This window comes from Camelina sativa, chromosome 17 (assembly GCF_030686135.1).
Source record: "Camelina sativa cultivar CO46 ecotype springtype chromosome 17, ASM3068613v1".
Classification (NCBI taxonomy): Eukaryota; Viridiplantae; Streptophyta; class Magnoliopsida; order Brassicales; family Brassicaceae; genus Camelina; species Camelina sativa.
Window position 1 is genome coordinate 15,927,528 of NC_141896.1, and position 62,441 is coordinate 15,989,968.

The following is a 62,441-nucleotide window of genomic DNA, read 5'->3' on the forward strand; positions in this document are numbered from 1 at the left end:
CAGCTAAAAGTTTAACAAGAGGCTGAGTAAAGGAGCAAAAGATCTGGACAAGCGGCTGGTCACTCACAAGGCTACTATGATTGCAAACTGTGGTATGAAGAACCATGGTAGAAACTCAAGTGGTGACACAAGTGCAGTGAATGGGTCAATAGTGCTGCAAAAAAGAGGTGGTGCTGTCAAACGAGCGTCTGACTTCAACCTGCAGAAGACTAAACAGATGATTGTTGTGAGCAACCTGAGAGGAAAACTGCGTCATTGTTGGTATTGTGGTGTGATTGGTCATATTAAGGTTGATTGCTACAGATTTAAGAATCGTGTAAGTCAACTATTAAGCGAGAAGAAGTTCCACAATGTTGGAAGAAGAGGCAATCAAGTCTTCATTAAGAAGAATGATATGTATTGGTATAGTGGATCTTCAAGTACCACAATTAACAATGGTTTACACCTCAAATCGATGAAAGAAAATACAAGATCAGAAGTTGAGACAAGAATGTGGAGTGTCGGAGTTCTGAACAAAAGAACATGTCGCTGCTTTTATGCAAGTCAGAGCCTCCACAAAGCTGCCTGTTTCAAGTGTCTGGATTGTACTATACCACTCATGCATCTGAAGGAGTGTCACAAAATGTTCGAAGATACATGCAAGTAAACATCAAGAAGCGTGACATGAACTGTTATGCTTTGCACACTGTTCATGGTCAACAGACTGTTGTATTGAAGAACTATGGTTGTTCAAGGTACATGACTGTGAATCACGGAAGGCTATACAACTTTGAAGAAGGCTCAGCTGACAAGGTCACTTTTGGGGATGAAGTTGTAGGTACAATCAGAGGCAAAGGTGTATCTCGAGGTAAAGACCAGCCCACTATGGAATCTGTCTACCTTGTCGATGGTCTAAAAGTCAATCTGATTAGCATCATTCAGTTGTATGACGAGGGTTTAGATATTACATTCACCCAGGAAAGATGTCAGGTGATTGATGAGCGCGACAATATTTGAGTCCAAGGTCAGCGCTCTTATAATAGCTGTTATATATCGAAGTCGTCCAATCCACAAATAAAAGAGTTCAATCAGCAGTGTTCTATGATGTCTAGAGACATGATCTGAGAAGGAGTGTATTAACTAGTTGTTGTCAAGTGTAAGTTGTAGCACTCAGAAAACTGTGAGAATCACTTCCATCAAGAAGCTGCTGGAAGGATTCAGGAGGGCAGAGTTGTTGTTACTGCTGCTATTACACAGAGTTGTTCGGATGCAGTTAGTGGCGTTGCATGTTAGAGCTTTGCAAATGGAGTTAAGTTGAAACATGGGCGAAGCTACAGAGGTGGTAGTACTAGGTCTATAGATGTTTATTGCAGGTCAGTGCTTGGCTGATGAATTCATTGTGCTGAAGGAACTTTGTTGTTTGTGGGTGACGATTGTGGAAAATAGAAGTTGGACAAGTTGGAAAAGTTGTGGAGCACAATGCACGATTGGTCCTACAAAGCTCTAAGGAGAGTTTGCTAGACACAACTCATTCACTTCATCACGAGATGATATGATGAAGTACTCATATACTAATGCAAGTATGCCAAAGGTTTGATCAGTGCATATGAGTTACAGAGCAGTGGAGATGAAGCCACATTCATGATCGTAAAGTATCACACATGCGAGCTGCTAAAAGGATTGTCAAGTATTTTAAAGGCACATCCAACATAGGGTTGGTGTTGACGAAAGGAGCTAGCAGAAACCTGAAGAGATCTCGCTCTCTGAGTCATCGTGAAGGATCTAGTGGTTGTTGCCTTCTGAGAATAAATCTGATCTTTGCTATGCTCAGAAGCTTGTCAAGGTACCTCGTTCAATTTTTAAATATGAGGTTAATGCCTTGGGAACCTGTTTTCATCACCTGATGAGAATCAAACAATTGAGAACAGCGTACGGTATATTCTTAGACCTTGCATCAATGTTGTGTGATAATCGTTTGTTTGTTAATATTGTTGTAGATCATGTGTCACATACTAAAATTACAATTATAGGATCCTGAATATTAGTTTATTCATAGGTTAGTTGTGGAGAAACTGATAAGTAATAGAACATCAGAGTATTGATTTGCGAATTGCTGATTTGTTTACAAAACCATTGGACTTGGATCAACACATGATTCTAAGAAAAGTCATTGGTGTTTGTGGGATCTAATATGTTCTGTGAGTTGTGTAGATCAGATACAGGGACATGCATCAGAACAGGCCATGGAATTCCTAGAATGTATAAAAGAGCAACACTCTATCTAAATGAAGAGTCAGTGGAAAACAGCTGCCTGTCATGCCAATTCATATGGGGGATCTCGTAAAACGTTGTGTGAAGAAGGAGGTCAAAGAGCTGAGGAGTGGCATTATTATGCATTCCATTCTGAAAGACGTACCAATTGTTTGAAATTCAAAAAAAAAAAAGTAATGTGGCTGGTACGTCTGCAATAGAGCCCTGAAGAATAATAACAAGGGAATGCATACATATCCGCGGTTGAGAAGTCAAGTGATATCGCTGATAGAAATCAGAAGATTCAGCAGATGATCATTCATATTATCAAACTGTGAAGATCATTCATGCCTGTTGGATCTAAGCTCTAAGGTAGTGTATCATGAAAAGTCAAAAAAAAAAATGACTTGATACACTCCTGTCAATGCACTCTCCAAAGGAAATTTCAGCTGCCTACTTCACGTTGATGGTGAACCATGAGAATCAAAGGCATGCCAGAGCGAAAGACTAGTCACTGATCATAGAGCTGTTCTTTGAAGATTCACAAAAGGTTGTGGTAGTTTCTGGTGAAGTCCTGAATAAGTGGTTGGCACACATCACTAAACAGATCTCAAGGTATGAAAGCCTCTTACTTTAATAATAATAATAATAATAATAATAATAGAAAAAGTACTTTTGATGGTCTATTGCTTTTCTGGTTCCCTCACTTCCTGTGATTAACAATGTTTGGATGTCTGAGGTTGTGTATAGAAGGCTGAAAAGAAAACAATGTGTTGTAGAATCAATGTTTTGTAGTTTAATTCATATGATTGATTGTTGAAACACGAGGTTGATTGTAAATATTGTTGATGAAAAATGTTTGTATGTTTTCAACAAGTGTGCACTGATGTGTGTGTTAAGTGTTTCAGGTTTAAGCTCACTTGTTTCAGCTCATAGGAATGATCATGACTCTCTAAGAGGTAAACTCCAGAGAGCAACAATGGATCAAGGGTCTAACATCTTGAGTGATGGATTGATCATGGAAGTAAGATCAAAGAGCTGCGTGTTCATCTAATTATTTGGGTGAAAATAAGTGTCCCATGAGTACTGAAGGGTTGGAAGTAGCTGTTACTGCAACCTGGTTCAAGTTGTGAAAGAGCTTCAGAGGATTGTTGTTGAGTCATCATGCGTCTGAGGATGATTCGAAAGATTGATACTCAGTTTGTATCGATACAATGAGTATAGTGTCAGTTCCATGATACGAAGGAATGGAGCTACCTCTTCCAAAGGCTGATGAGTGTTCCTAGACAGAAGATTGTGCTCGCAAGTTGTTATCATGTCAGTATAACAGGTGGGCGTTCATTTGAGTTCCATCTTTGATCAAAGTATTTGATGCAAGGGACTGTTACCAGAAGATGGTTTGTGCTATGAGGCAAGTGTCTATGTCCCACCAGCTGTTTGACGTGTGCATTATCGTCTATATCACCGATATATATTTTCCAAATTCTGTTTCACCACGGGTCACTACGTCCAAAGCAAGGATCTGTTTTATCTTCTACAAGTGAATCTAGAGAAGATGTCATCTTGCGGTTAAAGAAGTTTATGTAGAAGTGTATGGATGCCTCAGTTTCTTGAAGCCTACAGATGGATGACAAGAGATCAACCCATTCCTGATAATCTGCAGGGACAGCAGATTGTAATGAGATTTTTGGTTCATGTGTCTACAGGAACAACAGAGATGTGATGCTCTAGTCATCATCGTACATGCATGTTTGGACAATGTTATGTTAAAGAACAGACGACTGTGTTTGCTCTCAATGATGCTGAATGCAACGGTTGAGTTTCTCAGGAATGTGTTTGCGTTGAAGACTTGCTTAAGAGAAGGTGTATGAGATTCTTGCACTAATCTGTCAACTACCAAGGAGTTTGATCAAGACAGTGAATGTTCTCTTCAAAGAACATGGATTTTATGAAGTCTCACTTATGACAGATTCAGAAAGTAGAACATGCCGTGCTCATCTGTTTATAAGGGCAACACGCTACTGTGTAGAATCAATCGAAGAAGCAGATTTGAATGCAAGGATGAAGGAGATCTACAGTGAAGCAAGCAGAGGTTTGAAATAATATACAAGAGACTGTTTTTTCTGGTAAAGCTTGGGTATGGTCACCTCTTTATTGTGATTCAATCAAAGTGCTACTTGTTGTTCGAATTCTCGACTATCAGCGTCCTATTGCCCAACATCCAGTTGTGGTTGCAAGGAGAGTCAAAATGCCTACAAACATGAAGCTGTTCCAATAGGTGTCGAGACTAATCATCATAGTGCTTAAGGATGCGAAGCACTGTTAGCAGGTAAGTGATTCCCATAACTCAGTATATTGTTGTGATACATATGTCTGTTTTTGACTTAGTTGATCACTCAAGCTGGGGGAGAATGATTCTGGTTCTGGTTTTTGTTCAACGCCTAATGATAAGGAGTTCTGTACTTATGGGGGAGAATTCTTGTAGCTACTTGGTTTAGGGGGAGAATCATTATTTATGGGGGAGACTTAATTGACTAAGTGGTTGATCTTAGGTTGTTAATGATTAAGAATATGTCAATTGAATAAGTCTGATTAGAGAGCTATTAAACCTTGGTTTCCGATGCAGCCCGCTGGGGTTTCTGATTGTTAGGTTCTTAATCATAGTTCTGTGTGAACAAGCTGTTGACTGGTTTTGCTAGATAATGATTGTTGGTTTGTCTAGTTGTTGCTTGTTCTGTTTTTGGCTTGTGTTTGTTGGAGTGTCTTTTCAGGTTGAACCAGAGAGATGTTTGAGTATCAAACTCAGTCAAAAAGGGGGAGATTGTAAATGCAGATTCTGGAACAACTCGCTGTGAGGAACAAGTCGTTGTGCCGAACAGAGCGGTGTGCCAATCAGGAAGCTGCATCAGATCACAGACGCTTGAGTTGCTGACATGGATGTGTGAGCTTACTTGGCAAGACGTGAGTGGATGTGATGATGCGTCAAGGAAGGCTGCTGACTTGGTATTGAAGATGGAGACAAGATTGTACTTGGAGATATGGAAAATATTCTCTGCGATAAATAAGGAAAAGATAAGCTTGAGCAGCAAGCAGTTTTCGTTTGCTTGGAGAGATGAAGAATATTCTCTGCAACAGTTAAGGAAAGGATAAGGCTGAGAAACAAGCAGTTTCCTTATCCCGTGATACTTGGAGATTTGCCTTCCAGGGTTTCTCAAGTCGTGTATAAATATTCTAGGAGTAGGCCACAAGCCAATTTGAGCACTCTAGAATATTGATACAGTTGTAAATTCGAAGCCACAAAAATAAGGCTTAGAAGGTGTGTTCCCAGTTCTCTGTGACGCTAATCAGGGAGGTGATTAAGTGCATAGAGAATTGTTTTTCTTTCTCTTAGATCTACTCTGGTGAGAGTTTAGATAGAAAAGAGAGAGGGTTGGTTTTACTCTCTTAGATCTACACAGGGTGTTGTGTTAAATAGAAAAGAGAGAGTCTCAGATTCATTCTTAGTCGGGATCAATCTTATTGGGTAGAATAGGTTGAGTAAGGGCCGAGACAAAATTGTATCATTGTAAGAGATAAATTTTGTTAATAAGATTGAAGAGAAAAGCGTTGGCTTGGCGCGTTTCAAGTGTAAATCAGTGTGTTATGTGTCTCTATACCCTTACAGTCTGCACCATTCAACCTAGCAAAATATACTTCCTTAACATAAAGTTCAGCTGAATGTGATAATTGCATGAGAAATGAATTAATCTCACTCCCTAATTTCATGTACAGTAGCACATAACCAACTGAAAATTCATTATGTACCTCCTACGTTTTATCTTCTATGTACTCTAAGAACTTGAACTAAATCTATATAATAGCATAAACACATACACTTTTGCTAACTTCTCGATTATGTCTTCCATTTCGACTCGTGAAGTAGCTGGCTTGTCCACTATGTCACTGTACTCATCGAAAAACTTAAAGGCAGGAGTTTCATTGGCAAACAAGCTATCATCATCATTGACTCGTGATGTGTTTACCCACCTGTTCTGACATGCTCAACTCTCTCACATTCAACTTGTTTGGCATCGCTTTATTTTTATCTAATTAGTCCGAATAAATCAAATAATCATCATCACACATGCATTGTTGATGGTAGTTGCATACTTGCATTGCATGTAAATATGTAATGCATATATATATTCAAAAGAAATATATAGCTTTGAATTGGATCTAATAAACTAATTTTCTGGTGATTAATGAAATCAGAAAGTAATAGGTTTATGTGTGTTTGACTTCATTAGATTAGACGAAGTTTGTTATTGCATTTTTATGAAGCAAAGCGACCATGCACGTTGACTCTCTTATAATAGTATCGTTCTTCCGTCTTCGTCTACCATACAATTACATGATACATTCCCCCTTCTCTAATTTCATTTTGTTTATTTTTTGAAAAATATAAAATTAGCTCTGCGACATGCAATTTTTCTATTTCTTCACGTCTCCTCTTGACTATATTAGTCCTTTTGGGTGGCTTTGAGATTACGACGCACACTTTATCCCCTTCACGTACGTTCCAAAATTATACAATTATTTCTGAGTTTTATGTATTTGTTTTCTTGATTTAAGCTACGTGAATCCACTCGGTCGTACGTGTTTCAAAAGCTTAACGTAAGTTCGAATTTTGAAAGTAAGTAAAGTCATTATCTTACCCTTCTCCCTAAGCATTTCCTATCTTTTAAGAAAACAGAACATGCCTCTGTTTTTTTAACTTTAGATTCACAAATAATTAACTTACAACAAAACTTGTGTTCTGTTTCTTTAGAAACTCTTTACAAGAATTCAATAGATTCCCCAAAATTGAATCCGAAGACTCACTTCTCGAACCCACGCGTCTGTTCACATCGTCCATTAACCTCAAAACTGAATCTTGCTCAAACCGGGACAAGACCCTGGACCATGCTGAAGTTGAAAATGCACGTAACTCTGTCTCCTCAATTTTGCCACTAAGGTCAGCAAGAGATGATATAGCCGACATATGATCGCCTTTCTCGAGTTTCCTAAGGAATCTTTCTTTAATTAGAGGTGATGGCGGGATTCTTTTACTTCGTCTCATGTGTTCCCATGTTGCTTCCATCACTTCCTCCTGATCACAAACAGACACACAGGTGAGAGGTTGATCAGACAAGGTGATAACATAAGTCAAAATGTTTCAACTTGTCTCATAAAGGTTTGTTTTTTTTACCTTTCCTGCTCTGCTCGCTTCAAGTACTATTCTGAGATGGCGTTTGGCATTGAAATGGTATCCGTGACGCAACATCTCCCGATACGCATAACCGAAATCATCCCACTTCTCTTGTTCAGCACAAGCGTCTAGCATCGTATTGAACGTGTACGTGTCTGGCAATACTCTTGATTCGAAATCAGAGCTGCTTTCTATATGATTTCCGTCTTCTGACATCTTCTGGAAAAGTTCCCTCGCTTCTTCAAACAACCCGCCTTGTAGATAACCTTTAAGCATTATGTTGCAAGTGACCAGGTTTGGGCTGCAGACCTTCTTCATGTGATCGTAGATGTAAGCTGCATCCTTGACGTTTCCTGAGTCGATGCATGCTTGGATCAGGCCAGTGTAAGTCACCACGAGAGGTTTATTTGCAACTCTACATATCTTATTAAGCTGACATTGAATTTGTATAATCAAGATCAGCTTTTTAACTCAAATTCTCCATAAGCTTAATTAAGGATTTACAAACAAAAATTACCATATCAAGCCCTTCACTACACCGTCCTGCGCTACAAAGACAGCGAGCAAGGTCGTAGTAGAGAGCAGCTGATCCAACAATACCATGGCTTTCCATATCCTCAACCGTATGTATGGCCTCATCGGTTTTACCTTCTTTCCATAGAGTATTAACAAGAACTGATCACAGGTAAAAATGGTCACTTTTCAGTGGAAAATTCAAATACTAGGAAAATAACAACAAAGATTTCACAAAAATACCTCTATATGCTAGAGCATTAGGTATAGAAGACTTCTGCATCTTCCTGAAGAATTCATGAACTAAATTGTACTTCTCACATGCTAACATCACCTGCTTAAACAAAATTACAAATCCACTCCTCAATAGTGTTGATATGCAATATCGATTGTTATGAGAAGAAGAAATATTTTCACCTCCATGACGAGGCCATAGGTTACAGGAGAAGGTTTTTGCCCTCGTTGCTTCAACTGTTGCAATACCCAGAATGCTCCTTCCCATTGCTTTCGTTGAACACATGCATTGAGCACCTGTGGTAATATGTCAAGCATTCACATCAGTCGAGTGACTTTATGTTTCCGAGAATAAACTGTAGGCTATATATATTATAAATTACTGACCGCATTATAAACAACAACGTCTGGTTCAAGCCGAGGATCCCATTTTTCAAGTGTTGTTGGCTTGAACTTCTTTTTAGGTGGAGATCGCATTACGTCAATAACATGGAAGAGTTCCTTGATATGCCCAGCTTGTCCAAGTGTGACTGCAATTGAACGGTATGCTACCATATCCGGATATGATGAAATTTGTAACTGGCGAAGAAAGCAAGAAGATTAACTCAGATTATATCAAAAGCAACAAGAACACATACAAGCATGGCACAAGGGTTAGTTATACCAGCATAGCGTGGAATACATTGAGAGCTTCCACAGGCCTTCTTGATTTACCAAGAACGTTTAGTGCAGTTGTATAGACGATTCTGGATCCAAAATGGTAATTTTTTTTGTCAGTTTAAGTCTTTGAAAAGAGATTATGGTCTTCTATATGTGAAATCAAACGGGCTACCAATGCAATATATCCACAGCTCACATTTAGAATAGCCAGTAAAACATTTACCTTAGCTTGTTCGATTTGTAACGGTCTTGCCTTTGAATCCACTCGATGACTTGAAGAACTCGTCTCCAGTTTCCTAGTTTCCCTAGAAAGTGGATCAGTCTCATTACAGTGAAATCCGTATATCTGATTTTTGCACTCCGGATCGCCTTGGAAAACAGCCACTCAGGCATATTGATGTCTGCACCATTCAACCTACCGAAATAAACTTCCTTAACATAAAGTTCAGCTGAATGTGATAATTGCATGAGAAATGTACTAATCTCACTCCCTAATTTCATGTACAGTAGCACATAACCAACTGAAAATTCATTATGTACCTCCTACGTTTTATCTTCTATGTACTCTAAGAACTTGAACTAAATCTAGATAATAGCATAAACACATACACTTTTGCTAACTTCTGAATTCTGTCTTCCATTTCGACTCGTGAAGTAGCTGGCTTGTCCACTATGTCACTGGACTCATCGGAAAACTTAAAGGCAGGAGTTTCATTGGCAAACAAGCTATCATCATCATTATCTCTTTTAGCACCAATGCTCCTGGTTCTACTCAATTTGCTACTTCTCAATTCATGCCTCTCGTTGGCTAATCTCTCAATTCGCCTTTCTTCAGCAAAGAGATCCAATCCATCTCCTTTAGAACTTCTCTCGATCCCTCTCGATGTATCATGAAAACGCTGATACCTCACCATCTCCTGCTTTGGATTCTGTCTCCTGAAACTCTCACCTTCTGACACAGTCACCAAAGATTCACCACTCCTAGTCCATCTTGCATCTTTAGCTATTCTCTGAACTCTCCTCTCTTCAACAACAAGATCCAATTCATCGACTCTAGACCCTCTCTCAATCTCTCTCGATGTACCAGAGGAACGTTGATACTCCTGCTTAGAGTACCTTCCCCTGAAATTGTCATCTTTGGCTCTTCTCTGAACTCTCCTTTCTTCAACAACAAGATCCAATTCACCAAATTTAGAACCTCTCGATGTATCAGAGGAACGGTGATACTCCTGCTTAGAGTACCTTCTGCTAAAGCTCTCATCTTCTTGCGCAGACACTGAAGATTCACCACTCTTAGTCCATCTTATATCTTTGGCTATTCTCTGAACTCTCCTTTCTTCAACAACAAGATCCAATTCATTAACTTTAGAACCTCTCTCAATCCCTCTAGATGTACCAGAGGAATGGTGATACTCCTGCTTTGAGTAACTTCTCCTAAAGCTCTCATCTACTGAAGATTCACCACTCTTACTCCATCCTACATCTTTGGCTATTCTGTGAACTCTCCTTTGCTCAACAACAAGATCCAATTCATCAACTTTAGAACCTCTCTCAATCCCTCTAGATGTACCAGAGGAACGGTGATACTCCTGCTTCGAGTAACTTCTCCTAAAGCTCTCATCTTGTGGCACATTCACTGAAGATTCACCACTCTTACTCCACTTCTCATCTTTGATTACTCTATAAATTCCACTTTCTTCATTCCTATTGACACCTCTCTCATTACGTTTATCAGTTACCATTTCATGCCTTGAGTATCTCCTCCTGGAACTCTCATCTTTCACATCCGAATCAACACTATCACCCTTCCCACCTCCACCATCGTCATCCTCAACTTTTAATCTGTCCAATTTCTTCCTCTTCCTCGCTGTTTTAACCGATTCCATTACTTGCAGGTACTGATCAAAACTGGGTTTGAATTCTAAACCTCCATCCCCTGATTTTTGCAAACCTACCTCCTTCGTGTTCAAGTTCAAACAGAACATTACCTTTTTCTTCGATTTCAGACGAACGACTCGTCGGCAATTATAGTAGTACGGCTGAGGAAACATCGGTTTCGAGAAAAAATTCCGACTTTCATCTAAAAACGAAGCCTTTACCAAGGCATTCGTCGAAACCATCACCGCCATTTTTGTAATCTCCACTAAAGCTCTCTACTGATTTTTTCGGCAACTCAAGTTCGAAATCATCAGAGTCAATCGTGTCGTTGAACCCTTATCGGCTATCGTCAACGTCCGACGTGGATGGACTAATAAAAAACTACGTAACGTTTCCATATACTCAAAATTAACGCCACGTAGTTTTAATTTTAAGGAAACGGGGTGATGTCTAATAGACATTGTCTATTAATGGGCTTAATCTTTTTGTATACCCCATATACTATAGTTTTGTATCATAGCATGGTAAAATGTTATGTTCTTAATGTACATTTTAAAAGTTTCTCATACTTTATTTATGTTCATTGCTTAATTCAACTGTTCTTGTCTTTCAACCATCTTTGTGTTTCCATTACAAGGGTGAAGGATCCAATGCTAGTGAACGAAAGCAATTATATACCATAAAAGAAGTGACTTTTTTAGGTGTTGATATGAGTTGAAACCAAAGCAGAAGATGATGGTGAATTAGTGACTATAGAATCCATTATGTTCTTGCTAAGAAAAGGGGTTTCAACGGTTAAAACAATGATGTAAAGGGAGTTTAATGAGTCATGACTCGTTTTAATTAAAAGGTTAAAAAGTATAAGTTGGACCTACTTCTTTTGATGGTGAAAATCATTGCTTTATAGCTTCTTTTTTTCCTCATCTCATGTGTGTGTTTCTAGAATTAAAGCTCACACAGCTTATTCTCGATCGTCGACGCAGATCATTAAGACAAAAGTCACAAAACTTAAATCTTTGTTTTTATTTGTTCATATGCTGCCGACTGCCGAGGGATGATGAAAATTTTGGTCTTAATGGTTCTAGATAAATCCGGTGCCATTGGCTTTGGTGTAGTGGCCGAAAATGGTCAAAGAAGGGTCACGGATGCTTTGTTAAGGAGAGAACAAAAGCGACTTCTCATAGAATATCTTACCGTTGGAAAATACAACAAAACGTCACCTAAAAGATAAAAGACAAACCAAAGAATTTTAAGTACCAAAAGACTCAAACTTTTTTAGATATGAACACTCACACTTTTTAGATATGAACACTTTCACTCGTTTTATAACCATTACGCAGGACATCAAAACGCAACTTTTTGATTAATATAGTACACAATTGTGAAAATCAACAAGAAGTGGGGTTTTGGAATTTTTTTTTTTTCTACTACTTATGTATATGTGTGCCAAATAAATGAATATATCTTTAATTGTTTCATATAAAAACACTTGAGAATGATGAATATTGAAGGGGCCAAAAAATGAAATAAAAGACAACAAAGATGATCATTATATATTAGTATAGTAAAGGGTGCTATACAGATGCATTATAAAGCATAAACACACTTGGAAACATATTAAACAAATTCTGCTGCAACCCTTCAAATTGTTGAGAAAATTATAACACCTAAACCATATGTTCATATCTTCATGGTTTACCCTAAGAGGACGAAACAAATCTTTGGTTTTACTTATATATTTCTAAAACTAACATTATATATTTACTCTCATCGGTTTAATAGGAAAATCTAGACAATTAATTCAAAATCTAAATCTAATCATCCATATAGATTCAAACATACAGTAGAACCTCTATAAATTAATACTCTTTAAATTAATACTCGCTATAAATTAATAAATTCTTTCGATCCCAACTTAGGCCGGTGTAAAAAATGACACATTTAGATAAAATAATAAGATAATAATATTTTTAGAACTCCTATGTAAAAATATGGTCCAATCAATATCATAAATTAATAATCAATTAAACTAATATATATATATATATACATATATATCTAAGAAAATCTAGTGAGATATAACTCTATTAATTGTTGTTTGCCTATCTAAGAAAACCTAGTGAAATATGACTCTATTGTTGTTTGCATATTCTTGAATTTGCATTCTTGTTGGAGCTCATCTATAATATTTTTCATTGTTTTCTTTTCAAATCGCATCCAAAAATTATGGAGATTCCTAGATAAGATAATTGCTTCTTTAGTAACTGGTTCGACTTCATAATTACCATGAAGGATAGTGGTAGCAATTTCTTCTAAACTCTAAACTTATAACATTTATCATTTTTACCTAGATAATCTAGTAAACAATTGACAGTCATCCTATTACGATAGCCAAGATTTTAATTTACAGAAATTCTTTAAAAACGTAAATGATAACAAAAGTATCTTATTTTGTAATAGAAATTTTTCAAAATTATGAAATCTCTTCATAAATTAGTATTTTATTAATTTATCGATAAATTAAAACCTCTATAAAATAATAATATTTCATGGTCCCGACTTTATTAATTTATAGAGGTTTTACTGTATTTTATATGCATTAACTGAAAACTAAATACGTTTTTTCAAAGATTTTCTGTAGATTTTTTAGTTTTAAACGTAAAAGTAAAAATATTTACTCTTTCCAGCTTATAAATAGAGTAATCGACCTAACAGTCACATATCATATATTGTTATACACCACTTTAGCACTATTTTTGTATCTCTTTCTTTCTGCAAAAAAAAACAAAAGTCTCTTTATTAAGTTTGCATAATATACCTTGCTAACATCTAATACTAGGCAGTGTCCCGTGCGTTGCACGGTTTGTTTTCTTGTGCTTGACATTGAGGTTTTTATGTAATATGTGAGTTTGTTTTTGGTATCTTTATTTGTTTATTTTTTTTATATAACTTTGAGAATGAATCCATTTTAGTTTTTTGTTCTTTCTATATATTATTCTATTTTGTATTGTGTTTTGGGAAATTTAGAAGTGTTTAATTTTTCTTAACTTGTGCTAAAAATATCAGCTAAGTTTTTTACAAATTATTGAAGAATTAAAAACATGTCCAATAAGTTAATGAAACAAATTTTCTTTATCATATTTTTTTATTGAATTTATAAATGTAGTAAACCTTATAGTACTAATTTTGTTTTACAATTATGTTATGTGATGTAAGTATGTAACTGACCATTAGTAAGGTCTCAAAATATCTAGGTCCGGCTACAGCAGTCAACATCGTTGAAGCTTCGGTAGTAAGCGATGAATGGAGTGGTGGTCCAATCGGTCTTGACTCGTCGGCCTTGTGTGGCCCAATCATCAGCTTCCCAAAGACTTGATCAGTATATCTTCATCGGCTGACTCTTTGGGTAAGCCACACCATTAGCCTCGTTGTTCTTGAACACTCAGATTGGAATTCCATCCACAAGAAAACTTTTGAGATCCGAAGGAAAACAAAAAAAAAAAAATTCAAGAACAGTATATTGGCAACTCAAAACAGTTTAAAATATAGAACTAATCAAGAAAATTAAGATATGTTGATTAGTCTAAATATAATTCTAAAAACTTATGTTAACAATTAATCAGCATCGAGACAGTTCTGAACGTCTCGTTAACGCTTAATAAGATTTAGAACATTGAGTTGAAGCTGTTGATATTGCTTACATCTAGTGGGACAGTGTAGGTGTGGAGATCCGTAGTGGGATCGAACCACAGATAGAACTGCATTTCGCAGTTACCTTTGCCTCCTGTGAACACATTCGTATGAAGAACTTAAGGCTGTCTGATAACATTACCCAAGAACTTGAAATCGATCTCATCCCATGTCTCGCCTTTTGAAGAAAGCTATAAAAGACATTCTAAATGTTAGATCGAAAAATTAAACAAACGATACCACAAAGTTTAAAAGGAACGAAGAAATAAGAAGTTTTACATATGTAGTAAGCAGTGATGGTTCCGGCTGAGTTTCCGCGATAAGTTTCATCTTCATGTCGATCTTTCCGAACAATTACTCCTTCTTTGATTGAAAACCTGAATCGGAGGTCTTGTCTAGAGTACAGTAAGGAGTTTTCGTTTTTACAAAAGTGACAAGAAAAGTAAAAGAAATTGAGACCTTACAAATGAAAGATGATAGTTAGTGGAAAGTGTACGTACCTTACTAATTTACAGGAAATCAGAAATTAATTTTGTTCTTACTTTGTAATGAAAGTAGATTTATAATATTCACAGTTAATTATGTCTTAATGTCATTTAAAAATAAATTTAATTGTATTAATATCATACGAATGACAGTTATATTTTTAGGAATTCATTGTTATTAGTCTTATTACTCTAAAGATATGTACGTTACAAAATTGTAGCCTCACGTTACAAAGTTTAGTGTGGGATTTTAGTAGCCTCACGTTACAAAACTGTGATTTTTTCGGGCTCATTTTTGCTTTTAATACACTTTAATATGCAGTTTTGTTTCTAATTTACATTGATCTAGATTGAGGCTAAGTACATCACATTAAAAGATAAGAGCTGAGTACAATTGGTTTTTGTAACGTTTAGATTAAAGCCAAACTTAGTTGCATGCATTTATTTAACCGTATAGTCTAAATAGTCGAATCTATACAAATAAAACCATGTAGTCAAATTTGCTCTATATACAAATAGAACCGTATAGTCTAAATAGTCGAATATGACGCTATATGGTTGTACGGTACGTCTAACATATATGTACTGTATTTTAGAACATTGCTTAGGATACCTAAAAAACATAGTGTATATCTCGTCAACTCATGATTACGTTTTTTTATACTGCCCCAATAGTTGGATCTTATATACCATTTAATTAGTAAAAATCGACAGACTCATGTAATACACCAATGAAGTTAAAGAAACAAAAACTCATCAGTTTATTATACTCAAAATTATTGAAATACAATAAAATAAATAATTAAAATATATTAAAACTAAACAAAAAAACCCGCTCAACGTGTGACGCTGTAATTTGTTTTTTTTTTCTGGTTAAATCCATGACGATAAAATTCTTTGGTCCATTAACCATTTACAGCCTATTTTCCATTTACAGCCCATTCTCCAATATGATGTTTGTTTAGTCGACGATGTAGTTTTGTCGGCAACTTCAAATTGGCGGTGAGCAACTTTCGATGTTCCGGCGGTTTTCTCATCTGCAACATGAACCTAGGACTGTCATCTTAAAACGTGTCTGTTAACGTGTCTTTTCATATATAATTGGGTTTATATTTGTGCTTCAATAATGTTTTGTATCACATTCTTGTAATATACCATTTTGGGTGTCGTTATTGTAACATCCGTGAACCAAAATCCCGGTTTAGGTTCTGCATCGGTCGATGCAAGTTGTGCATCGGTCGATGCAAGGTTGTTCCTGTGCGTTTTTGACTTAAGTAAAATGCTGCGTTTTGGGTTAGGGAAAAACCCTTAAGTCGACTTTTTGTTCCATTAGTGTTGTTTGGCCGTTTTTGAGAGAAAACGAAAGAGAGGAAAACTTCTTGAGAGTTTCTGGAGATTTCTTGGAGTTTTGGTGCGTTCCTGTAGAGATCTGTAGCTGGGATCGTTGTAGGAGCTTCCTAGAGGCTTGCTCTTGCTTGTTTATTGTTCAGATTCGTCTTGGCACAGGTAAGTGCATGACCATGGCTTATCTAAGCTAGAGGAACCTTTAACTTGCCTGTTTGGTGTTGTTAGATGTGTTAGATCGTAGTTAAGGACGTTAGGAAGCTTTCTTGTGGCTTGGGAATGAGTTTCTGTGGTTGTAGGAACGAGATCCGGCGAGAAGCTTCGGGGAATTCACGGTGCTCGACGTTGCGTCGATCGATGCATTGCTTGCATCGGTCGATGCAAGTGCGAGGACGGCGTGATAAACTTTAGGGTTTTCGTGTTGCGTCGAGCATGCGTCGGTCGATGCAGACTGGGTATTGGTCGATGCAAGTTGCACTTGCATCGGTCGATGCAGCTTCTGCGTCGATCGATGCTTTCCTCAGTTGGCATCGGTCGATGCATATTGGCATCGGTCGATGCTGAGTCCTGGTTCGTTGATCGTTGTGTGTTGATTGTGGTGTGTGGTTATTGGTTACTCAATTGCTTGTGTGTATAGCCCAGTAGATGGGAGGATTGCCTTACTGAGTGTTTATAAAATACTCATGCATTGCAATATGTGTTTGTGGTGCAGGTAAAGGCAAAGTGTGATCGTGGAATCAAGGCGATGAGGAAGGGATGTTCTAGAGGCTTGATTGGTTGCGGTCTAGCTATTGTTAGGTTGCTAGATTAAGTCAACGGAACATTGTAGGATGTTAGTTGTTGGCTATTTCTTTATTTGGATTATGGTATTGGTTATTGTTTTGGATTGTTGGAATTTTATTGGTTTAATGGAAGTTGCTATTTGATTATCCGCGGTTGTTGATTGTTGATAGGATGTTAGTGGGTATGGGACCACTAGTAAATTAAGGTATTAAAAAAAAAAAACGGGAAGGGTTGTTTCATTTTGGTATCAGAGCCCTTACGGTTCTAGGTCTAGGGTTCATTGTGCTTTTGCTGTTGATGTTTAGGATTCCATGCTAAGATTGATTGTGTGAGTGGGTCAATTGTGTGTGGCATGAAGTCCTAGAACATCCCCTTCGAGCCTGTTTGTGATTCCACGGTGAGTTGTGTTTTCTGTATTAGAATTATTGTTTGCATAGCCTTCTGTTCTTGGATGGCACAGATGGTTAGAGGTGAGGATGCTGTTGGTCGCGGTCGTGGTCGTGGGCGTGGTCGTGGTCGTGGTCGGGGACGAGGTCAGGTTCCTGAGGCCAGTGTGAGTGTAGCCCAAAGCATGGCCAGTGAGGAGGTGGCGGAGTCACAGGTTCATCCTAGTGTGTCTGGAGACCAGGCTGGTTTGGGTGACGGCAGGGCGGATGGGCCCGGTGTCGGTCACGGTGTTGCCCCAGGTGTGGGGGTTGCAGCAGGAGGTGCTCCAGGCAGGGAGGATGTCTTGATGGACTTGCTAGCTCAGGTTTTGCAGCGACTTCCAGCAGTAGTGCCGCCAGTGGGTGGTGGTCAGGGTCCAGTGGTGCCGCCAGTGGTTGGTGGGCAGGTTCCAGTAGTGCCGCCAGGGGTTGGTGGGCAGGTTCCAGAGGTTAAGCCTGCGGCGGGTTTGCAGGCAGGTGTGCAGCCGGGGGCCGAGGCAGTGGATGCTCAGTATGTGCGGATGATGGAGCAGCTGCGGCATGTGGGAGCAGGGTATTTCTCAGGAAGTACCGATCCGAGTGTAGCGGATGAGTGGAGAGAGCGAATGGAGGTTATTTTCCTTTCGCTTAGGTGTCCCGACCGGTACAGGGTGGATCTGGCAGTATTTTACTTGTCAGGAGATGCACGTGTGTGGTGGAGGTCGGTGACAGCACGGAGGGTGCAGCGGGGTATGTCTTGGGGAGATTTTGTGGGGGAGTTTAACTCCAAGTATTTTCCTCAGGAGGCTCTTGATCGCATGGAGGCACGGTTCTTGGGGTTGACTCAGGGAGACCGTACAGTGCGGGAGCTGGATGCAGAGTTCAGTCGGCTTGTGGGGTATGCAGGCAGGGCTTGGGAGCCAGAGTCGGCTCAGGTGCGGAGGTTTTTGTTGGCTCTGCGGGATGATTTGAGGACTCGGTGCAGAGTGAGGAGTTATGCTACGAGAGCGGAGTTGGTTGAGGTTGCAGCTGGGATAGAGGATGACTTGAGGGCACAGGTTGTTGTGGTCAGTCCTTCAGTGCAGCCACAGCAGTCTCAGCCGTTTTCTGTTCCTAGCAAGGGCGGCAAGCCTGCGCAAGGGCAGAAACGGAAGTTTGATGTTATGCAGAGGTCGAGGCACGGTGGTGCGAGATGCTTTGGGTGTGGTAGCAGGAACCACAAGGTGACTAGCTGTCCACAGAGAGGTGAGCAGCGGGCAGTGACAGAGCAGCGGGCGGTGACGGAGCCGCGGATAGATACTCGAGTGTGTTACTACTGCAGAGAGACGGGGCACATAAAGCCTCGTTGTCCCAAGTTGCAGCAGAGAGCAGTAGCAGTGTTGCAGGCTGGAGCTCAGCCAGGGGTGCAGCAGGTTGTGCAGCACGGTGTGCAGCCGGTGGGTTGGATCGAGCCGACGTCTCAGGTGTACGCGACTCAGGAGCCCGGTGGCACTAGTGCAGGAGCGATCACAGGTATAACTTCTGAGATTCGAACTTAGTCAATTCAAAAGTTCAGATTATATTTGTTTTTGTTTGTGGTCAAGTGTTAGGTTCTCAACACATGAGGTTTGTGTAGGGACCTTGTTGGTGGGCGGGTTTAAGTCCCATGTTATGTTTGATTCTGGAGCTTCTCATAGCTTCATTACTCCAGGGTGTGCCGAGAGTGCGGGGATCAGAGGGGATTCTGGAGAGCGTTCAAGAGTTGTCAGAGTTGCTGGAGGCAAGTTTCTGAGGGTTATTGGACGAGCTGGAGGAGTTGATATTCAGATCGCAGGTGAGTCGTGGCCAGCGGATTTGCTTATCAGTCCAGTGGAGTTGTATGATGTTATTCTGGGTATGGATTGGTTGCATCGGTATAAGGTGCATTTGGATTGCTATCGGGGTAGAGTGGAGTTTGAGCGTCCAGGAGGGAAGTTGGATTTTCAGGGTATTAGACCGACTTCGGGGAGTCTCGTGATCTCAGCCGTTCAGGCAGGGAAGATGATCGAGAAGGGGCGTGAGGCCTATCTGGTTACCATATCTATGCCAGAGTCAGTGGGGAAGTCTACGGTTAGCGGTATTCCGATTGTGGAGGACTTTGGGGATGTGTTCCAGTCATTGCAGGGATTACCACCATCTCGGTCGGATCCTTTTACTATTGAGCTGGAACCAGGAACGATGCCGTTATCCAAGGCTCCTTACAGGATGGCTCCAGCAGAGATGGCAGAGCTGAAGAAGCAGCTGGAGGATTTGTTGGGCAAGGGTTTTATCCGTCCTAGTTGTTCACCGTGGGAAGCTCCGGTGTTGTTTGTTAAGAAGAAGGATGGGAGTTTTCGGTTGTGTATTGACTATCGGGGTTTGAACCGAGTTACTGTGAAGAACAAGTACCCTCTCCCGAGGATTGATGAGTTGTTGGATCAGTTGAGGGGTGCTACTTGGTTCTCCAAGATCGACTTGGCTTCAGGTTATCATCAGATTCCTATTCATGAGGCAGATGTGAGGAAGACAGCCTTCAAGACGAGATATGGGCACTACGAGTTTGTGGTGATGCCGTTTGGGTTGACAAATGCGCCAGCTGCGTTTATGAGATTGATGAACAACGTGTTCCAGGAGTTTCTGGACGTGTCAGTCATCATTTTCATCGACGACATCCTGGTATATTCTAAGAGTCCTGAGGAGCATGCAGTACATTTGAGAGCAGTGTTGGAGAAGCTGCGGGAGCAGAAGTTGTTTGCTAAGCTGAGTAAGTGCAGTTTCTGGCAGCGTGAGATGGGGTTCTTAGGACACATTGTTTCTGCAGAGGGAGTTTCAGTGGATCCAGAGAAGATTCAGTCCATCAGGGAGTGGCCGAGGCCGCAGAGTGCCACTGAGATTCGGAGTTTCCTGGGGTTAGCAGGTTACTACAGGAGGTTTGTTCGGGGTTTTGCGAGTATGGCTCAGCCGATGACTAAGTTTACAGGGAAGGATGTCCCGTTTGTGTGGTCACCAGAGTGTGAGGCAAGTTTTGCAAGTCTCAAGCAGATGTTGACTACCACGCCGGTGTTAGCATTGCCTGAGCAGGACGAGCCTTATGTTGTGTATACAGACGCTTCTAGAGTGGGGTTGGGTTATGTACTTATGCAGCAGGGGGAAGGTTATAGCCTATGCTTCGCGGCAGTTGCGGAAGCATGAAGCTAATTACCCTACTCATGATTTGGAGATGGCAGCAGTGATCTTTGCTCTTAAGATTTGGAGATCCTATCTGTATGGTGGGAAGGTGCAGGTATTTACAGATCACAAGAGTCTGAAGTACATTTTTACTCAGCCTGAGCTGAATTTGAGGCAGAGGCGTTGGATGGAGTTGGTAGCGGATTATGATCTGGATATAGCTTACCATCCTGGTAAAGCTAATTTGGTTGCAGATGCCTTGAGTCGGAAGCGGGTGGCTTCGGCTCAGGAGCAGGATATGAAGGCATTGGTAGGTGAGATTAGTGCATTGAGTTTGTGTGCTATCTCACAGGAACCTCTGGGTTTGGAGGCAGCTGATAGAGCGGATTTGTTGAGCAGAGTGAGGTTAGCTCAGGAGAGCGATGAGGGGCTGATGAATGCCTCTAAGGCTGCGGGTGCAGAGTATCAGGTTTCTGCTAATGGTACTATCCTTGTGCATGGTCGGATCTGTGTGCCCAAGGGTGAGGATTTGAGGCAGGAGATACTGAGAGAGGCTCATTCGAGCAAGTTCTCTATTCATCCAGGGGCGACCAAGATGTACCGTGACCTCAAGCGGTATTATCACTGGGTCGGGATGAAGAAGGACGTAGCTGACTGGGTGGCGAAGTGTGATACTTGCCAACTGGTGAAGGCAGAGCATCAGGTTCCTGGAGGATTACTTCAGAGTTTGCCCATTCCTGAGTGGAAGTGGGATTTGATCACGATGGACTTCGTGGTAGGTTTGCCTGTGTCGAGGACGTTTGATGCTATTTGGGTCATTGTGGACCGTTTGACTAAGTCCGCGCATTTTCTAGCCATCAAGAAAACTGATGGAGCAGCGGTTTTGGCCAAGAAGTATGTGAGGGAGATAGTCAGATTGCATGGTGTGCCTGCTAGTATTGTGTCTGATAGAGATTCCAAGTTCACTTCGGTGTTCTGGAGGGCATTTCAGGCGGAGATGGGCACAAAGGTGCATATGAGTACAGCCTATCATCCTCAGACGGACGGTCAGTCAGAGAGGACGATCCAAATTTTGGAGGATTTATTGAGGATGTGTGTGCTGGATTGGGGTGGTCATTGGGCAGATCATTTGAGCTTGGTGGAGTTGGCTTATAACAACAGTTACCAGGCTAGTATTGGGATGGCTCCTTATGAGGCTTTATATGGGAGGCCGTGTCGTACACCTTTGTGTTGGACTCAGGTGGGGGAGAGGAGCATTTTTGGTGCAGATTTTGTTCAGGAGACCTCGGAGAAGATTCGGGTTTTGAGACTGAACATGAAGGAGGCTCAGGATCGGCAGAAGAGCTATGCTGATAGGAGGAGAAAGGATCTTGAGTTTCAGGTTGGTGATAGAGTGTACCTCAAGATGGCCATGTTGCGGGGTCCGAACAGGTCATTGACAGAGACTAAGTTGAGTCCGAGGTACATGGGTCCGTTCAGAGTGGTTGAGCGGGTGGGACCAGTGGCATATAGGCTGGAGTTGCCTGAGGTTATGCGTGCGTTCCACAAGGTATTTCATGTGTCGATGCTGAGGAAGTGTCTTCACGAGGGTGATCAGTGGTTGGCTAAGATTCCTGAGGATCTTCAGCCTAACATGACTTTAGAGGCAAGACCATTGAGGGTGCTCGAGAGGAGAGTCAAGGAACTTCGGAAGAAGAAGATTCCTTTGATGAGAGTCCTGTGGGACTGTGACGGAGTAGAGGAGCAGACCTGGGAGCCCGAGGCGAGGATGAAGGCAAGGTTTAAGAAGTGGTTTGAGAAGCAGACCGCGACTTGAGTTGTCTAGCCGGGTCCGAGTTGTAGTCCGTGGCTGGAGCGGGTACGGAGTATTCCAGCCCATCTCTCTTGATTTTTTTTGGTCGCTTAGGGGTGGTTGGTTGTGCGACTAAGTATCAAGATGAGGTGGTGCTCGGGATGCGGGTTGTTGGCTCCGGTTGTTGTATTTTTGGCTTTTTCCGATGTATTTTCGTTGAGATTGTAACGATTATGACATTTTTGAGATTTATAAGATGAGTATTTTTTCTTTGTGTTTGACTATTATTGTCATGGGAAAAGAGAAATAGTTCGGATTCTATTTTTGGAAGTTTCCATAAATAGAAAGTTTCCACAAAAGGAAAGTTTCCAGAATTAGAAAGTTTTCTAGAAAGGAAAGTTTTGTGGAAAGGATGAGGTAGATCTAGTCGGGAGATACTCGTTGGCATCAGTATTTGTTTTGCTCAAGGCCGTGTGGGCCCAACTCACGTGATACCGATAGCTCGATGGACTTTGTGGCCAGAGAGTGGGAGTGGTATGTTGCTTCGGATGACGATCCGAGAGCGCGCTTGAGGGTGACGACCCAAGAGCGGGATATGTGGGGCTCCCTGGATACCGTAGCTGTGAGCCGAGGCTCGGCAGTGAGCCGGTATGTCTCGAGGGTTGCGACCCGAGAGCGGGGGGAGTGTGTGTGAGTGACTTCCTGGATGCCGTAGCTAAAGGCGGTTGGCCTGATAGCGAGCCGGCATGATTCGTTGGTTGCGATCACGAACAGGGGAAGCACTGAGTTGTGAGCAAATAGTGTTATGATGCGAGTATATTGGCTAGAGGGAGACCTCGAGGGTCAGTCGGAGGTGTGCGGGCTGTTGCGACAGTGGCACGGGAAACCTTGGCTGACGGTGTTGGTCCGGTCTAGGGACGTGCGGGCCGTGTTGACGGTGGCACGGAGGTCCTTGGAGGATGGACGGTATTGCGGGATTCGGGGACGAATCCTTATTGGTGGGGGAGAATTGTAACATCCGTGAACCAAAATCCCGGTTTAGGTTATGCATCGGTCGATGCAAGTTGTGCATCGGTCAATGCAAGGTTGTTCCTGTGCGTTTTTTACTTAAGTAAAACGCTGCGTTTTGGGTTAGGGAAAAACCCTTAAGTCGACTTTTTGTTCCATTAGTGTTGTTTGGCCGTTTTTGTGAGAAAACGAAAGAGAGGAAAAGTTCTTGAGAGTTTCTGGAGATTTCTTGGAGTTTTGGTGCGTTCCTGTAGAGATCTGTAGCTGGGATCGTTGTAGGAGCTTCCTAGAGGCTTGCTCTTGCTTGTTTATTGTTCAGATTCGTCTTGGCACAGGTAAGTGCATGACCATGGCTTATCTAAGCTAGAGGAACCTTTAACTTGCCTGTTTGGTGTTGTTAGATGTGTTAGATCGTAGTTAAGGACGTTAGGAAGCTTTCTTGTGGCTTGGGAATGAGTTTCTGTGGTTGTAGGAACGAGATCCGGCGAGAAGCTTCAGGGAATTCACGGTGCTCGACGTTGCGTCGATCGATGCATTGCTTGCGTCGGTCGATGCAAGTGCGAGGACGGCGTGATAAACTTTAGGGTTTTCGTGTTGCGTCGAGCATGCGTCGGTCGATGCAGACTGGGTATTGGTCGATGCAAGTTGCACTTGCATCGGTCGATGCAGCTTCTGCGTCGATCGATGCTTTCCTCAGTTGGCATCGGTCGATGCTGAGTCCTGGTTCGTTGATCGTTGTGTGTTGATTGTGGTGTGTGGTTATTGGTTACTCTATTGCTTGTGTGTATAGCCCAGTAGATGGAGGATTGCCTTACTGAGTGTTTATAAAATACTCATGCATTGCAATATGTGTTTGTGGTGCAGGTAAAGGCAAAGTGTGATCGTGGAATCAAGGCGATGAGGAAGGGATGTTCTAGAGGCTTGATTGGTTGCGGTCTAGCTATTGTTAGGTTGCTAGATTAAGTCAACGGAACATTGTAGGATGTTAGTTGTTGGCTATTTCTTTATTTGGATTATGGTATTGGTTATTGTTTTGGATTGTTGGAATTTTATTGGTTTAATGGAAGTTGCTATTTGATTATCCGCGGTTGTTGATTGTTGATAGGATGTTAGTGGGTATGGGACCACTAGTAAATTAAGGTATTAAAAAAAAAACGGGAAGGGTTGTTTCAGTTATATAAATGAAAAATTAGCCTTTTATTATTAAAAAATGTGGGCTTCAATAAGGCTTTGTATCACATCTTTGTAATATACCTTTTTGGTTTTGTTATAGAAAAAATGATGGCCTTTTAAAAAAAAAAACTAAAAATATAAACCAGAGTATTCAGAGATGCCACGTGGCAGATAGATAGAACTTCTTAGAGGGTGTAACCTTACTTACAAAGTTTAGTGTGGGATTTTAGTAGCCTCACGTTACAAAACTGTGATTTTTTCGGGCTCATTTTTGCTTTTAATACACTTTAATATGCAGTTTTGTTTCTAATTTACATTGATCTAGATTGAGGCTAAGTACATCACATTAAAAGATAAGAGCTGAGTACAATTGGTTTTTGTAACGTTTAGATTAAAGCCAAACTTAGTTGCATGCATTTATTTAACCGTATAGTCTAAATAGTCGAATCTATACAAATAAAACCGTGTAGTCAAATTTGCTCTATATACAAATAGAACCGTATAGTCTAAATAGTCGAATATGACGCTATATGGTTGTACGGTACGTCTAACATATATGTACTGTATTTTAGAACATTGCTTAGGATACCTAAAAACATAGTGTATATCTCGTCAACTCATGATTACGTTTTTTTATAGATACTGCCCCAATAGTTGGATCTTATATACCATTTAATTAGTAAAAATCGACAGACTCATGTAATACACCAATGAAGTTAAAGAAACGAAAACTCATCAGTTTATTATACTCAAAATTATTGAAATACAATAAAATAAATAATTAAAATATATTAAAACTAAACAAAAAAACCCGATCAACGTGTGACGCGGTAATTTGTTTTTTTTTTCTGGTTAAATCCATGACGATAAAATTCTTTGGTCCATTAACCATTTACAGCATATTTTCCATTTACAGCCCATTCTCCAATATGATGTTTGTTTAGTCGACGATGTAGTTTTCTCGGCAACTTCAAATTGGCGGTGAGCAACTTTCGATGTTCCGGCGGTTTTCTCATCTGCAACATGAACCTAAGACTGTCATCTTAAAACGTGTCTGTTAACGTGTCTTTTCATATATAATTGGGTTTATATTTGTGCTTCAATAATGTTTTGTATCACATTCTTGTAATATACCATTTTGGGTTTCGTTATATAAATGAAAAATTAGCCTTTTATTATTAAAAAATGTGGACTTCAATAAGGCTTTGTATCACATCTTTGTAATATACCTTTTTGGTTTTGTTATAGAAAAAATGATGGCCTTTTAGAAAAAAAAACAAATAAAAACCAAAGTATTCAGAGATGCCACGTGGCAGATAGATAGAACTTCTTAGAGGGTGTAACCTTACTTTATTATATTAGATATTCTTTTTTTTTTTAGTTTGCCAATACTATGTTTTGTGTCCAGTTTAAGATTTATGATTCTTATGATTTGTTAAATTTATAATTTTCTATCATTTATATACAAATCAAGATCTTTTTTGAAAGCATACATTTTTTTACCTAGAGATTGTATATAAGGAAGGATTGTAGTATGAACGGGTGTTCATCCAATTGACATAGCATCTGCAAAACAATAAAATTACATTTGATTGCTTAAAATAAGTCCATATTTTTTTACATGAACTCGGTAAGTCATAAAATACTATATTAGTATTTATTTTTTCAGTTTTTATATAGATTTATTTAAGAAATCTTTCTAGGAAATTCTTATTATAGTATGTAGTTGAGCTTTGCATTAACATTAACTAACTTTTGAAACCAGCAAATACAGCAAGGGGTACATAAACTATATAAGTACAATTAATCTTCCATGACTATATTATAATCAGCTGTATGTATTAAATTATATTATTTTCTTATTTTCCAAATATATGATGTTAACCGTCTTTATTAAAATGGCACTATAATTTGGGATGTATATGGAAAAGAAAACAAAAAATCACACATGGCACTAAAATTTTATAACATAAGCACCTTGAAATTTGTTTTTAAGTAATGTTATCTTTAAAAAGTCTATTAAAATTTTCCTTGAAATTTGAGTATTTGAGTGTTAATCTCAATACTTTTAAAATTTTTATAGACTTTAAGTCATGGTCATTTTGAATCTCTAATGAAATATTCAAGGTAACGATGACTCATAGTATAATTCATAGTATAAAAATTTCTAATCCAAGTCTTAAAGTACTGATTAACACTTAAACACCCAAATAGTCATAAACCAAATGACAAAATTTTGGGTTAATGACATTTAAAATAAATTTTACTATTTTCAATTGAACTAGCATAAGTTCAAAATAAAATAAAAAATAAAAAAAAAATAACTAAAATATGTTCTGTAACAGTTAGAAATATTTTAAAAAAAACATAATCGAATATAGGTGAAACATATATAAAATAGTACGAATAAATAAGTCAATTAATTTTGTAATATTTTTATTAAAACATATGATATATAGATATACTATATATGAATTATATTTATGTTTATTTCATACGTGAGTTCGTGAATTTATGTTTTCGTCTGGTCCCCTCCCGTTTTCAATCGAAAATACAAACCTTTCTCATTCGGAATGTCTCATATTGGGAATGCTTTCTGTTATGCAACGAAAGTTTGAGAACGGGTGTAGGACATAATGGAACTTGACAAAACGAAAAGAGAGTTACGGCCATATTTATATGTTTCAAACGGATTTTCGTCGCTGTTAGCGGTTATATATCCAATTTGATAGTTCACAAAATTAATAGAATCTAACCAATCATTTATTTGATTTAGTTTGTTACCAATCCAACCGTTATGTTGTTCCAAATTTTAAGATACTGGTAAAATCATTATTATTTTAAATTTTCAAACATTAATAAACCAAACCAAATATCAAATTAAAATCTCAATTAGTATAACTTTGAAATTATATACAAAATTAATTTTGGTTATAAGCATAACCCCGCATGTACGTGCGGGTCCGAACCTAGTATATTTTAGGATACTAACAAAAAAGATTTTGGTAGTTATTTTAGATTTGTTCATTTAGTTTTGGAATATAGATTTTAGAAAAAGGAAAATCATAATATAAAATTATAAATATTGTTTACGCTGATATCTCACAATATATAACCAAATTGAATTTTTATACATATATACAATTTTGAATTTAATTGCTCGATTTTATAGAAAAATATTTAAATTATTTTCATAAACAAAATAGATGATTTTGTATATTAGGTAACATCAAAATCAGAAATTATTGTTTCCAGATATATCTCAAAATATATAATCAAATGAAATATGTTTACATATAAACAATTTCGAATTTAACTGCCCGAATTCAACCTGTTTGGATACAGGATATACATATCTTTATTCCTATTTGAGTGACATTTCATGTAATAATCTCTTAATCCCTTTTAATAGTATAGATAATCCAATGCTTTTAGTTTTTGAAGCTAACATTGGGAACATATACCATGCTTTGCTTTGCTATATACTCGTATGCATATTAACTATTTAACTTAACTACGATAGTAGTGTAAACTGCTCTCTCTCTTGGTTCGTTCCTTGCTTTCTTCCTTACTTCTTCATCTCTTGCTAGTTTTTGCGCTCCATCTTCTGCTTCGTCTCTTGCTTTTTTTCTTTCCTTTGCATCAACAACCGCTTTCCGCATTACATCCATTGCAACTTTTGATTTTCCCAAAACATCAACCACCATCTCGTCGATCGCATTAAGATTTCGAAGAAAATTTAGGCCTGAATTTCTGTTTCCGTAGAATTTGTAAGCAATATGCAATGTGTTTTGTTGTATTGATGATATTCCCCATATGTGAGATGATCGGATTAGTAACGGTCAAAAATGCTTCATCTGCCAAATCCGAGTTAATGGCTTTCATGTAAGCTGTATAAAAATATTAGCTTTGGAGTTTATCTCCTTAAATAAAGTTTTCATACTAAAAAAGAAAAAAAAAACTTAATAACAAAGTTTGTATTTTTTTCTACTTTTTACTAATAAGAATTTTGGATGCGCTCAATTTGAATAGTTAAAACTTAAAAAGTAGCTGCCAAAAAATGTTTCGTGCGTTTGAATTATGCTTCTCACATAACTAATAACTAATAATCATATACTTTTTTGTTAAAGGGCTAATAATAATAATAATAATAATCATATACTTATTAAATTTTGTAAAATGATAGTGGGCTTTAAGGGTTTGTAGGTTTTAATTTAATGACTTAATCATTCTAAAATTCAGTGATAGTGTTTAGAATGATTGTATACCTAATTTTGTCCATATTACCGAATATCTAACACCTTTTAAAAGAAAAAAAAAAAGAAAAAAAATATTGAAAGGAAGCTAGATACAATCACATGTTTCCACCAAGTGTATATGTCAAAAATAATCCAAAAAAGAGGCTGTGAATTCCGCGATTGAAGCATGGGCTACGGTATCGTATCATAATTCATATAATTCATGGATTAAGATAAATGTGATAGTCATAGATAGTCAACAAATACTCCATCAAATGTCCGACAAGAAGAAGAAAAACAAAAACCAAACATCAAATGTTTCAACAAACGTCTAAACAATAAAACTTACATATACAATGCAAACTCTATTGGTCACGTGTTTATATATTAGTTGGGAAACATTTGTTTAACAACCTAAACGATCCAAGTCATCATTTGGAGTTAGTCCGGTTGCAAACTTGCAATACGTTATTGCTTGTGTCTTGGAATTTAGAGCGTTCATTTCGTATTGTTTATATAAACAGATCCCTGAATTATATATAACCAAAAATATTATTTGATTACTCATTTGAAATTATAAAAATAATTATTGCAGGAGCTATTACAGATGTACATACCACACATGCAACGTGAAGAAACAAAAACAGAGATTGGCAAAAGATCCAAACGTTGTTGTAACAACCTACGAAGGTGTTCATAACCATCCTTGTGAGAAGCTCATGGAGACTCTTAGTCCTCTCCTTAGGCAACTTCAGTTCCTCTCCAGAGTTTCTGATCTGTGATTTGAATGTTAACTACTGGTGTAATTATTTTATTATGCTTTAATCGCTCTATTGAGCCCTCATCTCCCAAGAGATAAAATGTATAGAACAAACTTGAGATCATAGATATTTATGTTTATTCCGATGATTTGTGTTTGCTTTTGTGATTTGTGTCTAACTGACTCCTTGTTGTGAATGGATTGTTTAGTATTAGGTGAACGATCATATTTAGACATTTACTGGACCATTTATAAATTTAGAAAACGTTTGGCGTCATTGTGTGAATGTCAAAACATTTTTTTTGTGTTTGACAGGGCCAATCTGACCAGAGCATTTCGCGCTAAAACTATAAAAGTGAACGGTCAAGTAAAAGCTGTTAAAAAAGTAATACACATGTTTCATTTAGACCGGTCCAACTATGTAATGTAATCAAAGAGCTACATATTTATTTAACAAATATGATATCATTTGCTAAATCACTATAACATTACCGCATGTCCGATAAATAGAAGAAGTAAGGCTACTTTTGTGACATTAACAAGTCTTCCACACACCCATTTCTTAGTTACGTTTATTGACTCCAAAGACATGTGGTCTATTCTTCTATAGCGATGTGAAGTTTGGAGCCATTCGGTTGAGGATTCTTAGTTAAGTCTGGTAGGTATATTGGGTATTTGAGTTTGATATCTCCTCTATCTTCCTCTGATTTGTTTGGTTGGTTAACAGAAACAGAGGCTACTTTTGTGGTACTATATAGTTCTTTCTATCAGATGAGTAGTAGATTCCATAGATAGAGAGTCAAATTAAAAAATCTTATCAAACGAAGAACTGTTTTCACTGACTAACAAGTAAAATATGTAGGGGAAAAAATCGACGTAAGGACCTACCAAGGTGATCACAATCATCCTCTTGAGAAGTTTCTAGCTAGCAAGTTATTTAGTGGTGAACTAGTGATATACTTGAATTAGACAGCATTGTTTAATCGCTCCATGAACCCCATGCAACCCCCAAAAGAGATAAATGTATAGAAACAAATCTGAAATCTCAAACTACAACTCATCTCAAGTCAAGGTTTTAAGAGATTTAGAAAAGTTGCAAATGAAAAAAACATGCATAAGAAAAACTTCACTGCCTTCTTCTTCATCTTCATCTTCACTCTGTTCTTACTCGGGGTAGAGAGTGCGAAGCTTCTTTTTGCTCGAGAAGATTTTACCAGGAGGAGGGCATACCAACACCTCAGTCCAGTCGAGTACCTCAGCAGCTTTTGAAGACTCTGGCTTAGAAGCCTTTGGCACCCTAGGCTTTCGCACCCTAGGCACTCGCACCCTAAGGAGGCTTACGCAAGTGTTCCCCTGGCTTTGGAAACATCTCTTCCACGCTTTCATACATCTCCTTCCTTGCAAGGTACATCAACTCCCTCTCCTCTTTCTCTAACAACAGCTTGTTCACCCTAGAAACAGCAAAAACAAACACCTAAGAAAACAGCAAAAACAAGGAAAAACAGACTGATTGAAAAGGAAACAAACACCTAAGAAAACAAACACCTAAGAGCGATTAATACTACTACCGGGAAACATGCAAAAGCAAAAACCAGATTGATGAAACAGCAAAAACAAGGAAAAACAGACTGATTGAACAAGGAAACAAACACCTAAGAGCGAGATTCAGCAAAATAAGGAAACGAAAACCAAAAACATTCAGCCAGCAACAAAACAGAGCGATTAATACTACTACCGGGAAACAAGCAAAACAGTAACAAACTAACAAGGAAATCGATTCTCAAACGAAATCTAACAGCAACAAACTAACACGCAAAACAGCAAGACCAAGGATTCAGCAAAACAAGCTGAAACTATTCAGCAAAAAAAAGGAAACAAAAATCGATTCAGGGAAAAACTTACCTGTGTGTTGTTGCTGAATCCATGGGTGAGATCGAGTGAAGGAGGCTGTGGTGTGTCTGTGGTGTGTTGTAATGAGAGAAGGAGGCTGTGGTGTGTCTGTATGTGTCTCTGTGACCTATTATATATACAGTGAGTAAAAATACCTAGACTACGGTGACAGTGACCGTGGGATTTGCTAAGTTAAACATGCTGTGACAAATGGGATGCCCTGACCAATGTGGGTTTTGCTAACTTTACCAAGTTGCAGAATGTGGGTATGGGTGGGTTTTGCTAACTTGACCGAGGAGCTGTGTGGGTTTTGCTTTGTTGACCAAGCCTGACCAATGTGGGTGGGTTTTGTGGGTTTTGCTAACTTTACCGAGTTGCAGAATGTGGGTATGGGTGGGTTTTGCTAACTTGACCGAGGAGCTGTGTGGGTTTTGCTTTGTTGACCAAGCTGTGACAAATGGGATACTCTGACCAATGAGGGATTTGCTAAGTTAACCATGCTGTGACCAATGGGATGCCCTGACCAATGAGGTTATGTGTGGGTTTTGCTAACCTGACCGAGTTGCAGCTATGGGTACACTGAACAGGTTCGGATCTGCTCTCTGCATAAACTCCAGATCTCAAAGGCCCAGCCTCCTCATCTTCCACGAGTGTCTCCTTCGCTCGTGGGGTTCCCTCTGCCATTCTTCCCGCCGGTGAATTTTTTTTTGTCGCTTTCCCCCTCTCTCTCTCTCTCTTTTTCTCTCTCTACAGGCGGAGACTTTTTTGGTCCTCCACAGGTTAATACCATACACAAGACCTAGGGTTTACATATACTGGACTTATGGGCTTATGTGGCCCATTTAGTTTTTCATTGTTTTCTTTTATGGCCCGGTATATATTTATGCACCGATTAGCAAACAACTAAAACCTTATTTTGCTATAGTTTCGTTATGAAACATAGTAATTTTTATGCATTTTATTCAATAAAAGGATTTAATTATCTTGTGCCCTTATCCCAAAAATTCTTTTCTACATTATCCACCTTAATTCTACATAATAATTCATATATCTACGAATCACAAAAGTCAAAATATATACATTAATATTTCCATGTTTGAATCATTATAATGGCTGAGTAATAAGTAAACCAAAATTTATAAGATAGAGTAGTTGTAGGACTGATTCAACGATTATAATTTAGAACATCTCTTCAACCTATATATATGGTTCCTCTGCTTCCTTTATTCTTGAGTAATTATATAAGTTTTAGGGGGTATATTCCTTTGTACTAACGTATAGTTTCGTTTATCTCAAATAAACCTGAATTCTTGATTTGAATTGTTCTGCCATGGTTAGTTATGGTTTCACCGTATGTGCGTACATGTTGTGAAGTTTAAACTAGAAAAAGTGGGAGGATAGTAAATTGAAGCATATTTAGCCAAAAGTCAAACTCAAACAAATAAAAAAATACAGCAAAGGAGCTTAGAGATTTAAGTAGTTTAAGTTAGTTATTCTCACGTTCTTTAACTATTAAGTAGTGCTTTTTCCCTTCCCAAAGTTTGCCAAGCATTAAGTTGCACAACAAAAAACAGAGAGAAGGGGGAGAAGTAGAGAGATCTTTTCTCTTCTCTTCATATTTCAAAGGTCATTCGAATTTGTGTGTTGAATCTATATATATATATTTGTAAGTGATTCTCGTTTGTTTTTGTCTTTTTGACTTTTGTTGTCTTGATCTCTGTTCAGGTTTTGTTGGTCACGTGAGAAGAAAGCTAAAGACATGGCGTCGTGGACTTCATCTGAGTTCCTCTACGAAGAAGTAAAACCACCGGGTATTCATTTCCTAGAACGTTTCAAGCGTTCAGGCAAACTCTCTTTTAAGCAATACCAAGGGATGGTCTTTGTCTTGACCTTCATCGCTTATATTGCCTTCCACGCAACCCGAAAGCCAAACAGCATCGTCAAAGGAACACTCTCTGAACAACCAACCGGACATTCCAAGGGGGCAAAGAATGGTGGATGGGCTCCTTTCGATGGTCCAGATGGAACAGCGTTGCTTGGACAAATCGATTTGGCTTTCCTCTCTGTTTATGCCGTTGGAATGTTTGTAGCCGGTCATTTGGGTGATCGTTTGGACCTCAGGACGTTTCTAACAATAGGTATGGTCGGGACAGGAGTGTGTACCGCTATGTTTGGATTCGCTTTTTGGGCAAATATCCATAGCTTCTACTACTTCCTTGCGATTCAGACATTAGCAGGGTGGTTTCAGTCTATTGGATGGCCTTGCGTGGTGGCGGTTTTAGGGAACTGGTTTGATAAGAAGAGAAGAGGTGTTATCATGGGTATATGGAGTGCTCATACATCAATTGGGAACATCATAGGGTCTTTAATTGCGACAGGGCTTTTGAAATTTGGTTGGGGATGGTCTTTTGTTGGTCCGGCTCTGCTCATTACGTTTCTTGGCATTGTGGTTTACCTATTCTTGCCTGTGAACCCTCCTGCTGTTGAAGCTGAGAGAGATGGTACTGAAGTTGATTCCACAATGAGACTCGGTGACACCATCACTGAGAGTTTCTTAAGCTCTAGGATGATTAGTACCGGATTCGATAGAAGAGCCGTCGGGTTCTTAGCCGCTTGGAAAATCCCTGGTGTTGCTCCTTTCGCATTCTGTCTCTTCTTCACCAAATTGGTCTCTTACACTTTCCTCTATTGGCTTCCTTTCTACGTAAGCCAGACTGAGATAGGAGGAGAACATTTGTCACAAGAGACATCTGGCAACTTATCGACACTCTTCGATGTTGGAGGCGTTGTTGGAGGAATCTTAGCTGGATATTTCTCTGATCAGCTCGACGGCAGAGCAATTACAGCCGGAGGATTCATCTACTTAACTATCCCAGCTCTGTTTCTCTACAGAATCTACGGTCATGTCTCAATGACAATCAATATCATCCTCATGTTCGTAGCTGGATTATTTGTTAATGGACCTTACGCTCTCATCACAACCGCGGTTGCAGCTGATCTCGGTACTCACAAATCGCTTAAAGGCAATGCAAGGGCTTTAGCTACAGTCACTGCTATTATAGATGGAACAGGGTCAGTTGGTGCAGCGATTGGACCAGTTCTTACAGGTTACATCGCTGCGGTTAGCTGGGATGCTGTGTTTTACATGTTGATGACTGCGGCTTTGATCTCTGGATTGTTGCTCACTACCCTTATTATAGGAGAAGTGAAAACTTTGTTGTATGGATCATCTGAGGAAGATGAAGTTGATGTTGCTTCTGCGTCAAGACCTCCCATTGATGTCCTCATATGAAATTTGTATTCTCTTTTTTTTTGTTTCTATTGTTTTTCAATCTGACTTGTACCCTTACATGACTTTGTTCTTTTGTCATAATTGTATTCTCATTTTAAGGTTTGAATGAAAACAATCTAGCTTCTTGGTTTGTCTGTGTGACGTAAACACAAAAAGGATAACGTTTTGTAGAAGTTATCTATTGTATAGAATAATCTTTGTGAAAACGATAAAGATCTTGGAACCCAAACATGCATAAAAGCCAATTGCAATGCATATTGACATGCATGCAATCTTCTTTTAGTTTGTTTCCATCAAGCTCTTTCATATACTTCTCTCCATCTCATCTATGTTCATATGTTCTATATGATACATGAGCATATACTCTCAAAACGTTGTTTGCTATGAGATTACTGGGTCCGGGCTCTACTTTCTTGATCTCCTCCACCTCACCCGGTGACGCAGAATCTATTCGACCATATTTTGAGTTCCGAGCTAATAGAGTAATAGTATATAAAAAAAAAATAGAGTAATAGAGTGATAGTATATATAGAGTTAACACTTGACATGGAGCTGAACAGGTTAGAGAAACCTAGCTTAGCTGTCTCATCTTTTCAAATGTAGCCTTGGGGCATTATCCAGATATTTCGTATATCTCACGTAAGAGGTTAAGAGAGTATTTCAGAGAGAGTAATCTCGAGTCTTCTCTCTATTATGGTTTCGAAGAATATCTCTGCTTCTTCCTATATGTATCAAATACTATTAATAGTCTTGTAGAATTAGCTCTTTTTGACACTATATCTATCTTGTAACAAACTTGGAGTTGGGACAACTAGAATCTTTCCATCTCAATATGGGAGTACAATCTTAAATGGGCTTTATTCCAAACTCATTCTGGATTATGTTAAAGATTAGACAAGCAAAAATTCCTATCCTCTCTCAAGGCTCCAAACTTGCAACTCTGGTTACTTCGGTTCAATTATTTTGAAATATCTCTCTAATCCAACGATCCCTACAAATATAAAAATGAAACTTTGTGAAAATACTACTAATATATATCATATGATGGATGAGCCATAAAAAGAAAATAAAAATAGTGGGACAAACAAACAAGCAAGATAATGTTGTAATGAAAAACAAAAATAAAAAATGTACAGAGAGATTTGTGATTTGTCTGAATATGATATGTGAACAAATGTTTTTAGTGTACTTCTAGGGACGGTACGGAGACCAAAACCATATCGAAAAATACAAAAAGGACCTCACTGTGTCTAGACGCAAGCGAAGGTTTAAGAAAGGGTAAAACTGGAATTTGAAGTTAAGACCTTATTAATGAGTGCTGATGATCAACCGGACAGGTGCATGTGACCCACTTCCCCTTCCCCCCACCTATTATCTTAGCCCACCGCTCTTATCTTTTGTCTCTTTCTCTTCTTTCTTTCTTTTTCTTTTCTATTTTTTAAGAAAAGTTTTCTAAAGACTTTTTTTAATTTATTTTTTAAGTAATTTTGCTGAATGATACAGTTTTTTGTGTTTAAACTGTACCCTAAATTTAAATTTGTTAACCCAAGCCTAAAAAAAAAAAAAAATATCTAATGAAAAATCAGTTTTTTGTGTTTATGGTATTTTTGGAAAATAAAACTTTTGTATGATTTTTGGAAAAATAAAACTCAAGTGTTGTATTTTTGGCATATTGTGAGAAGAAGACTGATTTTGTTTTTGGTAATAGTTTTTCAATTGTAACACTTTTTTTTTTTGGTGAACTTCTGGTTTTGTCACATGTTGTTCCAACATAACTATAATCAAATTCCTAATCAATAAGTTATCTTCATAAGTAATGATGAGAGAAAAAAACTAATATAGTTAAATAAATAACCAAATTGTCTTATTATTGTATTTATAAAATTTTATCTTTTGCCAACTTGATAATTATTCCATGTCCTCTATTTATACTATATATTTTTTTTCCTGTTATTTCAAACGTAGAAAAATGTACGTTAAAATTTTAAAAATTTCGAGTCAAATAGAATGTTAGTTTTTGGTAGGCAAATAGAATGGTAGTTTGTAATAGCTACTGAATTATAGTAGTTGTTATTAACAACTATTACTATGAGTGTTTTTCTTTTTTAATGTTTGGCACATGAGTGTTATCAACTTCAAAGAGAGGAGGAATGGTGGTGATGCGGTTCTTCGTACTTAACCTCCTCTTTGGTAAATGAAACAAACAAACAAACAAGAAGCAGCACACACAAATCACTTTAATTAATTATGATCATCAGAGGATATATAATAAAAAGAAGAGAATCACTTGCCCTTATAAATATATATATATATATATATATATTTTTTTTTAAACAAATATTCAAAGAAAGGTTTATTCTTTCTTTCTCATTTTCCAATCTGTTCCAACAAAACAACCCATGTTCATCATTTCTTCTTTGTCCAGATAACAACGCTATATCAGCTTTCCATCTTTCTTTCTCCCTCAAAAAGAATTTGCCTCTTTTGTTCAAACCAGCATCTTTGTGTTCTTCTTGGGCTTTCTCATTTCCTGCGTTTGATTCCATCTCCATTTGGTTTTTTTTTTCTTTTTTCCACTTAAAGATTCTTACTTTGTTCTGTTCTTCTTTAAACTTCTTATTGTGGACTCTCTTTCTCTTTTTGGTAGGCTGTGTTTCAGATCTAGTAGCTTATTTGATTGCTTACTGCAAAAGGGGCACAACAAAAGTTGAAATCTTTGGTTTGTTTTGTTTACCTTTGCATTGCCTTCTTGTCAAGAAATTTTCAGCATTTTTTAAATTGATTTGCCAAAAAAAGCTGCAAGTTTCTGCTTTTGAGAGACTCGTTTTGGTCCTCTTGAGACAGAGCATCATTTGGGAAATCCCTGTTTCCTGGAGGAGCTAGAGTATCATTTGGGGAATCCTTGTTTCCTGGAGGAGCTAGATAGTGGTTTTGCATACCTATAGTTGAACATCATTGTCTCTTGGTGTAAGATTCAGTAGCTGTGATCGATTTTAAGGGTGATTTTAGGGTTCTTTGAGTGGTGGCTATGTCGAAGCTAAGGAAAAAAGTTCTGGAACTTGTTATATGTGTGTTAATAGTCTTCACTTGTGTTGTTGCCTATGGAGAAGCTCAGTCCAAGAGTTTCCTTGTAAATTGTGGCTCAAATACTACAACCGAAGTAGATGGAAGAACATGGGTTGGTGATTTATCTCCCAACAAGAGTTTGACCTTGCAAGGATTTGATGCTACTACTACTACTGCTGCATCCACTTCGAAACCAAGTTCTGAGTTATATAAGACTGCTCTTGTGTTCGAGTCTGTGTTAAACTATACATTTGAAGGTATAACTCATGGGAATTACTTTGTCAGGCTCCATTTCAGCCCTTTCGCCATTGAGAACCACAATGTGAATGAGTCTTCCTTCAGCGTCTATGCAGATGGTCTGAGACTAATGCGTGACATCAACATCCCTGGAGAAATCGCGCATAAAAATCTAATCTTGCAAAGCTCTAGTCACAATGCTACTGCCACTTCCTTGGTTAAAGAGTTTCTTTTACCTATCGGACAGGGGAAACTGGTTTTAAGTTTCTTACCGCAGAAAGGGTCTTTCGGTTTTGTCAATGCTATTGAGATAGTTCCTGTTGATGATAAGCTTTTCAAGGAAACAGTTACTAAAGTGGGTGGAAGCGAAGTGGAGCTTGGCTTGGGAGGACGAGGGATAGAGACTATGTATAGGCTAAACGTTGGTGGTCCAAAGCTAGGTCCAAGCCAAGATCTTAAGCTATATAGAACATGGGAAACAGATTCAAGCTACATGGTGATTGAGAACGCTGGTGTAGATGTCAAGAACAGCTCAAATATCACTTATGCTTTTCCTAATGAATCGCCTGTGGCTCCTCTTCTTGTTTATGAAACTGCTAGGACGATGACGAACACTGAAGTCTTGGAGAAACGGTTCAACATATCTTGGAAATTTGAAGTGGATCCTAATTTTGACTACTTGGTGAGGCTTCATTTCTGCGAGCTGGTTGTTGATAAGCAGAACCAGAGGATATTTAGGATATACATAAACAACCAGACGGCTGCTGGTAACTTTGATATATTTGCTCATGCGGGAGGGAAGAACAAAGGTATTTATCAAGATTACTTTGATCCGGTCTCCTCTAAGAACGACATTCTCTGGATTCAACTCGGACCTGACACATCTGTTGGTGCTTCTGGCACTGATGCTCTTTTAAGTGGTCTTGAGATATTCAAGCTCAGCAAAAATGGGAATCTTGCTCATCTCATTAGGTTTGATTCGACTGGTCACTCGGTAGATGACTCAAAGATGAGGATTATTTGGATCAGTGTTGGTGCTGGTGTAGCAACTATCATCTTTGTCATGTTCTTGGGAATCTTGGTAGTATGTTTCTGCAAGAAAAGGCGAAACAAAGCAAATGAGTCCAAAAACAATCCTCCCGGGTGGCGTCCATTGTTCTTGCATGTTAATAACAGTACTGCAAACGCCAAAGCAACGGGAGGCTCGCTGAGACTGAACACACTTGCGGCATCTACAATGGGTAGGAAGTTTACACTAGCTGAGATTCGTGCAGCTACCAAGAACTTTGATGATGGTTTAGCTATTGGAGTTGGAGGGTTTGGTAAGGTCTACAGAGGAGAGCTTGAAGATGGAACTCTCATAGCTATAAAACGAGCCACCCCACATTCTCAGCAAGGACTTGCTGAATTTGAAACTGAAATCGTGATGCTTTCAAGACTTAGGCATAGGCATCTTGTGTCTTTGATCGGGTTCTGCGATGAGCACAATGAGATGATCTTGGTTTATGAATACATGGCAAATGGAACTCTGAGGAGTCATCTATTTGGAAGCAATCTTCCTCCGTTATCATGGAAGCAACGTCTTGAAGCTTGTATAGGCTCTGCGCGAGGATTGCATTACCTTCACACAGGTTCTGAGAGAGGAATCATCCACAGAGATGTTAAAACAACAAACATACTACTAGACGAGAACTTTGTGGCAAAGATGTCTGATTTTGGGCTGTCGAAAGCTGGACCGTCCATGGACCATACTCATGTCAGTACAGCTGTGAAAGGAAGTTTCGGGTATCTTGATCCTGAGTACTTTAGAAGGCAACAGTTAACAGAGAAGTCAGATGTTTACTCTTTTGGTGTTGTGTTGTTCGAAGCTGTTTGTGCTAGAGCTGTTATAAACCCGACTTTGCCTAAAGACCAGATCAACCTTGCCGAATGGGCTTTAAGCTGGCAAAAACAGAGATCTCTCGAGTCCATCATCGACCCGAATCTGAGGGGAATCTATAGTCCTGAGTCGTTGGAGAAGTATGGGGAGATAGCAGAGAAGTGCTTAGCAGATGAAGGGAAGAACAGGCCAATGATGGGAGAAGTTTTGTGGAGCTTGGAGTATGTTTTGCAGCTTCATGAAGCTTGGCTGCGCAAACAGAATGGAGAAAACTCGTTTTCGAGCAGCCAAGCTTTAGAAGAAACGCCAGAGAGCTTTACTCTTCCTGCTTCTTCCATTCAAGATTCCTCAGAAACTGAAAAGAGCCAAACAGGATCAACTCTTCACAACTTAGCGTAGAGGAAGCAATTGGTTTGACCAACGCCAAAATAATTCTTTTGTTCTTTTGTTTTAATTTGTTATATGATCTTTCTATTCATGAGCTCTTAGTAATGGAGCTTGTAATATCGTGACATTTGCAAATATAATTATTCTTTAAGGTATTGATTTTGTTTCTCATTTTCTCCATTTGTTTCCATTTAGTCTCTGAACTTGAGCGATGATAGACTGGTTTGTATGATCAACAGAAGATACATATCACAGAAAGTTTTGAAAAAGTGGAGAAAAACTTATTGGAAAGAGTTGTAAACGATATAGTAGTAGGCTTAATACTCTGTCTCAAGGTAAAACATATGTCTTAGCTAAGCTGAAAAGTAAAAGGAACAACCGAACAAGAGTTACAAAATAGTTTTTTTGTTTGCTAAAGCCACTCAAAAACTGTAACTTTCAGAACAGAAAATACAGTTCGGTTCCTTTCTCGGAACTGGATAAAGCTTTCAGATCCAGAGAGAACACCGCGAATAGGTAGACAGATGGGTCTCATTTCTTCCCACCACCAGAAACATTGAACTTGAAGAAAATGATATCGCCGTCCTGAACAACATATGTTTTCCCCTCCTGTCTGTACTTTCCTGCAGCCTGCATTAGTTGAAAGGATTGTAAATCAGAACAATACAGTGAACCATAGAGAATTTTCTTCAGCAAGCGATTAATTTAACAATGCCATTTTCAACGAGGATTATATCATGTCTGTTTTTAAAGGAAAGGGAATCATAGACAAGTACCTTGACAGCAGGTTCATTGCCGAGTTCCTTGAGATCCTCGAATTTCATGACCTGTGAAATTAACAATAATGGAATAAATCACATCGAATTTCAAACTAGACAAATCAGGTAAACAATTGATTGGTTTCTGAAAGTGATGAATCTATATATGGTTTGTATTAGGATTCTGCTTTGATATCTACAGGCCTAAATAGATCCAAACAATTACTAGTAAATCAATACAAAGATGAATATGAGAATATGCAAGCCTTGTTTATGTCGGGGAAAACATAATAAAGAATATATAAACTATTTAACAGAACGAATCATCAAAAAACCGAGGGAAAGGGATATCAAATAGTGAATTGACCAAGATTCAAGAGAAACGAGAAGGCAAACCTCAGCACAAATAAATCCTCTCTCAAAATCAGTATGAATGGCCCCTGCAGCTTGTGGAGCCTTTGACTGCCGTCGGATTTGCCAGCACTTCACCTGAAAATCAAAATATCATTGATAGATGTATTTATAAACAATCAAATTCCAGCAAATATATCTTACTTGACACTTTACACTGACCATACACTATCAGATAGCTCATAACAGTATGGGGTGAAGCCAAGTAAGTTACTAGTAAAGTGGAATTGTTAATACCTCATCAGGCCCTGCTGTAAAGAAATATATGAGGTTAATGGCTGAAAATCCAGTTTTGATGATCCTGGGAAGAGCACTGTAACCGCAGCAATGACTATTAGATTCAAATTAACAGGTTCATGAAGAAAATCTTTTTCAGGAGCAACTATTCCTTTGCAGGAAGGCTATGACATTCTTTTATTACTAACCTTTGCAGTTTGTTCTCCTCGCAATACTTTGCTGCTTCATCTGGGGGCATATCAGCAAGAGTCCTTTCAAAAACACCACTGAAAGGAATCATAGTATCACCACCGTGTTCTTGAACCCTACATGACGATGAAGCATATTTAGTTAGAGAAAGTATATTAAGGTAAGTAAACGTGTCAGCACACCGCCATAAAGAAACTTTTGCAGCAACAGAGGGGAAAGAATGTTTTAACAAAGTTTGTGAAGGGATATATATAAGTACCAGGCATGAATCTTCGGCAAGAACTTGTTTTTCTTCCTCTGGTAGTCTCTCTCATTCATATTAATCTGTAATTCAAATTCGAGAGCAATCAGTTATCACAACAAACAACTTGCCTCTATGAGACATTTAGTTGAAACAAACATGAAAACATAAGGATCAGCAAAGGTTAATGAATACATTTTGGTTAATTTGCAAGCAAACAGTACAAAAAATAGACAGTATGCCTTTACATTTTGCAAACTGACCCAAAAAAATTTGTTGGAACAAAATTGCCGACTTAGATATCAAAAAGAAGCAAAAAATAGAAACGACAGTTACAGAAAGAGATCAAGATTCAAGACTACTCACCAAGTAAACAACGGGCTTAGCAGAAAGCAATTGAAAAGTGTTCAAAATCTCGATATCAGCTGTTTTCCAGTCCCCAAAACGGACATCTTTTCCATCTTCCAGCCAAGCTTTTACCTATACCAGAGAGATACAGTCATTTTTCGGCCAATAAATAATCAATCACCAGTAACATTCACAGAACAAGACTGCATGGTTGTCAAGTCATAAGCATACCTTTTGCAAGAGCTCAAGTTCTATTTTTAGCTGCTTATCATTGCTCCTCTTCATGCTCTTCTCGACATCATCAATCTTCTTTCCAACGAATTCAATATCCTAAAGTCCCACCAAAGAATTCAGTATGAAACCAAAACAAAAATGGATGTAATGAATAACAAGATCCAACTGATACAAACTATAGACAACTGCATTAATACACGCAAAATGGATTTCACGAGTTCGGAGATATCCCAGTCAATATCTGTTAAGAGATTTGATTTACCTTTAGCCGCAACTCTTCAGTAATGGTCTCCAAATCTCTAACGGGATCAACGATATCATCGACATGGATAATATCAGCATCTTCAAAAGCACCTGCATAGAGAAGAAAAAAATACAAAAGTTTTTAACCAGTCTCTCTCCTTCAGGAGCTCAATACAGCAGAAGCAGCATGTGCAGTCTAATTTCAACCATGCATCAAACTAAAAACAAAGTTGGCACTAGGAGAAAGAAAGAAAAAGAAGGATAGACTCATACGTAAAACGTGAAAGATTCCATCAACAGCACGAATATGGGACAAGAAGTTGTTTCCAAGTCCCTGTCCTTCATGAGCTCCTCTAACAAGCCCAGCAATGTCATGAATTTCCAAGAAAGCTGGAACCTGGAGGTATTCACAATAGACAGAAGTCAGCTTGAACAACATGCCCCATTCATGGGAGTAAATTCAGGTAGTAAAATCTCTTGCCTAACAGCAAGTCATGAACTAAAGCTACAAAACTTACCTCACTCTTTGGCTTTAACGTTTGGCAAAGCCAATCGAACCTCTCATCAGGGATATTCACACGTGCCTCATTAGGCTCAATGGTACAAAAGGGGAAATTCTCAGCTGGAATTGAAAGCTTTGTAAGCGTGTTGAAAAGAGTAGATTTCCCAACATTTGGCAATCCAACCTGTACGATGCCACAAACACAAAAAGAAAAAGCCCATGGTGAGTTACAAGCCATGATTCTCAACATCATCATCATCATCATATCAACCATGAATTCTACAATCAAACTTAATCACTGTATCAAAGAAGCAGTTTCTACAAGAGCACAGTGACAGACACAACGAAACTAACAATATACTCATGCATCACTCCTCTGTATGAGTTAATAGATCTCCACCAAGCAAAACTCAGAAGAAATCAAAAACACACTTTTTATGGATAAAAAAGTATTGCGATTAGCAAATCATCTATTCACCATTCGAAATGAATCAACTTGGATTCTAAAGAAGAAAAAAAAAAGCAAAGATGAAGAGAGAGAGAGATGAAGAATTTACAATTCCGATCTTGAGGTGAGAAGAGAAACGGCCAAGAATAGGCCTCTCTACGGGACCTGCTTCTTTAGCTTTGGCTTTCGGAGGCATCTTTTTCCCAAAAAGTGTCGAGCTTGAAAGTGAAGCGGAGCTGAGAGATAGATTCTCTTAGGGTTTTTGCTGAATTAAACAAAGTAGAAGAAAGCTACAAGAGACGCCGATGCTGAGAAGAGAGGTAGTGAGGTTAAAGTGGAGACTGGGTCAGCTGGTTCACTGACCGGTCTAAATCGGAGAGACATTTCCCGGTTTACCTCGAACCATTGCGGGACACTTCCCGGTTTAACTCGAACCAATTGCGTGACATTTACAAAAATTAAGAGCTAGCTTCTATAATTAACCGATTGTGGACAAAAGTAAACCAAATTGAACCCAAAACCAAATTAAGTTAAATGGCCATTTCAGCTTATAATTAAACCAAATTAAGTTAGGTAACCGTATCAAAAGATTGAATTAGTTTGAGTCAATTTTTACTTCATAGATATGTCATTCAAAATTTTCCTACAAAAGCACATCACATTAACTATAAGAGATTGTAATAAGAAACCTAATTTGCAAAATTGCATTCCCTCTTCTCTCCACTAGATTAAGAAGGATTCAGGAGGACTAGTGGATGGTCTGATTCTTGAAGGCATCTTTAAGAGCCTCTCTGTTTCTCGCATGAAAGAGTATTTAGGAGTTATAGACATCTCCTCCTTATCATGTTCAACGTCATCGACATCGTCGCAGTCCTCCTCAGTCTCTGCAGTCTCTGTCTCTGCATCTTCATTCACTACGACCTCATCATCGTCGTAATAAGTCGTTTTCACCTCTGACCATAAGTTGAAGTGCGGGGAGATTAAGCTTCAAGAATTGACAAGATAAAACGTGTGAGAAAGAGAGTAAAACCTATGCATGTAATGCAACTACTTTGATTCATCAGACATTTTATCATATAGAAACATAGTTTTCAATGACTTTAGTATTTTTCAATTCTATCATTTGTTTGACAACTAATGTCATTTAAAGACTGCAATTAAGATATATGCAGTAGAATTTGCATCAAATTCATCCAGTGAGTCAAGAAACTTGTATAAGATTCTCATATTGATTTGCATTTACTTCGGAAGAGAAAAATATATCTAAGAGTAAAGAGAGTAAACCTGCTAGACTTTTTCAACAAGCACGGGTCAAGCCTTTCAAAGCCACCAAAAGCACGAGAGAGTTCAGACTCCTGTAGGTCATCGAAATTGAAGGCTTCTGAGACAACAAACAGACCACCAGTTTTCGCTTGTTTAAGGAACTCGGAAACTACAGACGGAAGGCACACCTGTTCACAAACAAAACGAAAGGTTCAGCTTAATGCATGGGAGTTAAGACCACTTAAAATAACAGTTGAGCTATGACAAGAAAATCATTAAGCGTTAGTCACCATCAATGGGTTTAGTTTGTGACATAAAATCGACTCCAATGGTGTAAGCAGCGACTGAAAGCGAGGAATGTCCAGGATGGATCTCATACGGAAACATAGGACATACAAGATTGCCTACAATCACAGAAAAGTAACAACTTTAAGTTATACATGATTCCAAACGCCGATAAGCTTCTGGTAAGGGTAAGAATATTAAAAAGGATTAGTAACTAGAGACGTCAATAATAAAACAGAAGATTTCTTATGGAATAAAAAGTCATTAGATGGTCTTAAACTTGAATTATACCTGACATCCAGAATAGAACACTTGGTGTGCTTTTGGCTTCATACCATCGTTGCATGTTCTGCAATATTCCGCACACTCGTCCACCAATCTAGGATTTCAGCAAAAGTGAAACTATGTTACAACAAAGTGAAACTTGAATCAGATCAAACAATTATATTTTTTCCGGTTTTAACAATCTCTCTTTGTACCTTTTCAACATGCTAGCAACAAAAGAAGGAGGCAAAAACTTTCCACGAGACAAGTAGCTAGCTAGATAAGACACTGCACTCATCCTGTTAAAGTACAGGGAGAAAACAAAAGCATAAACAAGTGGTGATTAGAAAGAGTATTATCATGCAGAGTAATCTTTACCACAAAGAATAAGATGAACTCGCCTATTAAGTCGAGTTGTGTTGCTGGAGAGATATATCTCCAACAGCTTACTGGCAAATTTTACACCACAATTTTCAGGATCTAGCGAGCACGCATAGAACATCAGAAACTGCAGATGTAAGTAAAGTGAGTCTAATGCCGAGAATCAACTAGAGTGCTACAAAGCCTACAATGACGAACTTTATAGTATGTAAGGTGATAGCTTTGATTCCTACCTGTGAAAATTTTGTTTTGCACGTGTTCAGAATATAGTTCTCAAACGACTCAAAGAGGATTTCAAAAACCTACGTCAAAATGAAAAACAGAACCACCAAAGGATTAATTAATCTACCACAAAGGAAAGAAAAAAATATGTTGATGAAGTACCATTTGGTGCCATACCTCATCCAACCGACCAGAGTTTTGACAAAATTTGAGATGTTTAAAAGATCGGACCATCAATTTGTCCAACAGATCAGAGACTACATTTCCATGTGAAGTATATTGATATAAAGCCCCTAGTTGAAACTGTAAAAAAGTATCAAATTTATAAATGATGGCTTCACCAGGAAAGCAGAGGTCATGTCCAACATTTCACAGTTAAAAAAATGGCATCTTGTAATCTAGCAACTCTGCATAGATAGCAAAAAATACCTCGTCTCCTTCATTCATAGTGCTTTCAACTGCATATTCAAGTTCCATATCAAACATGCCTCTATTAGAGTCATCTTGGAGAATATCATCCGATCCAATTTCCAACTACAAAGATGCTTTAGCATATCATTCACTCACTTAACTTACTGCCTACATTTGTATAGACAAATTTACATCTACTTACATCCAAATCTCGCAACCTCTCCATCACCACCATAAAAATCATGCTGCCAACAACTTTTCCGAGTGGGCTATTCTCCAACTTCAACAGGTTATCCACATATGTCAATGTCACTATAAACTACAAGAAAATAAGATATTTCTCAATTTTAACCGACGATATAAACTCACTGTTACATTGTCTATATTTTAACCCAAAACAAAAGAGCTTACAGAGTCCTTAATGTGAATTTTAGGCATTCTCTGCGCAAGTATAGGCGCTAATTTCGAGGGAGCAAGAGGAATTAGATAAGAAATCTTGTGAAGGGCTTCATGCACCCGCAAATGAACTTCCTCCTTCTTTTCATCCGTCACAGAAGGAGGTGGAATGAAATTACTTACGAGCATATTCAAACAAAGGTCCAGATATTTCCCACTAGTAACGGCCTAATGATGGGAAACAACAAAAGCACAAAATGTTAATCTCTTCAACTAGATTATATATATATATTCATTGAAATGAAGGGTAGCTGCTGAGCTGTGTACCAGTGATATGATTAGGTCCACCAATGCATCCATAACGTTAGGTCTATGATTCCACAAGCTCATTGTAAAAATCTAATCACAATAAATGGGATTAAATTCAGAGGATCTGTATCAAACAACGATTAAAATTATATGGATTCAACTATAAGCTCATGCAAAAAAAGGAACTTACAGTAGAAAGAAGATCTCTATGATGAACTACATCTATGCAAGCAACAGATCCTGATAGAACTTTCAAGAGTGTCTGCAAAACGAAGATATTTTTAGCAACGACAAACTCAAAACAAGAATTGATTGTCATAATGAGGGAGGGAAAAGGAACACACCTCAAGCTGCACCACTGCATCGAAATCAGAATATTTAGGGTACATCATTCCAATAAGCTGAGTATAATGGTCGGTATCCCCCTGAATTTTGAGAAAAGAAAACACTTTTAAAGAACACAAACACGCATATATATACTTTTGTGTGCTTGGAAGATCTGCAATACTCACATTTTGGACAGATGCAAGCGCTTTTCTAACGGCATGCACCAACTGTGTGTCACTATATTCAGTGTTTTCCACAGGATTTGAGCAGAAAGGAACACTCAGAACTGCTTGTGCTCCCATTATCTACTAATGATGAACATAACAATCCATCACAATACGCAGAGTAGAAAAGTAAAATAGATTTTTTCAAATGGGGAATAACGAATCCTAACAATTTGCTTCTAAGCCAGGAAACGAACGCATGGTGTTGAAATCGAAAACCAAATTCCACTATAAAAAAAAAAAGTTTAGACAACTCACAACGATGATCAATTGTACTCGCTCTGCTTCACTTTAGCTATGCAGCCTCAGGTACCAGAAGATAGCAAATTTCGCCAAAATTTCAAAAATTTATACGAACCCTCGAAAACGTTAGAGGGTTAAGCTTGTGTGATTCTCCAACGTCTTCTCTGTGTGGGCTAAGGAGGCAGAGGAAGAACAAATAGACAAGTTCGATGGATCCGCTAAACCCTCGAAATAACCTTTAACTCTTCTTTATATACTTAAAGCTAATGACGAAAATACCCCGTGTATTTGTATTTGACTTTTATATTCAGTGTTTGTTACTCCCGGAAACAAAGCTCAAGATTCAACAAGAAAGGTCCGCCTGTCTAGGACTCGATCTTGGTACTAACCCATAACGATCAAAGTCAAATCGGAGAAACAAGAATCAAAAGAGTGGATTAGATTTAATTCAACAAACTTCATCATTCCAAACACATTTACAAACTACAAAATCTCTCTAACGCTTTTCAAGCAATGCACAAAAACATACATTAACTAATCTCCAAAACAATATCAACTCTTTCAAGTTTGTTTCATCATCACACTAAAAAAAAAAAAAAACTCTGCATATAACAACCTATTTTTCAGACAGCAATCTTGTAGATGACTGCAACCGGAATGTTAACAACATGACCTCTATCTCCAAACAGGCCAATTCTCCCAAAACTCGCCATTGAAACATTCTTCATCGCTCCAAGGACAACAGTCAAGACCCGTGTCTGCCCGTTTCCGATTGTAAACTTGGCAGGTGAGACCTTAACGGAGACTGAGTCCGGTGCCTTCCAACCGACTTTATATGTTTCGTTTGTAGCCGTGGTTGCAATATTAGTGACCCATCTTAGGACTGTTCGAGTACCAACGAGCTTAGCTATTGTGACTGAAGGTAGGTTCAGGTCAGAGGCTGCGAGGGAGGAGTTGTACGCCGAGCAGCTTTCACCAGTGTAGTTCAGAACAACCGGAGATGATCCGTTGATGCCACAAAGAAACTTCATGTATTCATTGTAACCTACATTTGCAGCAACACTTCATATCAGTTGTTGATCTCATATTATTTAATTGAGTTTGTTTAAAACTTATTATGTGAAAACGTCACTCCTTTTCTATATGCTCAAGGTAAAGCAAAAAAAAAAACTGAGCATTGGGGGTTAAAGAAAGCATTTACCTATGTCGAAAATCAAACCAGGGTCAAGAGCTGCAGTTGCATTGACGAATCCGCTACCCATATCAAAAGGTGTTGCAGGGGACTGACTAATGTCAGGGTTTAAGACAGTGCGTTGTGCCATTATATGCTGACCCTTTCTGTCTGATAGAGAAGCTGTTGTTGAAAGTGCGGATGCAATGGCTGCAGGAGTGAAATGTGGGAACTTCTGCTTGATGAGCGCCGCAATACCTGTTACATGAGGAGCAGACATGCTTGTCCCTGATTCCATAGCGAAACGCTCACCTAGATATTGCCAATATAAGAGCTCAAAAAGACTAGTAGAAACACAGAATGGGAAATGTTATAAGGAGAAATGAGAATATGTGTACCTTGGAAATCAGTTGTACCAATGCCGAGAGGACTCCAAGCGCCCCATATAGCGTTTCCGGGAGCTACTATATTGGGTTTCATTATATCAGCATCAACGAAAGAATCATCTTCTGGGTCAGGTCCCCTAGCAGAGAAGTACATGACCTTAGGAGCTGTAATGCCATAGGTAGGCTTCATGCCACCAACAATTCTCGCAGCTGACGCAGATCCAACAATTTTGCCTGAACCATTTTCCCTCACCAGAGAAGAATTGTAGTACCGTAGTAAAGCCTGCATGTAGACAATAGGAAGAAGTAAGTTACAATCCTGTTCAGAGTGTAATAGACTACTTCGCAGTTAAAGATTTTGATTATACCTGAGAATCTTGAGGAGAGGAGATTAGAATTCCCGGGATATCCATTGGAGTTGAAGTCATCTGAAAACCAGTGGCGGAAGGATCTATATAGAAGACAAGGCCTGCTGCTGTTAAGTTCTTAGCTGTTATTAAGGCTTGTTTAATGGTTGAGACACCTAATATGAATCGGACAGTATAACTGCAGACGAGGATCTTTCCCTGCACCAGCTTCTGATCGAAGCTACTTGAATCTTGGCATTCCCCAACATATATAGCATCCATAACAGTTGTACCATTGCTAAGCGCATGTGTAGCTAATATAAGTTTGTGCATTGTTCTTGTACCAGCTAATAATAACATGAGAAACGGTAAGGTCAAGTCGAGGAGGATATCAAGAAAGAAGAAGCAAAGCTATAAACAACGATGGATTGGCTTACATGCGAGTCCAACTCCAGGAACAGTGACATTATTTCCAAGGATTATCGAGTTAGTATATACTCTATCATGAGATGTAGCTCCTACTGTAAAGATCCATGGACTGAAGGAAGACATGGTCTTAGGAGCTGGTCCTGTGTTTCCAGCTGCTTGCACTACAAAGATCCCAGCTTTCACAGCTGAAAACAATGCCATATCGATCGGGTTGAAGAATGTAGCAATACCAGGAGGACGTCTATTTGGTGTGATTGATAGGTTTATTATGTCAACTCCATCTTGAGCGGCCTGCAAAAAGAAAACATCCATAACCATGTCAAATATATCTAAAAAACGCCTCATCAAAGTTTGTCTTACAAAGGTACCATATTTAGTTTAGTTACCTGATCTATGGCTGCAATGATATCTGCAGCAAATCCTCCAAACCTCTTATACAATGCCTTGTAGACAGCAATACTAAACAAGAAAAGACAAGACTTCAATTTTCAACGAGTTGTCTCCAAAGTGAATATCATTTTGTGGTATCGACTTACTGAGCACGAGGAGCCATCCCACTGGCATTCCCAAGGTGATGACCGGCAACTACCACCGGGATCCCATGATTACCAGCTGCAACAGAAGCTGTGTGCCTGAACAAATCAACCAATATCAGACTTAACCATTTAGTAGTTAATTAGCATTTGAGTGGTTTATATACACTTACGTGCCATGTCCTTCACCATCAAATGGTGAAGCATCGTCCTGAGTTGAATTCAAGACACCTCTACTGAGAGCAGACTCAGCGAAATGGCGTGCTCCAATGAGTTTCCTATTGCAAGAACCGGGAGGGAAACCACTGGTAACTTCACAGACGCCAGTAAACCGAGGAGGAACCGTATATGTATGCCCCAGGATTTTGTCACTAAAACTAGGATGAGTGGGATCAATTCCAGTATCAATAAACCCTATAACTACTCCTTCCCCTGCATACTCATAACCTCCATCACGAAGCCAAGCTCCACGAGGCAAACCTAAGAACTGTGGTGTATGAGTAGTTGCTTTCTCAACCGAAAAATCCAAAACCACATTGTCCACTTCTTCCCTAGCCGCAAGTCTATCCGCCTAAAGAAGAAAAGAACCCGGTTTGGAAACTCATGAGCTCAAAACAATGAACATTTAGACATTCATATACTGTTTGTAAGACAATGTGAGTACCTGTTTTTGGGTAAGAACAGCTGAAAACCCATTAATGAGATAGTGGTAACTGTACAGCTTAAGATAATTCTCATTTCTCAATACTTTTCTCAACAACGAATCATGAACTCTAATAATAGAAGCACTTCGGTTCCTATATGTATAAACAAAGAGATTAGGATCATCAATTAGAGCATAAAGGTTTCAACTTGGAGCACAAATTCAACAAGCATGCCTTTATATCCGTTTGAGACTTTCAGGAAAAAGACCAAAGACATAAAGAGACAAGTAATCTGGGACCCAAAATTGACGAATTTTCAACATATGTCGGACTATGAAGATTAGTAAAAACAAAACAAAAAAGACCAAACCCTCCCGCAAAAAAAATCAAGCGATTCCACGAAATTTTGATAAAAATTGAAACTTTGAAGAGAAAGGTAACTTTTTTTTTACATACAATGTTCTGTAATTTTGGGATGAAGAACAAGTGGTAAGGCTTTGATTGGAGCTACTCGTCGATTCTCTGCCGGGGAAATGAACAGATGGACGGTCCTTGAGAGTGACAATGTAAACAGCAGAAGAAGCGGTTGCGTTTTGGTCAGAGTCATCCAGACAGAACACGGAGGACGAAACCAAACAGAGCAGAAACACGAAACGCACTAGATAAGACGCATCCATTACTCTTGAGCTGAAATTCTCAGAAGAAAAGTGGGAAAAAGTGGAAATTGCAGAGACCCATTAGAGCTCCATGGGAGTATAGTAGAGTAGCAGAAGCGTATCTCAGAAGAAGCAAAGAAGGAAGAAGAGAGAGAGAGAGAGAGAGAGAGAGAGAGAGTTAAGAAGAGGGTTTTAGAGAGTACAATGGTCTCAGAGTACTTTAGGCTGGAAGAAAGAAGAAAAAAGCGGTTCTCGGTTTCTGAATGTTTTTATTATTAATGCAAACTGCAAAGATCGGTGGAAGACTTTTAATTTAACTTCTTCTCACTTGTAGTTTCTTATTGTTTCCAAGTGTGTTTATGCTTTATAATGCATCTGTATAGCACCCTTTACTATACTAATATATAATGATCATCTTTGTTGTCTTTTATTTCATTTTTGGCCCCTTCAATATTCATCATTCTCAAGTGTTTTTATATGAAACAATTATAGATATATTCATTTATTTGGCACACATACACATAAGTAGCAGAAAAAAAACAAATTCCAAAACCCCACTTCTTGTTGATTTGCACAATTGTACTACCATTAATCAAAAGGTTGCGTTTTGATGTCCTGCTTAATGGGTTATAAAACAAGTGAAAGTGTTCATATCTAAAAAGTTTGAGTCTTTTGGTACCTAAAATTCTTTGGTTTGTCTTTTATCTTTTAGGTGACGTTTTGTTGTATTTTCCAACGGTAAGATATTCTATGAGAAGTCGCTTTTGTTCTCTCCTTAACAAAGCATCCGTGACCCTTCTTTGACCATTTTCGGCCACTACATCAAAGCCAATGGCACCGTAACGGATTTATCTAGAACGATTAAGACCAAAATCTATTCATCCCTCGGCAGTCGGCAGCATATGAACAAATATAAACAAAGATTTAAGTATTGTGACTTTTGTCTTAATTATCTGCGACAACGATCGAGAATAAGCTGTGTGAGCTTTATATTCTAGAAACACACACATGAGATGAGGATTAAAAGCTATAGAGCAATGATTTTCACCTCATCAAAAGAAGTAGGTCCAACTTATACTTTTTAACCTTTTAATTAACACGAGTCATGACTCATTAAACTCCCTTTACATCATTGTTTTAACCGTTGGAACCCCTTTTCTTAGCAAGAACATAATGGATTCTATAGTCACTAATTCACCATCATCTTCTGCTTTGGTTTTCAACTCATATCAACACCTTAAAAAGTCACTTCTTTTATGGTATATAATTGCTTTCGTTCACTAGCATTGGATCCTTCACCCTTGTAATGGAAAACACAAAGATGGTTGAAAGACAAGAACAGTTGAATTAAGCAATGAGCAGGGCCTATCCTTGAATTTTGGTGACCTAAAGCATATTTCACTAATTTGATTTTTCATATAAAAACTAATAATTTTTTTTTTACTAAAATACTTAAATATAGTGAAAAACATTTAAAATTTTATTAAATACTTTAACAGTGTAATACAATCTAATAGCCAAGTTAAATCAAATACTTTATTAAATATTATAATATATAGTAGCCAAACTAAATCAAGTATTTTGAGATTTTATTGTTAAAAAGGGAATTAAACCAAAAAATAACAAATTAATAGAAGAAATTCAACTACTCCAGCAAAATAGAAAGAAACAAAAAAAAATGTAAAAGAAAAATGAAAAAATGAAGAAACTGCAGGGATTAGAGATTCAAACCCAAGATATTCAATATAATTGCACAATACATGACCAGCTGACATATCCAAACATTTTAAAATCTTCTCCTAAAATATTTATTATATTGTGTGGCCTAAAGCAAATGTTTTGGCTGCTTTATGAATGGGCTGGCTATGGCAGTGAACATAAATAAAGTATGAAACTTTTAACGTGTACATTAAGAACATAACATTTTACCATGATATGATACAAAACTATAGTATATGGATATACAAAAAGATTAAGCCCATTAAAAGACAACTAGGTACTAACCCGCGGTAGACCGCACTGAACTTTTTTATTTGATGTAAATTTGTAATAATTTTTGTTGTTGTTATGTTATTAATAGCTGTTTGTGATTATAAATTCTGTTTACTTATATAATAAATTTGTATGTCAACCATTTTTCTTGACTACTACAGTCGAAAACTTGTTCACCATAATTTTCTGAATCATCTACATTTAAAAATGGCATGAACATAGTGCTTCATTTACAATTAATTAAATAGGTGAAGTTCTGTGGAAATTATATCTACCACTTGAAGAGTCTAATAAATCATCGTCTCGTATTTTGCTAAACCCTCCTAAGGTGCTAGTGCTAGAGCCTAAGGTGCGAGCACCTAAGGTGCCAAAGTCCAAGTGATTGGCTTCTAAGCCAATGGTCACTTGAAGAGTCTAATAAATCATCATCTCGTAACTTGTTAAACCCTCCTAAGGTGCTAGTGCTAGAGCCTAAGGTGCGAGCACCTAAGGTGCCAAAGTCCAAGTGATTGGCTTCTAAGAACAGCATGCATGTTTTTTCATTTGAAACTCTGAACTTGATTTGTTGTTTGTTGGTATCCTTCTAAATCTTAAAACCTTGTGTCGATTTGATCCTCTTATGAGATGAGTTGTAGTTTGAGTCTTTTATTCGTATAGATTGAGTCTCAATTATATGTTTAGTTGGTCCTTCAATTTGAATTTTTCTTCTGTTTCTCATAACCGTCTTAGAAAATAAACCGGATTGTCACCAAAGCAAACCGATCTAAATGTTTCTCACACTGTACTTTCCCCCCTATGATACAAAACTATAGTACAATAAAACCTCTATAAATTAATAATATCAGGACCATGAAAATCTATTAATTTATAGAGGTTTTAGTTTATCGATAAATTAATAATTATTAATTTATAGAGAGACTTCCTAATTTGGTAAAAAAGAATTTAAAATAAGATTTAATTACTATAAATGATATTTTTATAAAATCAATTACAAAGAAAATAACAATTATCATGTTTTGAAGATAATGATCAAAGATGTTTATACATCAAAAAAATTAAAATGAACTATAATAAAAATTTATGTGTATATATATACATATATTTAGATAATTTTATATAATTATTAATTTATACTATTGATGAGACCATATATTTACACATGATTTTAAAAAAATATTATTATCTTATTATATTATCGAATTGTGTTCAAAATTATAATAATCCCAAGTTGGGACTGAAGAAATATATTAATTTATAGAGACTACTAATTTATCGAGTATTAATTTATAGAGGTTCTACTGTGTATACAAAAAGATTGAGCACAATGTCTATTAGACATCACCCCGTTTCCTTAAAAATAAAACTACGTGGCGTTAATTTTGAGTATATAGAAACGTTACGTAGTTTTTATTTGTCCATCCACGTCGGACGTTGACGATAGCCGATAAGGGTTCAACGACACGATTGCCTCTGATGATTTCGAACTTGAGTTACAGAAAAAATCAGTAGAGCTTTAGTGGAGAATCTCTAAAATGGCGGTGATGGTTTCGACGAATGCTTTGGTAAAGGCTTCGTTTTTAGATGAAAGTCGGAATTTTTTCTCGAAACCGATGTTTCCTCAGCCGTACTACTATAATTGCCGACGAGTCGTTCGTCTGAAATCGAAGACTAAGGTAATGTTCTGCTTGAACTTGAACACGAAGGAGGCAGGTTTTGAATTCAAACCCAGTTTTGATCAGTACCTGCAAGTAATGGAATCGGTTAAAACAGCGAGGAAGAAGAAGAAATTGGACAGATTAAAAGTTGAGGATGACGATGGTGGAGGTGGGAAGGGTGATAGATTTGATTCGGATGTGAAAGGTGTGAGGAGTAAGAGTGGGGAGCTGAAGGATGAGAGTTCCAGGATGAGATACTCGAGGCAGGAGATGGTAAGTGATATACGTAATGAGAGAGGTTTTAATAGGAGTGAAGAAAGTGGAATTCATAGAGTAATTAAAGATGTGAAATGGAGTAAGAGTTGTGAATCTTCAGTAACTGTGACAGAAGATGATGGCTTTAGGAGTAGGTACACAAAGCAGGAGTATCACCGTTCCTCTGATACATCTAGAGGGATTGAGAGAGGTTCTAAAGTTGGTGAATTGGATCTTGTTGTTGAAGAAAGGAGAGTTCAGAGAATAGCCAAAGATGTAGGATGGAGTAAGAGTGGTGAATCTTCATTGACTGTGCCACAAGATGAGAACTTTAGGAGAAGGTACTCGAAGCAGGAGTATCACCATTCCTCTGGTACACCAAGAGGGATTGAGAGAGGTTCTAGAGTTGATGAATTGGATCTTGTTGTTGAACAAAAGAGAGTTCAAAGAATAGCCAAAGATGTAAGATGGAGTAAGAGTGGTGAATCTTCAGTGTCTGCGCAAGAAGATGAGAGCTTTAACAGAAGGTCCTCTAAGCAGGAGTATCACCGTTCCTCTGGTACATCTAGAGAGATTGAGAGAGGGTCTAAAGTTGGTGAATTGGATCTTGTTGTTGAAGAAAGGACAGTTCAGAGAATAGCCAAAGATGCAAGATGGACTAGGAGTCGTGAATCTTTAGTGACTGTGTCAGAAGGTGAGAGTTTCAGGAGACAGAATCCAAAGCAGGAGATGGTGAGGTATCAGCGTTCTCATGATACATCCAAAGGAGATGGATTGGATCTCTTTGCTGAAGAAAGGCGAATTGAGAGATTAGCCAACGAGAGGCATGAATTGAGAAGTAGCAAATTGAGTAGAACCAGGAGCATTGGTGCTAAAAGAGATAATGATGATGATAGCTTGTTTGCCAATGAAACTCCTGCCTTTAAGTTTTCCGATGAGTCCAGTGACATAGTGGACAAGCCAGCTACTTCACGAGTCGAAATGGAAGACAGAATCGAGAAGTTAGCAAAAGTGTATGTCTTTATGCTATTATCTAGATTTAGTTCAACTTCTTAGAGTACATAGAAGATAAAACGTAGGAGGTACATAATGAATTTTCAGTTGGTTATGTGCTACTGTACATGAAATTAGGGAGTGAGATTAGTACATTTCTCATGCAATTATCACATTCAGCTGAACTTTATGTTAAGGAAGTTTATTTCGGTAGGTTGAATGGTGCAGACATCAATATGCCTGAGTGGCTGTTTTCCAAGGCGATCCGGAGTGCAAAAATCAGATATACGGATTTCACTGTAATGAGACTGATCCACTTTCTAGGGAAACTAGGAAACTGGAGACGAGTTCTTCAAGTCATCGAGTGGATTCAAAGGCAAGACCGTTACAAATCGAACAAGCTAAGGTAAGTATTTTACTGGCTATTCTAAATGTGAGCTGTGGATATATTGCATTGGTAGCCCATTTGATTTCACATGTAGAAGTTCAGAATCTTTTTTCAAAGACGTAAAACTGACAAAAAAATATTACCATTTCTGATTCAGAATCGTCTATACAACTGCACTAAACGTTCTTGGTAAATCAAGAAGGCCTGTGGAAGCTCTCAATGTATTCCACGCTATGCTGGTATAATAACCCTTGTGCCATGCTTGTATGTGTTTTTGTTGCTTTTGATTTAGTCTGAGTTAATCTTTTTGCTTTCTTTGCCAGTTACAAATTTCATCATATCCGGATATGGTAGCATACCGTTCAATTGCAGTCACACTTGGACAAGCTGGGCATATCAAGGAACTCTTCCATGTTATTGACGTAATGAGATCTCCACCTAAAAAGAAGTTCAAGCCAACAACACTTGAAAAATGGGATCCTCGGCTTGAACCAGACGTTGTTGTTTATAATGCGGTTAGTAATTTTTATAATATATATATATATAGCCTACACTTTTTCTCAGAAACATAAAGTCACCCGACTGATGTGAATGCTGGACATCTAACCACAGGTGCTCAATGCATGTGTTCAACGAAAGCAATGGGAAGGAGCATTCTGGGTCTTGCAACAGTTGAAGCAACGAGGGCAAAAACCTTCTCCTGTAACCTATGGCCTCGTCATGGAGGTGAAAATATCTCTTCGTCTCATAACAATCAATATTGCATATCAACACTATTGAGTTGTGGATTTGTATTATTGTCTAAGCAGGTGATGTTAGCATGTGAGAAGTACAATTTAGTTCATGAATTCTTCAGGAAGATGCAGAAATCTTCTATCCCTAATGCTCTAGCATATAGAGGTATTTTTGTAACATCAATGTTCTTTTCCTTTAGATTATTAGTATTTGAATTCCCTAAGAGTGACCATTTGTACCTGTGATCAGTTCTTGTTAATACTCTATGGAAAGAAGGTAAAACCGATGAGGCCATACATACGGTTGAGGATATGGAAAGCCGTGGTATTGTTGGATCAGCTGCTCTTTACTACGACCTTGCTCGATGTCTTTGTAGCGCAGGAAGGTGTAGTGAAGGGCTCGATATGGTAAATTTTTGTAAATCCAGTAGTGCTTAATTAAGCTCATTGAGAATTTGATATTTAAAAGGCTGATATTGATCATACCAATCCAATGTCAGCTGAATAAGATATGTAGAGTTGCAAATAAACCTCTCGTGGTGACTTACACTGGCCTGATCCAAGCATGCATCGACTCAGGAAACGTCAAGGATGCAGCTTACATCTACGATCACATGAAGAAGGTCTGCAGCCCAAACCTGGTCACTTGCAACATAATGCTTAAAGGTTATCTACAAGGCGGGTTGTTTGAAGAAGCGAGGGAACTTTTCCAGAAGATGTCAGAAGATGGAAATCATATACAAAGCAGCTCTGATTTCGAATCAAGAGTACTGCCAGACACGTACACATTCAACACGATGCTAGACGCTTGTGCTGAACAACAGAAGTGGGATGATTTCGGTTATGCATATCGGGAGATGTTGCGTCACGGATACCATTTCAATGCGAAACGCCATCTCAGAATTGTACTTGAAGCGAGCAGAGCAGGAAAGGTAAAAAAAAAACAAACCTTTATGAGACAAGTTGAAACATTTTGACTTATGTTATCATCTTGTCTGATCAACCTCTCACCTGTGTGTCTGTTTGTGATCAGGAGGAAGTGATGGAAAGCAACATGGGAACACATGAGACGAAGTAAAAGAATCCCGCCATCACCTCTAATTAAAGAAAGATTCCTTAGGAAACTCGAGAAAGGCGATCATATGTCGGCTATATCATCTCTTGCTGACCTTAGTGGCAAAATTGAGGAGACAGAGTTACGGCATTTTCAACTTCAGCATGGTCCAGGGTCTTGTCCCGGTTTGAGCAAGATTCAGTTTTGAGGTTAATGGACGATGTGAACAGACGCGTGGGTTCGAGAAGTGAGTCTTCGGATTCAATTTTTGGGGAATCTATTGAATTCTTGTAAAGAGTTTCTAAAGAAACAGAACACAAGTTTTGTTGTAAGTTAATTCTTTGTGAATCTTAAAGTTAAAAACAAACGCATGTTCTGTTTTCTTAAAAGATAGGAAATGCTTAGGGAGAAGGGTAAGATAATGACTTTACTTAATTACTTTCAAACATTCGAACTTACGTTAAGCTTTTGAAACTCGTACGACCGAGTGGGGATTCACGTAGCTTAAATCAACAAAACAAATTCAGAAAACTTCAAACTAATTATATAATTTTGGAACGTACGTGAAGGGGATAAAGTGCGTAAAGCCACCCAAAAGGACTAATTTAGTCAAGAGGAGACGTGAAGAAATAGAAAAATTGCATGTCTCGGAGCTAATTATATATTTTTCAAAAAATAAATAAATAAAATTAGAGAAGGGGGAATGTATCATGTAATTGTGTGGTAGACGAAGAACGATACTATTATAAAAGAGTCAACGTGCATGGTCGCTTTGCTTCGTAAAAATGCAATATAACAAACTTTTTTTTTTTTTGGTAAAAGGTTAAATTTTATACCAATTTTCAGTTTTTTCTGTACAAAATGCAAACAAACAAATACATTAGAACGGAAAGCTTATACAAGCAAAATAGCCGGCCAGAAGCGAGGACGAGGAAGTCGTCGATCCTGCAATGGAGACAATATAACAAACTTTGTCTAATGTAATGAACTAATGAAGTCAAACACACATAAATGATAAACCTATTACTTTCTGATTTCATTAATCACCAGAAAATTAGTTTATATATATACAGTAAAATCTTTATAAATTAATAAGGTTGGGACCACCAAATTTTATTAATTTATAGAGGTTTTAATTTATCGATAAATTAATAAAATATTAATTTACCGATAGATTAATAAAATATTAATTTATGAAGATATTTTTTTCATTTTCATAGTTTTGAACTTTTTTTATTAAAAATAAGATACTTTTGTTATAATTTACATCTTTAAAATTTTTTCTTAATTTATAATTTCAAATATCGTAAAATGATGAATATCAATAGTTTACTAGATTATTCACGTGAAAATGATAATATTTAGAGATTTAGAGTTTATAAGAAAGTGTTGTCACTATCCTTCATGATGAAGTCCAAGAAGAGATTGCAGTATCTTTAGTACCAATTATACGTAAAGATACAACTATCACGTCTAGGACGCACCATAATTTTTGGACGCAGGTTAAGAAAACAACACAAAAAGTTTTTTGATGCAATGAGAAAAAATTATAGATGAGCTCCAATAAAAATGCAAATTCAAGAATAAGCAAACAACAATAGAATCATATTTCACTAAATTTTTTTAGATATATATATATATATATATATTTGGTTTATATCATTATTAATTTATAATATTTATGGTACCATATTTTTACATAGAATTTCAAAAAAAAAGTATTATTTTATTATTTTATCAAATTGTGTCATTTTTTACACCGGCCTAACTCGGGGGGGGGGGTGGACCAGCAAAAATTATTAATTTATAACGAATATTAATTTAAAGAGTATTATTTTATAAAGATTCTACTATATATATATATATATGCATTACATGCAAGTATGCAACTATCTTCAACAATGAATGTGTGATGACGATTTGATTTAGAGGCTTAGAGCGATGCCAAACAACTTGAATGTAATAGAGTTGAGCATGTTAGAACAGGTGGGTAAACACATCAATCATCACCACTAAGCAACAAAAGATATTGTAAAAGAAGCTTTTGATCAATTTATAATTTGCTTTGTAATTAGTGGGCATACGATAATTATTGATTATTCTTCTATATATCCACAAACTGATCATAGGAATTTTCAGTTTTATCGTTTAAAGTGAGTTTGCAAAAGAAGACTCTCTCACATAAATGTTTGTTTTTTGACTTTTTCCATCTTTCTTTCCATGGTTTGGTTTGAATTATTAATATAGTCACTAAACTGCATTAAAAAAAAAAAACTAAAGATCACCAAAATGCCTAAAGATCACCAAAATGCGAAGTACACCAATACGGTTTCACAAATCAAAATCGGGAGATATTTTTGAGTCCAAAAGTTGCAGCGTAACCGACAAAAAGAAAGGAGGGAGAAGAGGAGACAGCACATTTACAATTAGGGGAGAAGGCCGGTTCACATCGTACGATGTCGTTTTAAGATATTTTTTTAAAAAAACCATCACCAAAACATGTACGTGGCGCTATATCATGTAACCATGCCATGCTAGTATTGGACCCTCTATCCTGACATACATTTTTGTTGTTTTGATTGATCTCTTTATTCTGCCTTTTTAGTATTTTTTTATAATCTTTTTTGTTTCGCAAACATTTATATTTAAAACAATCAAGGTATTATATATATAGATTCTTTTATATTTCTTAACAAATAAATTATGTGAATAAAAAAATTAACACAGAAGTTTTCTTTTTGTTACTAAAATTGGTGGATAGAAGAACAGTAAATTTGTGAATAATATAATCTAAAGAAAATAACTATATATAAATATATATAGACACAATTTTTTTGAGCTATTATTTTGTAGCTTGCGACATACAGTATAATAAATTTGTTTCAGGTTATCAAAAACAAATATTAAATATATGTTTCATCGTTTGAATTCGAC

General features: G+C 37.8%; 5 protein-coding genes, 2 long non-coding RNA genes and 2 pseudogenes across 12 annotated transcripts; 3 read left to right on the forward strand and 6 right to left on the reverse strand.

Moving 5' to 3' along the window:
* Positions 1–6,893: 6,893 nt before the first annotated feature.
* On the reverse strand, positions 6,894–11,108 carry LOC147923839 (pentatricopeptide repeat-containing protein At1g30610, chloroplastic-like). Of its 3 annotated transcripts, none has more exons than XR_015586536.1 (9): positions 9,473–11,079; positions 9,087–9,278; positions 8,868–8,949; positions 8,591–8,782; positions 8,387–8,500; positions 8,213–8,303; positions 7,974–8,131; positions 7,457–7,809; positions 6,894–7,357 (listed from the first exon to the last, which is right to left on the reverse strand). XR_015586536.1 is itself a non-coding variant. In XM_087494682.1 (9 exons), exons 1-9 carry the CDS (start codon positions 10,990–10,992, stop codon positions 7,001–7,003), a joined length of 3,138 nt encoding a protein of 1,045 aa, XP_087350808.1. In that variant the 5' UTR covers positions 10,993–11,108; the 3' UTR covers positions 6,894–7,000. The 3 variants fall into 3 exon arrangements, 2 of the variants coding, with proteins under 2 accessions (XP_087350808.1, XP_087350809.1); XM_087494682.1 differs by having other exon boundaries at positions 7,457–7,888; positions 9,473–11,108; XM_087494683.1 differs by having other exon boundaries at positions 7,457–7,888; positions 9,087–9,264; positions 9,473–11,102.
* Positions 11,109–14,293: 3,185 nt separating this feature from the next.
* LOC109130176 (uncharacterized) lies at positions 14,294–14,866 on the reverse strand. The gene is made up of 2 exons (XR_002036287.2): positions 14,711–14,866; positions 14,294–14,622 (listed from the first exon to the last, which is right to left on the reverse strand). It is a non-coding gene; the product is annotated as an uncharacterized LOC109130176 (long non-coding RNA).
* A 15,653-nt stretch (positions 14,867–30,519) lies between these two features.
* Positions 30,520–32,262, reverse strand: LOC104757438 (uncharacterized). The gene is made up of 2 exons (XR_762429.3): positions 31,486–32,262; positions 30,520–31,034 (listed from the first exon to the last, which is right to left on the reverse strand). It is a non-coding gene; the product is annotated as an uncharacterized LOC104757438 (long non-coding RNA).
* Positions 32,263–32,994: 732 nt separating this feature from the next.
* On the forward strand, positions 32,995–34,895 carry LOC104757439 (putative glycerol-3-phosphate transporter 3 pseudogene; annotated as a pseudogene). The gene is made up of 2 exons (XR_015587613.1): positions 32,995–33,099; positions 33,199–34,895. The product of XR_015587613.1 is annotated as a putative glycerol-3-phosphate transporter 3 pseudogene (transcript).
* Positions 34,896–37,102: 2,207 nt separating this feature from the next.
* Positions 37,103–40,505, forward strand: LOC104757441 (putative receptor-like protein kinase At1g30570). Its single transcript, XM_010480177.3, has one exon. It carries the CDS (start codon positions 37,794–37,796, stop codon positions 40,344–40,346), a length of 2,553 nt encoding a protein of 850 aa, XP_010478479.1. The 5' UTR covers positions 37,103–37,793; the 3' UTR covers positions 40,347–40,505.
* An 88-nt stretch (positions 40,506–40,593) lies between these two features.
* Positions 40,594–44,339, reverse strand: LOC104757442 (obg-like ATPase 1). Its single transcript, XM_010480178.3, has 12 exons — positions 44,055–44,339; positions 43,514–43,681; positions 43,269–43,392; positions 43,015–43,106; positions 42,750–42,848; positions 42,537–42,650; positions 42,189–42,253; positions 41,929–42,045; positions 41,741–41,816; positions 41,489–41,581; positions 41,111–41,161; positions 40,594–40,964 (listed from the first exon to the last, which is right to left on the reverse strand). Exons 1-12 carry the CDS (start codon positions 44,139–44,141, stop codon positions 40,866–40,868), a joined length of 1,185 nt encoding a protein of 394 aa, XP_010478480.1. The 5' UTR covers positions 44,142–44,339; the 3' UTR covers positions 40,594–40,865.
* Positions 44,340–44,544: 205 nt separating this feature from the next.
* On the reverse strand, positions 44,545–48,693 carry LOC104757443 (RNA polymerase I-specific transcription initiation factor rrn3). Of its 2 annotated transcripts, none has more exons than XM_010480179.2 (16): positions 48,286–48,693; positions 47,989–48,108; positions 47,821–47,901; positions 47,667–47,738; positions 47,495–47,566; positions 47,183–47,395; positions 46,974–47,090; positions 46,790–46,894; positions 46,538–46,663; positions 46,372–46,440; positions 46,159–46,265; positions 45,973–46,056; positions 45,785–45,872; positions 45,499–45,612; positions 45,230–45,396; positions 44,545–44,930 (listed from the first exon to the last, which is right to left on the reverse strand). In XM_010480179.2, exons 2-16 carry the CDS (start codon positions 48,103–48,105, stop codon positions 44,669–44,671), a joined length of 1,794 nt encoding a protein of 597 aa, XP_010478481.1. In that variant the 5' UTR covers positions 48,106–48,108; positions 48,286–48,693; the 3' UTR covers positions 44,545–44,668. The 2 variants fall into 2 exon arrangements, with proteins under 2 accessions (XP_010478481.1, XP_010478483.1); XM_010480181.3 differs by having other exon boundaries at positions 47,989–48,111; positions 48,286–48,529.
* On the reverse strand, positions 48,693–52,858 carry LOC104757444 (subtilisin-like protease SBT2.1). Its single transcript, XM_010480182.3, has 10 exons — positions 52,237–52,858; positions 51,801–51,933; positions 51,310–51,707; positions 51,140–51,235; positions 50,990–51,062; positions 50,612–50,894; positions 50,196–50,521; positions 49,840–50,110; positions 49,472–49,753; positions 48,693–49,315 (listed from the first exon to the last, which is right to left on the reverse strand). Exons 1-10 carry the CDS (start codon positions 52,455–52,457, stop codon positions 48,894–48,896), a joined length of 2,505 nt encoding a protein of 834 aa, XP_010478484.2. The 5' UTR covers positions 52,458–52,858; the 3' UTR covers positions 48,693–48,893.
* A 2,987-nt stretch (positions 52,859–55,845) lies between these two features.
* Positions 55,846–59,896, forward strand: LOC147923840 (pentatricopeptide repeat-containing protein At1g30610, chloroplastic-like; annotated as a pseudogene). Its single transcript, XR_015586537.1, has 9 exons — positions 55,846–57,351; positions 57,546–57,737; positions 57,877–57,958; positions 58,043–58,234; positions 58,332–58,445; positions 58,529–58,619; positions 58,704–58,861; positions 58,954–59,385; positions 59,487–59,896. The product of XR_015586537.1 is annotated as a pentatricopeptide repeat-containing protein At1g30610, chloroplastic-like (transcript).
* The last annotated feature ends 2,545 nt before the right edge of the window (positions 59,897–62,441 follow it).

Excerpts from the sequence above, each read along its gene's own strand:
- LOC104757443 (XM_010480179.2), bottom strand. The coding sequence starts at position 48,105 with ATGGGAGCACAAGCAGTTCTGAGTGTTCCTTTCTGCTCAAATCCTGTG. Across the intron at positions 46,441-46,537 it reads ACTCTGGTCGGTTGGATGAG|GTTTTTGAAATCCTCTTTGA; the intron begins GTATGGCACCAA and ends ATTTTGACGTAG. Across the intron at positions 46,266-46,371 it reads GCAAAACAAAATTTTCACAG|TTTCTGATGTTCTATGCGTG; the intron begins GTAGGAATCAAA and ends TTACATCTGCAG.
- LOC104757441 (XM_010480177.3), top strand. The coding sequence starts at position 37,794 with ATGTCGAAGCTAAGGAAAAAAGTTCTGGAACTTGTTATATGTGTGTTA.
- LOC104757444 (XM_010480182.3), bottom strand. The coding sequence starts at position 52,457 with ATGGATGCGTCTTATCTAGTGCGTTTCGTGTTTCTGCTCTGTTTGGTT. Across the intron at positions 51,708-51,800 it reads CTGTTCTTACCCAAAAACAG|GCGGATAGACTTGCGGCTAG; the intron begins GTACTCACATTG and ends TTTCTTCTTTAG. Across the intron at positions 51,236-51,309 it reads GATGGTGAAGGACATGGCAC|GCACACAGCTTCTGTTGCAG; the intron begins GTAAGTGTATAT and ends TGATTTGTTCAG.
- LOC104757442 (XM_010480178.3), bottom strand. The coding sequence starts at position 44,141 with ATGCCTCCGAAAGCCAAAGCTAAAGAAGCAGGTCCCGTAGAGAGGCCT. Across the intron at positions 42,254-42,536 it reads CTAAGCCCGTTGTTTACTTG|ATTAATATGAATGAGAGAGA; the intron begins GTGAGTAGTCTT and ends TTTGAATTACAG. Across the intron at positions 41,582-41,740 it reads TTACAGCAGGGCCTGATGAG|GTGAAGTGCTGGCAAATCCG; the intron begins GTATTAACAATT and ends TTTGATTTTCAG.
- LOC147923839 (XM_087494682.1), bottom strand. The coding sequence starts at position 10,992 with ATGGCGGTGATGGTTTCGACGAATGCCTTGGTAAAGGCTTCGTTTTTA. Across the intron at positions 8,501-8,590 it reads ACGTTGTTGTTTATAATGCG|GTGCTCAATGCATGTGTTCA; the intron begins GTCAGTAATTTA and ends ATATTACCACAG. Across the intron at positions 7,889-7,973 it reads GTAGTGAAGGGCTTGATATG|CTTAATAAGATATGTAGAGT; the intron begins GTAATTTTTGTT and ends ATTCAATGTCAG.